This window comes from Arachis hypogaea, chromosome 16, assembly GCF_003086295.3.
Source record: "Arachis hypogaea cultivar Tifrunner chromosome 16, arahy.Tifrunner.gnm2.J5K5, whole genome shotgun sequence".
Classification (NCBI taxonomy): domain Eukaryota; kingdom Viridiplantae; phylum Streptophyta; class Magnoliopsida; order Fabales; family Fabaceae; genus Arachis; species Arachis hypogaea.
The window spans coordinates 145,359,929-145,432,017 of NC_092051.1; the positions used below are offsets into that span (position 1 = coordinate 145,359,929).

The window sequence follows — 72,089 nt, forward strand, 5'->3', positions numbered from 1 at the left end:
ACAGAACCGAGGAGAAGAGAATATTGTGAGCACTGTGGCCTTCAAATTTGGGGATTAGGGTTCTAACTTCAACTGAGAGACAAAATTGATGCGGGAGAGTTTACTCTGCCACATCAGCTAGCCATTGTAAGGCCCACGTGTCACGAAGGCTGCCAGCTCAGCTTTCCGGTTGCGCTAGGTGTCCAGAAATTGCCGGAACACTACAAGAGACACGCCGAATAGCGGCGGTTCTTTTAGGGATTTGCGGTGGTTAAAAACCGCCGCAAAACAGAATTCCAGCGGTTCGTTAAGCGTCGCCTATTAGGGGGTGGTAATATGATTTTGCGGCGGTTCTAACTAACCGCTGGCACAACCGCCGCAAATCAAATAATTAATTTTGCGGCGGTTGCAGAACCGCTGCTATTTCAGTAGTGGATTTAAAAAAAATCTGCGACGATTTTGAAACTGCCGCAGATTTATGTGGGGTTTTTTAAAAAAATGCGACAGTTTTAAACAGCCGCAAGTTCATACAAGAGCTTTAAAAAAAAGCTAATTAACTACTCAAATGGATTATACCATTTCTCTTTACTATAACATATTTTCTTTACATCATATTTATTATACTTGAGATATTAATATAAAGAAACACTAAATAAACAACAGATAGATTGCACCAGCCCAATCCCATCCCCTTCCGTTGATTCCTTCAAAGCTCCAGTTAGCATATACTGCAAGAGCAATTGTCACCTGCCAATTACATAAAAAATTTTAGTTACAATAGAAGAAAATCAAGCCAACACATATCATTAATTTCAGAAACATGAATTTGGTTACTATTTATCATCACTCCCCACAAATATTAATTCAAAATAACATCAATTTATGTTTTCAAGTCTTCCTAAAATTATCCTAGTTCCCTATTAAACAAGAAAAGTAAGAAACTTGTAGTAAAATAACAACATACCCTTAATTGAGCCACATTTTAATAAAGCATCAATTATTGCAGTGTAAGGAGTTCTGAAGCCATATCCTTTGCCTCTCCAAAACCCTATATTTTACATAGAGAAACTGAAAAAGTTGCTGCTAGAGAACCATCTAAAACCAATAGAAAAATTTAAGATAGTGTTGTAAATATTTTTGTTCTGTTATGACTAATATTTGCAATCCCTATAACTGCTAAACAATTATCACAATGAAACTTTCAGTCAAGATCATGGTCAGAGCAAAACCTTCATTAGTAAGTTATATAATGAGACAAATGTATATATTTTAAAGATAGAAATTTTCCCAAACTAAATAAAACATAAAATGCAATGACAAACTGCAGAAATTGATATGTAGTTACTTAATAAACAATTCCAGCAGGTACTAAACTTAAATAGAATTAAACTAATACCACTGAAAGCAAAAGAAATCTTCTTGAGAAACTGATTTATAAGCATACACAAATTTATGATTCCAATCGAACACCATTTTAGAAAAATCAAGCACTACATTAATGGTTCCTGAGTTATTCAACATTAAAATTATGGATTAACAGCTATAGATACTTTCATGGTACGTATAGCTGGGGATGTGGGAGATTCACAATAGGCATATAGTTTCATGGTACCTAATAATGGTTTTTTTTTAACACTCTTTCTTGAACACTTCTGCATTAAATGGATTTCACTTTGCAATAAAAAAGAAAAAAAATATCCATACCTGAAGATTAATGACAAGGATAAATGGAAGCTTTTTTCCCAGCTTCCGACTGCAATTCAAAAGGAGGAACATATGAGAACAAGTTACTTCTTTCCCTTGATCATAAATCCTTTTCCACTAGGAGAAGTCCAACAATTTGTGTCATTGTCATCCTTTCCTTTGTGAAAAGAACCACGCAAATCACTTGGGTTAATAGTGACAGGTGTAACATGGGGTCCAATTCTTCACTCAAAACAGGAGCTGCATGCCATAAGCAATTACATAAGAATGATATTCTGAATGTAGAGAAGAAAATTAAAAATTTAGAGTTTGCATAAAGGTTAACTAGTTGCTTATGCCAAATTGCCTACAAAAAGGACCTAGCAAATAACAAAAAACAAAGGAAAAGCTGACCTGCAGTTTGCTTCAAAGCTAAGGTTGTGATGGCCCATGATACATTCTTTAATTTGACTCTTGGCCCCTGACAAATTGAATACAGTGTCAAAATATATAAAAGTTAACAAAATACTTTCTGTTCTATTACCTGCAATAGCCCCACTTATCAACCTCCTCAAAGATGGATTCCCAATCTTAAATTTCAGCTTAAACCCCTTCTTCCTTTTCTTATTCATCATAAGGCCTTCCTCATCAAATTTGTTCATTTAAATTTGGATAATGTACAAAATATTATAACTATTTAAATTATTAAATATATATATAAATATGCTAAATTATCTGTTATAACTTTAGCTATTTATACTTCTAATTTTATGTAAAATTTCGATTTTCAATTTATAGAGTATGATAGCGTTGACAATCAAATTTTTTAAACAATGTTTAAGAAAACAAATTAAAAAGAAATTAGGAAAACTGGTAGTTCATTATATTTTAGTTAAGTTTATCTTAGGCCACAGGACTCGGATAAATCTATTATACTTCACAGGAAAAAAAAAAGGAGATAAAACCCAACAGACGTGACAACAAAATAACTAAAAAGACAGAGTAGCAGTGTCCAAACAAAGAAAAATTAAAGAAACTCCTTTTGGTAAGATACTAGTTGTCCATGATAATATGATCAGCTTGAATTATTGTTGATTTCATTTGTTTCATATAGCAACCATAATATATACTTTGGTTACCTCAACATCTCTCTTCTCAAGACTTCTATGTAACTCTTCAAGGGCATGGATGACACTGGTGTCTATGTCAGTAACGCCTGCACAAAGAACATAAATTATAAGTTAGTTAATGCTTATAGAAAACTAACAAACCAGAACAATATGTTCTTGCTAGACATAAAAATCAGACAAAAACCAAGGTAGAATGGAGACACTCACGAGACATTTCAACAATCAAAAACTGGATTTTTGTTTGGTAGTCTCCTTTACCTTGTTCTTCTTCATCCATCAACCATCTTAGTATCCTGGAAGAGTGAGATCACATCACTTTCAAATGCCACCTGAAAAATATTAGAAGAGATTAGTAAGTAGAAACTCAAGCAAGTACAAGAGTTTTGTGAAGTAAATGAACTTATAAGAGGAAATTACTCGGAAGTCACATTAGGACAAAGGGCGAGAAGGAGTCTTGATTAAAACTTCTATGTGAACAAAATTTGTTAATCACAGTCGGAAAATGGAGTTCAAGATCACTAATAGCACCGAAAAAAAAGGTGAAGGTTAACGGCGCAGGGATATTTATTTAAAAAAAATAACCCAACTATGAAATCTCATTAACCCAACTGCATATATTCTCTCATTAACAAGTTCTATACACATGTAAGCTATCACTTTATCACAATCCAATATTTTTGGAAAGTAGCACCAGCTGTAAGGCAAGGCAAGTTGCAGATTAAAGCTTGGAAATTTGGGACACATATATGTGATGTTCATGTTTTTATGATCCTTATTGCAGTGATGTCTTATCTCCAAAAGTGATTAAAATCATATTCTTAAAATTCTCGTATTTTTGCCAATCATAACTTTAATATGAAAAATTATAAGTTAAGGAAATAGACCTTAGTGAGACAAATGAAATACCTTAGAGACACACCCCAAATAATTTTTTTCAAATCTCCGAGATATCCGCGCGTTACAGAACCTGTTTGAAGGCAAACAAAAAGAATACATAGATAAACTTAAGTTAAGACAAATTCAGAATGTTACTCCAAGAGATGTCTAGAGCCAAATTGAAACCATTAAGTAGCCTTGTAATGAACTAAGGACCAAATAGAAACAAGAATGTGCCTAGTGTAAATTATCTAAATGAGATCACAAGTGGGAGGGTGGAAACGAGTATTTCATGATATGAGGAACAATTGATCCTAAGTAATATCTCAGGATTGCAAGTCATTCACAACAATAGCAGTTAAAACATGGAGTATCATTTATTAAGTGAAAATAAATAAGATTGTTAACAACCATATTCACTTTTTTTTTATCTAAATAAACTGATTATATGAATAAGATTCCTCATCCAAGTAAATTATACTTACGGTAATCATATATATATATATATATATATATATATATATATATATAAAGTAGTTTCACTTTCCTTAACCATGAATTCATCACACCAGGCCTACTTTATCCTATTACATGCTTGTTTTATTTTTCAAAGTAACATGATTCCCTCAATTAGAATAATCCACTCTCTTGGTTCCTTTCTTCTATTATTCATTTATTCCGCCACAGCAAAAACCACATTCAGACCAAAAGCACTTGTTCTACCTGTAACCAAAGACATATCATTGTCCACACCCCAATATAACCCAAATCAAGCTAAGAGCACCACTCGTGACGGTGAACCTAACCGTGGATCTTAGTGGCAGATATGTTTGAGTGAACTGCCAGCATGGCTGTGTCATCAACATCGAAACCAGTGGCTTGTGAATCTGCTCAATGCTCACTCTTAAACCACTTCTTATTCCCACAAATGTGTGTTATACTTTTTGTTTTTTTTTTTTGCAGTGAATTAATTAATTAATCATGGACCATCAAACTAACACAAATTGGTCAAATTCATGCCAAATGCTATGGTGTAACAAAATTTACATACACGTCTACATCAAGAAATGGTTAATACAAATGCTCTATCTCTTCACTTAGGATTGCAAAGAAGCTAATTTTCAGAAGCTTAGACCATACTGTTACATTAAACATTATGATTGCTTCGGATTTCTATATGATTCTAAAAGCAATAAACACTAAGTAATCAAGACTCAGGGGTTCAAAAATTGGGAAAAAATTAAATCAGAATGTTAAATTGGGTAAAGAAAATTTAGGCAAAGTAAGTCGATCAACGTTGTTCGAACCAAAATTCAGAAGGCACAGAGATGAAATTGATGCAAAATTAATTTATCAACAGCCACTCAAATTAAATTGGGGCAAGGGAGAAGAACGAACTAGAGAGAGGGGAGAGGGGGCAATCGGCAACGCACAACAGGGCAAGGGCAAGGGGGAAGGCTGCCGACGACGACACCGGGACGGATGGTTGGGGCGACCGCTGACGACGTCACGGACGTGCACAGAGGAAGGAGAAGACTTGGACGACCCCTTTCAGTTTACCTTCGCGCGCGGGAGCTACACGGTGGAGGGAGGAGATCAGTGATGGGGAATAACGACGACACGGACGTGGTGGCTGGAATTGACGGAGGGAAGAGTCACGACAGCGAGGGAAGGAGACCAGTGATTGGCGCCTTTGCTCTGCTGGGTTCACATGAAAAGGGTGAAGGTTAATGGTGCTGTAATATTTTGGTTGGGGGTATTTTAATGAAACAAAGCCCCCTCCCCTAAGGTTATTGGCTGCGGTTGGGCCGTAAACAGCCACCAAATCCAATCAATTGGAGCGGAGTCTGATTACGCAACAAGAACGGCAGCAATCCAGTGAATTTGCGGCGTTTTAGAAAAAACGCTGGCAATTCTCCGTTGCTAAGTCCCGTCTCTTTTGTAGTGGAAGGACAACTTTGAGTCCCGGAGTGCAAGTTCGGGGATGACTTTAAGGAACTTTTAAGTTCAGGGACTACTATGAGGCTCGAGTGCAACTTCAGGGACTACATTGAGACTTATCTCTGTTCTTTTATATATTTTTTGAATTTTTTTATATCGCAAATGTGAATGTCTCTATTTCTTTAAGAATTTTATATTTTTATAAAAAATTTATAGATATTTAATTATTTTTGCTAAAATATAATTGGATATTTCTTTTATTAAGTATTAGGATATTTTTTCATATTAAATGAATGTTTTTTTATAATTAATACTGACAAATAGCAATTCTTCCCCAAGTTCATTCTTTCAAGATGTAACCTGACCTCCGTACAAATATACATGCATCATCATCAAAATCCATATTGTATTATATTAAGAAAAACACACACAATGCATGTGAGAATGGATTAGATTGATGAGAATGAATGAGGAAGACTTTCTACTTCAAAACCCTATCTAACGATGCTGATCATGATAAAGATTTTCTACTTCCATTGGAACCATTAGAAACCCTTACTGATGCTGATGATGAGGAAGACTTTTTACTTCCATTGGAGACATTAGAATTCTTTGGTGATGTAGCTTCGTATATTTCCAAAACTCTTTGTGGTGATGAAGAAGATAAGTCCAAATTTGCAATTAGGGTTTTCTCCTCCAAAGCTCTATTGGGTGACAATGAAAGTGGCAAAAGTAAAGGTGATTCAGTAACAGCATTACTATGAGTATCTTCTTCTTCTTCAACAAAATCTCTCTCTGGTGTTGCACATGCTGAAGAACAAAGCGAAGAAGAATAAGATGAAGAACATGAAGGATTAATGTATTGGTTGTGCATTGGTGATAATGTAGGTGACAAAACCGATGTCACGATTTAATTTGTTGCTATGGCTGTGGTGGAGACGACGACGACGGCGAAAGATGTACCGGCAGAAAAGGCTTTTATAGATTTTAATTAGGTTAATATGAGAGAGAAGATAAAGGCTTTTATAGGTTTTAATTAGGTTTACTTAATTAATTTTAAATTTTTTAAATTTTAAATTTAAAAATTTAAAATTAATTATTAATATAAATTAATATAGTTTTGTTTAATTTTTTACTTATAACCTTTTGGTTCCATATACTTTTCCATAAATTAAACATGCGTATCAAATACTAAGACAAGTTGACATGCTTATTAAGTAGCAAAATAACTTAGACTTTTTCACCTCCATAACAATTTGTTCTTAGTTGTTAAGAACTAAGAAATTGCCTTATTTAGCATTAATTAATTGTTACAGCAATTAATGAATGTTAAATAAAATAAATTATAGCTATTTTTAGCTGATTTTCTTTGTTACCAAACATTTCACAGAATTAATAGGTTATTAGCGATCTATATCTATATAAAAGGTGATATGTATATTAACACTCTCTAAATAAAGGATATGAAGAATATAAATTTAGAGCGAGTCTTTACTCTTTACTTCTTTTTTATTAAAGAGCTAAATAATTTTTTTTAAATATATTATTATATTATTATTAAAAGAAAATTATATATTAAAATTATATTGTATTGTTATTAAAGTATTTATGTGAGTGAACAATTCTGACTGATTCTTACAATCTCTAACACTAAGCTACCTTCTTTACAATAGCAAAAATATAATAAAATTCTGTTCAAGGACCTTGCCTTGCATGCTTCCTTGCACGCTTGATGAACCTATGTTAACGTACACTTTTGTTTCTTCTATTTTACTGTGAGCTTCTGTTACTGCATAATTGTCGACAGAGATATGTGATATGATGAGTACAGAAGCATGCATGCACCTAATGTTTCGTTTATGAAAAAGGTTTTTCAATGTCAATATCAACATCAATATGTTCGTTATTCCAAGTTTTGGATAAAGGGTAGAGATACATGATAATAAAATGGGGTTGAAAGTGAGAAAGTATTTTGCATTTTAAGGGAGTTCTCATAATAGTTCAGGCGAAAATGTAAGACGACGTGGAGAAATTTGAAATCCAAGCTCAATTTTTATTATAGGAGATTCTGTATATAAATAGGATAAGAATTCTGAAGCCAATGAGGCTTCTATTGTGTTAAATGCACATGTACTCTGAAAATTTTAAAGGAAAAGATGAATTGCAAGTGCATTTAAGTATTTCGATCTTAGTTTAATTTTTTTCATTTATGGTTCTACACTTTATTATTTTTATTGTCTTTGAATTCCTATAAGGAAAAGTCCTGCACCAGCAACTTTATTAAATTCTGACCAGCATGTAACCAACAAAAAAAGAGTGAGTAATCTTACACCATTAAAAATATCATTAATAGTTACTTAATAAATACAAATCACAAAAGTTGCTAGCTCCTAGCACTCCTCTTCTTACAATTTATCATTTTGTCATTTACTATGCTCTTACCAGGGTTATATTTCTGTTATTTTCATTTATGCATATTTTAATACAAGTTCTTCATTATATATTCATGTTCTTGCATGATTTTCATTACTAATTATAGCATGTTTAAGTTTCATTATATTACTATGAGTAATTTAACACTCCTGTAAATTCTTCGTACAACTTACAAAGAATAGTCATATAAGCAAAACATAATATTTTAGTTTTTCACCGCATTTTTCAGTCCGACAGAATAAAAACTAATCTATCACAAATCTAAACTTCATTTAATTAGATATTTGTCGTTGATTATAAATTGCTACATATACAAGATAGAATTTCGAAGCCCTGCTACTTGCAAAATTGAAAGACTTACAAACTATTAAAGAATTAAGTAGAAGTGAGTAAATATAATTAATTAGTCATTATAAGAAAAGTATTTAAAATTAAACTAAAATACTATTATTAAGAGAAAGGGCCTGATTAGCTATTACGCTTTCACGTGACGTTGCATCATGCAAAGTTCAAAGCACGAGAAACAAAAATGGATCATAGGATAGGAAGTTGCTTATCCTTTACGAGTGTGCCAGTGTGGTACAAGCTAAGATACAACCGAGAAGTAAACAAAATTTGAGGTCAAGTCTACACAACACATTGCGTTGGCTACTCTTATAATAAACGAAACTTTTTCAGACAAATTAAACTTGTTTTAATAATTAGTGACGTTGTTCATTTGATAAGGGTAGTTTCGTCTCATGAATTATTTGGTGATCTAAAAGGCTTTCAACAGTAGTAGTGATTAGATGTATACAACTATACATGTATAACTTTGTCTCGCACACACACATGGGGAGAAAATATTTTAGGATTAAAATCTGTGACCTTTAAATCATGAAGCAACAACCTTAGCTTGCAGTTGTAGTAAGGCTGTCCAAAAGTTGAAGTGCAATCAGATATATAATTATTGATATGTTTAATCTAATAGTTATAACATATCTTATTATATATATAATAAAAGAACTACAAAAAAGTAAAGAAGCTATGAGCAATCATGCTAATCAATCTAATTTGTTGTTCTTTTAACCTTTCATTGGAACTCCAATTTGATCCAGTAAAGCACAATGTTGAGATATTTGAATCTGTTACATCTCTTTTGCATTATATTTTCACTTGAGCAAAATGTACATTATCCTCCTAACAATGTACACACATTAACCCTATTAATCAAGACTCAGAAGAATAATTAATGTAAGCATTGAGCATTTCTAAAATGCACATTAACGAAGCAACCATTCCATGCCATTTTTTTTATACAGGAAAACAGAACATATGGGAGAAAACAGAGAAAATTGCTTCTTTCCCATATTTGGTTGCTCACATAAAAATTCTAATAGCCTACAATTTCCAGAGCGTGATTCCTGTTCTGTCTCAAGTCTTTTACTTTACCTTAACCGTTGCCATCGGCGAATCGTTGACTAAAGACCCAGGAGCAGTAAGGCTATGTCTATGGCCACGAGACAGCGAAGGAGGAGAGGACAAAGCCGGCTCGAACCTGCAGGATTGAGTTCTCATTTTCTTCTTTTCTTCCTGCGGATTGATTCTTGTGTCGTTTAGGCTTGGCGGCAGAACACAGTTGCAGAGAAAACCTTCAATTCAAGACAACATTTAAACCATTAGACATTATCATATGTAACACCTCCAGAAAATGCAGCATAAGAGAAACGATGAGTGATTTAGAGATACAAGAATTTGAAGTTACTATGAAAACCAAAGAGTAATCTGAAAAGCATAAGTGAAAACTCAGTTGATAGTTGAAAGCGTTAGATGACAATTTCATCAACTTATCAAATTATTTAACGACTCTCAACACATGAGTTTTCACCAAAAGGATAACATTTAGGATTCATAACCATAAAATTGCATTGATTGAAATGCAAGAAATAAAAGATTACCAATTCGAGCAAGACGATTGATCCATCGAGGGATGGAGCGTCCTGTTAATTTGAGAGAAAGATCTTGGCAAAAGTGGTTGCAGTTTTTCTGGATAAGATGATAGGTGTTCCCTGAAAACTCTTGGGCTAGCTTCTCTATCAAACACCTCACATCATTTGGTCCCATGTCTGTGTTTCCAATGAAGATCGACTTCCTGAAAGTGAATCCAGGGCAGTGCCTTGGCTCCACTTCAAAGATTCCCGTCGTGTCTCGTTCGTGCGCTCCAAATCCATATTCAACACCATGAACTAACATCAAAATTCATCTAGTCAACTACCAAACCAAAAAATTACTCATATAAACAGATACATAATACAATTCAATAAAATAACCATTCATTTTCATTTTCACCATGGATCTGTAATGAGATCCCAGATTCTCAAATTTAATTGACACAATACATTACAATTCTGAATAACACAAAAAAAAGTTACCTTGAACACCAGAATGGTAAACTCCAAGGCCAAGCCAATAAGCATAACCGTTAATGGGCGTAAGATCATAGACATTAAGGTAAACTGGAAAACCGGGTTTTTTCTTCCGTTGAGACGATTGAAGTTTAGTGCATAACATTTTGTAAAATATATTAATTTGATTTTTGTTTATTATTGTTATTATTTTCTCGTAACGGAATTAGTTACGGTTAACAGTTAAGGTTGTTATGGGTTTTATGGGGATGTGCGTAACGTAACGGTTAAGAGGGTTGAAAGGGAGAATTTAGAGAACATTCAAGGGTATAATGGGAACCCCAAAAAGATAAGGGGGAAATGGAAGAAGAACCCTTGAAATTTTTCTCTCGGGAACTTTTTCAGAGATTCTTCTTCCTTCTTCCTCTTCTGCTTCCCATAACATGCTTTCTGTCTTTCTTTCTTTTCTTTTTTACATTTTTCTCCCTTCGCTTTCGGAGCAAGGGATGATGAAGAAGGAGAATCTTATGTTAGTGTGTATGCTTTTGTTTCCCCACCTTTCACTTTTTCTTTTATTGCTTATTTATATTTATTTTTTTATAGTATTTCTATTATAGTGGTATATATTATTATGATGTCTATCTGGATATATTGAATTGAATTTGTATTTATTCTTATTATCATATTTGTATTTCCACTTTTTATTTTTTTGTGAGGATAATTGTGTTTGTTGGTGCTGTGCTGTGGTGCATGGACAAAATTAGTCAAGGAAATAAATAATTTTGACTTTCATCAAAATTGTCAAGGAAAATACATGTACCAGAAATCATGGAAATTGAATGGTTTGGAAAAACTCAAAAAATAAATAAATAAATAATAATAATTGTTTCATTTTACGTTATTCCACCAATATCATTTTACATTTTTAATAGTTTTGATAACCACAAAATATTGCTATGTAGAAACAATGTTTTTAAAGGGTTTAGTTACGATATGTTAATTGAAAAAAAATTAAATTTTTAATGTATTTATTATATATTTATTAAAATAAAAAACTAAGTTTTTATTCATAGTATTAATTAAACGGAAATGGATCTTTAAAGTTTTTTTAATAATTAAAGGAGTAAAGTGCAATTTCTTATTATTAATTTTATAAATAAGATAAAAAAAACATCAAAAAAAATATTAAACAGTTAGATATTATACTTTATTTTTTAATTATTAAAAAAATTGAAAAAATTTATTTCTGTCATTTTAAATTAGTTTTTATTTAAGATGAAGACTCACATATAAAGATAAAAACATGTCAGATTAGATCAAACTTTACTTTTAATAGATTTAGTCTGTCATATAATTAATTGACCGAGTCTAGTCTCTAACCTGTTATAGATTTTTTTTTTAAATATTATGCCTAGTATATTTTTAGTTTAGCCTAACTTAAAACCTGTTAAATGACTTGATAATTTTTTTATTAAATAAAAGTCAACAAAATTTATTATTTTTTATTTTTCTTTAGTTATTAATTTAATTTTTTAAATTTATTAATTTAATAATATATTTTATTTTATATTTTTAAATATTAATAATTAATTAATAACTAAAAATAATAAATTTTAATAACCTTCCAATATTTTTGGTTAACAAAAGCATAGTCCAAATATATTGTTTAGAGGCAGCATAGGCCTACACATGCATGTAACTTGAGGGAAATTGTATTATTTATCTTTGATCAAATATTTATGAGTGAGGGACTACCGTAGTGCAATAAAAAATTTTAATTTAAAAAATATTTATGGTACAATTAAGATTTGAAAATTTTTTTTGTACAAACAATCAATCTGAAGAATCATTTTAGAGTTCAATTCTAAAAATATATTAGGTTGCGTTTGTTTCTAAGAACAAGATAGAATAAGACACTGAGAATATGATAGGACAAGATACTAATGAACAAAAACACAAAATTTTATGTTTTTGTATTCTGTTTAATGATAAATTAGAACAAATTATAAAAATCTCATTTATTCTCATTTTTTCTCATTCCAAAAATTTGAGATGAAAAATATAATAATAAAAAATATAATTATAAAAAATTAACAAAAATAATGAAAAAAAAAATGAAAATAAGTTGTGTTTCTTGTTAGGGTCTCTGTATTCTTCCTGTCAGAATGGATACAAAATATACTAATTCAATGTCTTTGGATATACTATCTCTATTCATATCTCTTCTGTCAAATATAATTTTGTGTCTTTATGCCTATGTCTAGTCTCTTTAAACAAATGCAGTCTTAAGGACTAATATTTTTTATTAATTTTAGCTAATATTTTGGACTAATAACACCTTATTATTTCTCATTACCTTATTATACCTATATTATCTCAAACATGGTAGAGCAGAATGAGAGACATGCTCAAACAGGACGTTGATTTCATGCATTCTTTGACTCAAAGATGTTGGAGCACAGTAGACATGCAAGAAAACTAAATGAAACATGGTCCAGTTTGCTCAAGAGAAACAAGCTGATAGAGAATGGTCACGAAAAAGAAGCCGCTAGCTTTTACACTTTTATGTGTGATATATAATTATTTATACATTTGATACGAAAATAAAAGGATAAATAAGATAAGAATTGAAATTGAATAGAAAATATGCATTGTAATTGAAATAAAAACAAAAAGGATAGATTGTCTACTTTCTACCCAATTTCTTGACGCAATAAGAAAGAGACTCCTCAACCTAATTTGCCAACGTCATAGTTTGAAAATTGAATCGAAGGGACTACTCAACTTTCTACTCAATTTCCCGATGCAACAAGAGATGGACTCCTCAACCTCAATTGTCGATACCATGGTTTCATCATGAAACCAAAAAGGGGTTTAAAACCTCTAAATCTTTCTATTCTACGACTACAATAACTAAGGAGGTATTTATAACATCTTATTAGGTTAAAACAAAGAAAAACCCTAAAGCTCATAAACATAAAGCCTAATCTTTTTTTTTTTGGTGATAGAAGGGGGGTTAAACACCCCAGCAAAGGAAAGAAAAACAAAACAAAGCAGAAACTAATTAAGTTCCCCTAAGTCTAAGGGTTCCTATACAATCACATAGCAAGGTATAGCTTATATCAGAAGGGATGCTATCAAAAATATGTAGTCCAAGAGGGAGATCTTGTCCCTTCTTGGCTAGTTGGTCAGCCACCATATTAGCTTCGCGAAAGACATGCACCCAAGAGACTTGTTGGATGCGAGCTGCTAGAACTCGGATATCCTGGATCAGAGGGGCACAGTGGTGGCCTGGGAAACTCCCATTCTTGATGAAATCAATAGCCGCCGCCGAATCAGATTCAACCACCAGATTCTGGTAACCATTTCTAGTAGCAATATTCAGCCCATGGATGATCGCCCATAGCTCCGCGTGCATAATCGAGCAGTTACCCAAATTACCCGAGAAGCCCTTTAAGTATCTCCCAGCAGAGTCTCTAAATACTCCCCCACAAGCGGCGTTGCTTCTATGGTTATACCAGGACCCGTCAACATTCAACTTGATACAATCACCCTTCGGTCTCGACCATCTGACAAGATACCCGCTAGTATCTTGGTTGTTTCTAGGATTCAGGTTGCTATTTGCCACCTTCAAGAATTCCTCGACTCTCGCTCGGATTTGGTAGCTCGCACTAGTAGCATCGACGATCTCCCCATTGAATACCAGTTTGTTCCTGAAATACCATATAGACGAGATAGCTACTCCAAAGAGGCAGGACCAAAACTTGTTCGCAGTAAGGTTTAGAGTTAACCAATCATGGAGACTGCTATTGAAGAAAAAGTTGATGCCATTAGGTGGGAGAAGTTTCCGCCACACACTTCTTGCATAAAAACAATCTCTGAGGATGTGGAGGGTTGATTCTTCAGCTTGTCTACATCGTGGACACGCATTGTCTGTAGTTAAATGTCTGCGACTTCTTTCCCCATTAGTAAGGATTGCATTGTGGGTAACCAGCCAAAGAAACGTTCTCACACGCTCAGGGCCCTGCCACATCCAAACTAACCGGAAGTTCCTGTTGGGTGAAACTAGGGTGTTCCTGAGGTTTTGATAAGCTGTTTTGATGCTGAAATGACCATCCGAAGAGGGTCCCCAGGCTATGCAGTCAGCTTCCTTCCAAGGAGATGGCGGGGAAATAGGTACGATCTTTTTGACAATATCCTCCGGAAGTGACTCTTGGAGCTTTCTGACATCCCACTGCCCTGAAACATCAAGGAAGTCTATTAGCATATCAGACAAGTTGACATTATTACTAACCTGGTCTGTCGTCTCACTCAAGCTTCCTACACCCGGAATCCAATTATGCTCCCAGAAACGAATGTGGGCACCATCCCCGACTCTCCAAATGCAGTTCTTTTTGACATTGTCCCAGGAAGAGCAGATTCCCTTCCAAAGATTTGAACTGTTCCTCCTCCTTTCCACTTTGGGAATGATATCTGTGCCGCTGTTATACTTTGATCTCAGAACTCTCACCCACAGAGCCTCCTTTTTTTCAATTAGACCCCATCCCGCCTTCATCATGAAGGCCTGATTCATTTGGCTTGCATGTCTAATACCCAGGCCTCCACAACTCTTGGGTTCACAGACTTTCTTCCAGCTAAGGAGATGGACTTTCTTCACTTGTTCTGTATTTCCCCAGAGGAAATTCCTACAAATACGGTCAATAGTATTACAGGTAGCAGAAGGTAAAATAGCAGATTGCATATTATATAAAGGCATAGATGAAAGGACAGATTTCACCAGGGTTACTCTTCCAGCAAGAGACAGAGAGGAAGCTTTCCAATTATTTAGTCTGGCTTGGAGCTTGTTAATGATGCCATCAAACGTATGTTTGGTAACCTTCGAATGCAAAATAGGAACACCCAGGTATTTGCCCAGATCATCCGTTCTGGAAAACTGCAAAGCATTACTCAGCTCTGTGCGTACTGTGTGGCCTACATTTTTTGAGAAGAAGACCCTAGTTTTCTCTCTATTGATGCTTTGACCCGAACTAGTACAGAAGGCCTCGAGACACTTATTAATGATATTAGCTTGATCTGTATTAGCCTCTGCAAATAAAATAAGATCGTCTGCGAAACACAGGTGCGAAATAGGGGGACCATCCTTTTTGAGACGAATTGGTTTCCAAACCCCAAGATCTACTGCAGCATTAATAAGTTGCGAGAGCCGTTCAATACAAAGCACAAAAATGTATGGGGAGATGGGGTCCCCCTGTCTAATACCTCTGGATGGTGTAAATTCTTCCAGTTCCTCCCCATTCCACAGAACCCTCATCTTGGCAGTCGAGATGCACGAGAGAGTAAGGTTTACAAGGTTTTGGGGAAAGCCAATGTCTTCAAGGGTCTCCTTGATAAAGCACCACTTCAATCTGTCATATGCCTTTTCCAAATCAATCTTGATAGCCATCCATCCTTTCTTCCCTTTCTTCTGCCTCATAGAGTGGATAACCTCTTGGGTGATGATGATGTTGTCGGAACTTTGCCTTCCAGGGACAAAACTGCACTGGTTAGGCATAACTAATTTGTCCATCACTTTCCTTAACCTGTTTGCGATGATTTTGGTGACCACCTTGTAAGACACATTACAGAGACTTATGGGCCTCAGCTGCTTTAAGTGCGTAACCGGTTCCACCTTAGGGATGAGAGTGATTAGTGTCTCATTAATCTCCTTGATCTTGCTCGGGTCATCAAACACTTTCTTGGTCAAATCACAAACATCCGTACCAACTTTGTTCCACTGACTTTGGTAGAAAATAGCTTGGAGTCCATCCCTGCCAGGAGCCTTCCAACTACCCATACCAAACAAAGCATCTCTAACTTCCTCATTTGTCACATTATAGGCCAGGATGTTATAATCGGAGCTATTCATAGTTGGAAAACTATTATTTAGAATGAAAGGGGTATAGCCTCCGCTGTCAGTGTAGAGATTTTTAAAGAAAGTGGTGGCCATCTCCTCCAGAGCAGACTTATCTGCTACCCAGTCCCCGTCATCATTTTGCATCTCGGTGATCTTGTTTCTCCGTCTTCTAATCATAGTAGACCCATGGAAGAATTTGGTATTGCGGTCCCCAAAATTGATCCAGTTAGTTCTAGCTTTTTGAAACCATAACATCTCCTCTTGAAGGAGAATATTCTCATATTCCATCCACAACTCTTTCTGCAGCTTTTCCAAGTAGTAGTTTTGGGAGAATCCTAACCTATTAGTAATCCCCTGGAGCCTTCGGAGGATTCTGTTTTTCCGTTTAAAAATATTACCAAAGACTGAATTATTCCACTCCTTTATTTTGTTTTTGAAATCTGCTATTCCCTTATCCCAAGAGTTTCTGACATTCCAAGCGTTATCAACCAAGTTTCCAAATTCCGGATGGGTGATCCAGGCTGCAAGAAAACGGAAGGGCCTTCTCCCTCTGTTCTGTGAGACAGCCTTAGAGAGTTGCAAACATATAGGAGAGTGGTCTGATTTGAGCATAGGAAGGTGTTTAACATACGCTTCAGGGAAAGCAATTTGCCATTCCAGGTTGCTCAGGCCCCTGTCTAGTCTCTCCGCCAGGTCCCCTCTTTTCCATGTGAAGGGCCAACCTGAGTACCCCAAGTCCACCAGGCCACAGGTCGAGACACAATTCTGGAACTCCTTACAGGCACTTTGGTTATTAACTGAACTCCCCCCACGTTTTTCATGATTATGCAGCATAGCATTGAAATCCCCCAATAGGCACCAGGGGAGATTCACATTCCTTGCATACGATTCAATAGAACTCCACAGGGCTCTTCTGGTCACCCTTTGGGGGCTACCATACACTACAGTGAGAAGCCAGGGGCTTGAGTTCTTCCCAGAGACTTGTAGATGGACAAATTGTCTATCCTGCTCCACCACATCCATATTCCAAATAGAGGAGTCCCAGAGGCACCATATACCCCCAGAGTGACCCATAGCATCTACCACAAAGGATTTGTCAAAACCCATCTTATCACGAATCTGTTTACCACGATTTCCACTGACATGAGTTTCTAACAGGAAGAGGAGATTTACCTCATACTCGTGACGCAGGTCCCGAATAATTGAAGGGAAGGCTTTACTGCCAGCACCTCTACAATTCCAGCATATAATATTCATTATCAAGAAACCTGGGGAAAATAGCCACCGACGGCCAGCCTACTTGCGAACAGAGGTCCCCTGTTCCGGCCCTATACGGCCCTTGGAGGACGCTTCCTCCTTGCTGTCCCTGCTAGTAGCCTCTATCATAAGGACATCAGCTTGCTTCACATGGTTGCTTAGAGGCTCACCGCCCCCTGAACGGTCACCGGTTGGAAATTGAGTTAACTCCGAATTAAATAGCATATTTTCTCGAATGGCATGTTGATCCAGACTCATTTGGGCATTTTTTGAAGAGTTGAAAGCTTCCCATTTCTCTCGTTCCATCCTCCTCATATAATCCCTAACCACAAGTTCCATGCCTTCGCGTTCAAGATCAGTGTCTTTCCCTTTGTAGACCTTCGGTTGTGATTCCAGACCTTTAGGGTTGGGGGAAACAGGAACCGGGTTTTTCTCCTTATTTCTTGGGTGGGTTGGTTTTCCACCTGGGTCGGGTAATCCCTTTGGGGGAGGGTTGACTTTTTTTTGATTTTGGGGGTTCTTTCCAGCCCCATGTTTCAGGATTCTTTTTTGGACTGCTGGGGTCTTGCCCAAGCCATTTTGGGCTTGTGTTTGCTTCAGCCCAACATCTTCTATATCCTTTTGGACATACTCGTCATTTTCCTGGCTTCCCCGTGTTTCCTCCGAATTATCCTCATTTAAGGCCGTGAAACGAGACCCAATAGGATCTTTCCTCCTTGACAACCCGTCCCTCTCATCATTAATTGTAATGATCTGCCTTTGATTGCCATGATATTGTTGCTGTCCCATTGGGATCTTCTTTTTATTATTGAATCTTTTTACCATCATCCAAGGCCCAAAGTCAGGGGTATTATGCCCATTTCCATGCATATCATTATTATGCTGATTCTGCGAGGATCCCGGCTTTCTATTTTGGGCATCACCATGGCCAGCTGTTCTGTCCACCGGGGGATTGCTTTCGGCGACGTCACCATCCATGGGAGGTTTATTTGTTGAAGTGTTTTCGGAGCACTGATCTGATCTGTGTCCATATCTGCCACAAGAAAAGCAAATTTGATACAAACCTTCATACTCAAGATGTAGCTCACAACCAAGTACCGAGATGCGTGGAACTAGTTGTTTAGCCAGATCGATCTCCACGCATATACGGGCAAATTTTCCCCTTGAATGGATAGATGTAGTTCGATCGATTTTGAGCATATTGCCAATGGCTGAGCCTACCCTCCAGAGGAATCGGTGGTTATAAAGTTCTATGGGGAGATTCGGAATGCGGATCCACGCAGCAATTTTTGTTGCTTCTGTAGTTTCTGATAAGAAAAACGGTCTCCATCTCTGAACAATAAGATAGTGCCCAGCGACCATCCAGGGCCCTTCCATAAGCGCGTGGGTGTAGTCTTCCTCATCTGAAAAATGAACCAGAAAATAATCACGATTCATATCAATAACATGAATTTTACCTTTACCTTCCCAGTCTCTACGAAGACGTTGCTCCATAAAGGCGAAAGTCACACGCTTCCCCAGAACTTTGACCATCAGAGCATTCTTCCATGGCTTACACCACTCCTCAAATTCCTCCTTTGAGACTGGAATCGTAGGACATGGATTAAAAGGTTCTTCACCATTCACCCCATCATTATCCTCTTTATACCACTTGTCCTCCGGGTTAGGTTCCTCATCGTCCATGATGGACGAGGACTCGTGATCGCCTTCCAATCCAGGCCCGGTCAGTAGTGATTCCTTATATGAACATTTATGGAGCGGTATGTTTCTCTCCTCAACTGGAACAACGTCCATGCAATCCGGAGGATGATTAAGGTTCACCTCTCCTCGCGTTTTAACTTTTTTAGTACTTCTTTGTACTAGATCGTCTTCTTGCGTAGAAACCCTAGCAGAGCGTTGTTCAGACATTTTTTTTTCGTTGTTTATTTTTGGAAGTTAGGATATACATAAAGCCTAATCTAGTAATTAAATAAACAAATCAAAATACATTAAATAAAATATTCTAAAAATGTCAACTAAAATATCTTCTAAATAACTCTTGAACTTTTTATATCACGAACATTTGAAATACGTATCAACATTTTTATCTCAGTTTAATTAAATTTTTGGGACAATAACATGATATTAGAATTTTTATAAAATAGAAATTTGGCGGTCGTTCATTTTTGTTTCCCGTTATTGTAAGAAAAAAAGAAGAAGAAAGAATTGAAGGATAACACAAAAATAGACCTTTGCACAATTTATGGTTCAAACTTATCTTATGAGATTCAAAAGACATATATCTTTTTTCTTTTTAAATTCACACTTTTTTTTTTATATATAATAGGTCACGTTTTTTAAATATGAATTAATGACTTATTTGTTGCAGTGATTCCAGCTAGGTAGGTAACAATATCTCCTTAATAATACTGTGAGCCCAATTAATTTTAAATTACCTCGTGTAATTTTGATGGATTATATTATCTAATATCAAATTTTCTAAAACATATTTCTAATAAATATTTTCACCAATATTTTCCCGAACCAATCGTACCATACCTTTAATGATTTATGCAAGGAGAGGATACTAAAAACCTCCATCATGTGTGATGATGGAGCATGAGACATGGTAGAATTATTATATGGTGGGTACTCCCATGAAGATATTATAATTATCTTCATGTGATGATTTTTCTTTTTGACCCTTAGATGATGGAGTGTAGGGTTAGATTTTGATATGTTATAAAAGTGTTGTTTTTATTTAAAGTGTGGCCAAATCAATAAATCACACTTTTATACAAAGCATCTTCATAAAAAGATGTTTTTTGCATCTTCATTTGAGTAGCTCCCTTATTATATTATCTTCAAAAAAAAAAAGGTTGTATTATTGAATTGTTATAAGCGTGGATGTCCGGGTTTCAAACACAGACAGGACCTTATCTGCCAGTTTCATCATTTTGGGATTTGTCGTACTCAAAAGTGATGGATTCTAAGTTCCCAAAATAATGACAAGTCTTCATCTGGGTTTATAATAACATGGCTTCTAAAAAGCTAAGATTGGAGAAAATGCTTTATTTCTACTTTTCCTTTCTTCCCATATATTAAAGGATAATGTCATCATTTTAAGTACCAGGATATAATATGGATAAAAGCCTTAGCACATTTGACAATTAATTAAGAATTCAATTATCTTCGATAATGTGATTCGTGTGACTGGAAATTTATATCCTCTTAGAGAAGTTTTAATTTCAAAATAATTAATTACTAATATTAATGGTGAATACTTTAAAAATTAAAGTAAATAAAATGGATACATTACCATTCTTATAATCATTTGTGTTTTATTTGACAAAATAATAAAGGATGGATATGCTCTGTTTCATTATAAAATTGTGAAATATGTTTTAATATATTACTTTAATTTAATTTAATTTAATTTCTCTAGTTGTTTATTAAGAGATATACATATACCTCACAAGCTTCTTTCTAACTTTTAATTTTCATATCCTTTAATTTGGTACCAAATTAAAGGAATCTATGCTTTAATTTCTATCTTTCTTTTTCCTACCACCATTTTTCTCTTTTGCTTTCTTGAAGAAAAAAGTCACATGCTTTTTCTATAGGAACAGGAATAACTTTGTGGAAGTCTATTTTACTAGTGTAACACCATACGATATAGTGGAGATGGGAAAAAGTTAGTTCGTTTATGATTTATGTCTATTTTTATATTTTTTTCAAAAATTTAATGATAATAATATTTTAATTGTTCATATACCCTAGTCGTGTTCCATTATATTTCCAGAATATACTTATTATGAAAATCTAGTAGCATAACTTTTTTATTTATTTTATTTCTTTTCCTTAACAATTACACATTGAGCAATTTGTGGTAATTATCTTGTAAAATAATATGAAATGAAGCATATTAAGTACTAAGCACAGGTAAATATATGTACAAGACATTAACTCAAAGCTACCATCAATGATTGATGTGAACAATGTTACATAAGATTTAATGTTTTACTCATAAGAAACATTAAGGTAGTATAGAATTGCATATTCATTAGTTAGTTAAAAATATCAAAATCAAACTTGTTACCTTCTAAGAATTTTTTGTTTTATGAATCAATGATATCAGTGAACGTTTTTGGGTTGCATTGCTCAACTCATTATTATTCAAAATTGGCCCTCTCTAAAATCACGTTGATAAGCCCATAGTTACAGATGTAGCCAAGTAAAAGTCCATCAATATCTATTTCAATACCAATAACAATTTATTATTTATCTTTTTAGATGGACTATTAAATGGTTAACCATGACCAAAAAAAAAAAAATGGTTAACAAAAATATATATCAACACTAAATCAAACAAAAAAAATACTCAACATTAAGTGGCTGTGGTATTATAAAATCTATGAAATTCGGAAAATCTGGTTTTGAGTGCTTTATCAGGGTCTAGGAATAATCTTGAAAATTTGGTTGACTTGGGGAAAGTGGAGTGCGAAATTAATTTGGAAGAGGAATTCTCTTTGGTGCAATTTTTTTTTTTTTTTGTGTTTCTACTAATCATGTTAAAAAGGATATAATTCGAAAGATTATGGTTTTAATGAGGGTGTCAAACGACTGGAATGTGATTAGAGAGATATTAAGGGATTTTTCTTGCCTCAAAGGTTGATTGGGCTGCTTTTAACTATGTTTATTTGTATTTATTAATATTTATTTTAATCGAATATTAGGTCTTTTATTAATTTTTAGTTTAATATAAAAATATTTATTTTTTTAAAATAGGTTTAATTATTCTGTTGGTCTCTATAGTTTCGTAAAATTTTTAATTAAGTCTTTATACTTTTTTCTTTTTAATTGAGTCTCTACACAAAATTTTTTTTGTCAATTAAGTCCTTTTTAGTAGTAATTGGCTTAATTTTATAGAGATCCAACTAAAAAAAAGAATTGGTATAGAAACCTAAATAAAAAAAATGTAAGAACCCAATTAAAAAAATTTTTGGTGGAATAACTCAATTAAAAAAATATATATAAGACTAATTAATGGAACTTTTTTATCATTCTTAACTTTTATATTAATTGAAGTGATTTAAATTAAAATTTGTATCGAATACAATATTTAAAAAGATTATTGTATCAATAAAAAAGATAATATTATTTAAAAAAAATTAACAAAATATCACCATTTGTATAATTTATTAAACTTATTAAATAAACATTGTAAGATTGTTATTGTAACCGTTGTGACAAACACTCAATCAAAATATACTCAAACAAATAAGATATATTCAGATGTATTCTTGCATTTTATTATTTTCTTAGTAATTTAGTAAAAAAAAATAAAACCCATTTAATAATTAAGTTTAGAGTTTTATTATGTTTAATATTATAATGGCTTTGTATTTATTTTATTCATATAATATTTTAAATATATAATGTATTTTTTTAAATATTATCATGCTTAATTAGATAATATTTAAATATTATTTTTGTTAGTGTGCAATACCTTTTAAATATAGTATATACTTATTATTTTTTTAATTTTATATTTTTATTTTAGTTAATTTTTGTAATTTAATTAAAATTATTTAAAATAATTAAAAATAATTTTATGATATAATTTACATTAAAATTTAAATTATAATGAGACACAGTATTAAAATGATAATTTTACACTAGGTCTCAAATCAAATTAAAAAAAAAAAATTTTATCCTTACAAAATCTCCATTTAAATCTTTATTAGAGAACATAAATGTTAAAATTGTATTTTGATACTTAACTAAAAAATAAAATTTATTTTATTTTATTTAAAAAATAAAACAGATTTTAAAATTTTGAATTATTTTTATTATAATTTAATTATTCCAATTAGATTGATAGTCTTTAACAACTAGGCCTGGCAGCATGGACCCTATCCGCGGGTACCCAACCCGATCCAACCCGATCGGGTAGGGTTGCCAACCCGATCCGCTGCGGTAGGGTTGGACACGGAGCGGGTTGAGTCTCAACCCTACCCGCCCTACCCGCACCCCCCATAATATGTGTTATATATGTTTAAAAATGTTATATATGGAAGTTGAACCAAAGACCTTAAGCATGTGCAAAAAGTTCCTAACCACTGAACCAAGGATACTTATGTTATTTATAAGATATTTGTGTTATTATAATATTTTTTTTGTCAACCCGCGGGTAGGGTTAGGGTTGGGTTCAAACTCTACCCTACCCTACCCTACCCATTGCCACCCCTATTAACAACCCTAAGGTGTAAAGCCCTAAACCCAGCAGCTAACAGCTGAGTCCCTTCTTCCCCTGTTTCCCGGGCCACCTCCTCCGCATCCTCCGTTCGTCGCCACCTCCGACCACCTGCTCCGGAAGAGCCACACCTGTGGTTCCTTGAATCCTATCCGAGACCTTCGTTCTATTTTCTCTCATAATCTCCAATTTCCAGAATTGTAAATTTGAATGAATTAATGGCTGGCTTCATTAGAACGCTTCAAAGAGCGCATATTTGGAAATGGAACTGTCCTTCATCTTCTTCTTCGTCGCTTGTTAAAACAACTCTGACGAATTGTCGCTCTGTTACGTTGGATTCTGGAAGAAGAAATTATGCAGCCGAGGCAATTACCAAATCTCCCAAATCGCTCTTTGAATCCAACATCTTGCGAATACTTGGAAACGAAATCGAGTATCTGGTCGAGTATACTCCTCCACAACAGGTTCTCACTCTCCTTCAACAATTTTCTAGAGAAGAAAAGAAAATCTGCAATTCTGGCATTTTAGCGTTTCTGTTAATGCTCTTTAGATTCTGTTATTATCAGTTATTTCTGTTATTGGTCTCTTACCTGGGGAAGCGTGTTGGATATAGAATCATTCGTGTGTCCCTTCCCAACAGATTAAACTTCTAGGAGGAATGGTTTCTTGACATAATGTTTATGAGTATGGCATATAGTGTGAATTATCAAACTGAGCATATATTGGATGCTGCTTTCACAATAAATATTTGAAATATGATGAAATATAACTGGCAGCTGTTGAATTGCTCCATAATTTGTGTAATGGTATTTTCTTTCTCATTTTCAAATAATTAGTGTGTGATTTAGTAAGTACTGGATCATGTTTCCTAAAGAATAATGTCTTCCCCAAATTTATGCAGCCTACGAGATTCAATTCTTTTGCAGTTGAAGAGCGGTCGGGTGAGCAGGTGGTAGTGATGAGGGGTAGGTTTGATGATCGGGAAGATATCAAAGTTGAAGCTACCATGTTTGATGGGTGTGAACATGTTCCTGTGGAGGACAGTTCTGCAACGAATGTGCGTCTTCACCTTAGTTTACTTGTGGATATATCAAAGGGGGACAGTGGCAATGAGTTGGAGTTTATCTGTTCAGCATGGCCAGATTGTTTAAATGTGGAGAGAGTTTACATATTAAGGCATAAACAGATGTCAGCTAGGCCTTACCTGGGACCTGATTTTAGGTTTGACTTACATTTTTACCTTTGCATCTCGTCATGCGCAGTGTTTGTTTGGTAGAGTAGAATCTGGCTTAACCATGCAATTATTCTCATGCATTCAATGGCAAAAAGTTTCATATTTTCAACTATGTATGTCTACATGAAATTACAAAAAATTAGTTTTTGAATTTATTTAGTTATTCATTGTCGATTTGTTGATGATTCTTATAACATGTTTCATCTGATTTCAGGAGCCTAAATCCTAAGGTTCAGGAAAAGTTTTGCGAGTACTTAGATGCAAGAGGAATAAATCATCAGCTCTCTACATTCTTGCATTATTATATGTTGAACAAGGATAAAATTGAACTTTTGCGATGGATGGATAGACTCAAGTCTTTTGTGGAAAAGTAGACCGGTAAGCTTGGCAGCTAAAAGTTGATATAAACAGTGACTTTTGCTGTTGTATGAATTAGTTTCTTGAGTTGAAGTTCTTTGATATTCTTTTGTTTGTAGTACTTGGCATCAATTTCTTTGTTTGATGTGAATACACCCTCGGGTTGTTAAACTATAATATTTTGCATTTGTGATTGCAATCCCAGTAGTTTAAAACTTTGATGATTATATAGTGAACAAAGATAGAATTGAAATGACTTAATTTAATTTATATTATTTGTATTATTTTCTATTTAATAACATATCTAGAGAAAGAAAAGTGTGGATTCATTATTGAGGTTGAGAATTGGTTGTAAGCTTTGAGTACTCAATGCCATACCAATGTACCTTGTGTTAGGCATTAAAATAGTGTTGTGACTTCTATCTTCTGGTGATATTGCATCTTGTTTTGGCCGAATAACTTTTATCCTCATGATGATAATCACGTCTTTTTGCTTCGACTGTATGTGTAGTGCAATTGCATTTACGTTTTGACTACATAATCTACTCTATATTCGTTATTGTGCTTGATTAGTGATATATCCACATCAGATCTGTTGATGTTGGTGAGAAGATGGCATGTCTTGAAGGCCTTCTTTCCTTTTTATGTTAATGTTAGCATAAAATTAGCAAAGCTTCTTCTGAAGTTGCTGTTGCTAACTTGTCTGAATGAATAGTGATTTATCTGGAGAAATAGTTGCTAAGATTTAGAAACTATCCACCTCAAAGAATATAGATTTGAAATTTGAAATTTTGGTGCCTTTTGCATCTAGCATTCTATCCTTTAAAAAAAGAGAGAGAGAGAGAGAGAGATCAAGCCAACCTACCAAACCAAACCCATGTACACCCTTATATCGTACATGGGTGTAATTTTTATATGTGAACAATTTTAGTTTTGGTGTGTAATAACATTATGTGGTGGAATCTTGTAGTGTGATATGTTGGTGAATGTATTGACATAAGTTTTCGTAGGGCCAACTTGTGTTGATTTTTCATTAAGATACTAGAATCATGTGAGGTTTGAACTTAGAAGTGGCTTAAACATGACTAGGTCTATACATAATTTGTTGTTTAGGAAATATTCCGAGTGATGAAGGGGAAGTCTGTGTAAAAGAGTGAAATTATTTGTGGGAAAACTATTATATTATTTTAAATATCTAGCTCATGGAATTTTTGCACATGAATATTGACCGGTCTTAGTTGTAAGAGTCATTTATCTTGGTAACAACATTTGAAACATTTGATTGGTAGTATAGATGTTTTACACTAACAATATATTGAAATTAAATCTCTACTTGAAATTGCATACTCCATTGTTCTTTATACAAAGTTGCATAATTCTGTTACGCAAAAGTGGGACCAAGTCTGAAATCATGAAAACATCTAACAGATTGTGGAGCCAAGAAACTTGTAAAACATCAAGCATGAATTAAACCATGTGGGAAAGGACTGCATATCCAGTTGCCTACAACTAATGGTAATGCACTTATTTTTTGGTTGGATGCATTATGAATTTGATGCCCCAAAAGTTCCCCTTGGACACACTTCGCTGTGCCATCTCAGCAACCACTACTCCTTACTCCTTACATCTAAAATATCCGGGAGGCACTAATGTGCCTGTTCTTTCTGTAGAATGAGAAATGAATCAACATAGGATGCACCACTTTACTTGGTGCTGTTGTCTTAATGCGTATTTAGGTGCTGGGCTCTGTTTGTCATTGGTCCTTATGGTGTTATAATGGAGTCAATTCATCGAATTTTCAATAAAAGCAAATAGTCCTAATCTTGTGTGTTAAATCCCTGGCGTATTAACTTGATCACTGAGAATAGCTTTGGATACCTCAACCTCTTGGCTATAGTTTGTATTTTGTAGTTAACTAGTTATCAGGTATATGTTTGTTTTGAGAAGTTCTAATTAACTAGAAATTGTTGGGTAATTTTGAACAGAGAAATCAAGAGGTTGTTGGTTAAAAATTAGTGGTAAACCTTGTTTTTCAATATTAAAGATCATGGTATGATGGTGAATTGGTGATAGTGAAGGTGATGTGGTTGGGACTTGGGGTGCTCCTTACTTTTGTAGGGCGCATCATACCCTTGGATTCATTGGGTCCTATATAAACGACCTAGATTCTCTAGCATGTGTTTAGGGAACACAATAGCCTTTTTACGTAGTTTGACACATTATTTATTGGGATCAAGCGGCTGTGAGGAGCAGAGTTAAGGAGATTCAAATTAACAGAAGTGGTTAGGTGTTCCTAATTTGAGAAGGTTTAAATTAACAAACTAAAAGATTAAGGTAAAATGGATTTGACATCACATTTTAACTTAAATTAAGGCGCTGGATTTGTGGGTCTATTTAAATATATACTATTAACTTAATCCAAATTTAACTATAACGTCGAAGGGAAACGTTTAACTAATCATAGAATATTTTAGTCTCCTCCCCTTTTTGGATCGAGTATGTGAACAACATTTAAAAAAAAAAAAACTCACATGAAATAGTATGATAATCACTACAAGAGAGTTTTATATTGATATTAATCGTTTTTATTATCCGTATACAAACAAATTGAAATAGTATGATAATCACTACTTTTATATATGTTACAGTATATAATTATATGCTGGTGTCTAAAACAAATTATCACATAGAAATATAAATTCTGTCGATATCTCTCTTGAAAGGTGTAAAGCATATAGCGTTAGGTATCTTGACTTTATTTTGGCCATCTCAAATCCTGGCTTGAAGGTTCTAACTCATCTCAATATATTTAACTAAACTAAAAAATAGTGAGTGATCTTCAAATCATGAATGAAAAGAATCTGCGTTTCTTTTGTACCAAAGCATCGTCTATTCTATAAGCTATAAGCCAAACAATCCCTTAAATCTAGGACCAACACTTAGTATTAGTTATCGTCCTAGTTATCCATGCGCTTGTGAAAAGTACTAAAAGGATCAGAAAAAGATAGATTCCCATGTATGTGGTGACACTAGCATATATATCACTATATAGTAAAAGTCATTATTTAAAGTTTCAGCAACAAATCTATATTCTTGATCAGTGATTTAAATTCTTAAATTTGATACCTACATGCTACATATGAAAAATTTGGGGTTAAGAGAGATGTATTTTTAGAATCTCATCAAATATTTTAATATAATATTTATTGGCCTAACGTAAAGGATTAATAATAATAAAATGGATAAAATAAATATAAGTTATGCTTTTGGAACAAAGCATGTGTAAAACAATTTGTACTATTTGATCTTTTGCTTCGGCACCATGGCAGGTTTTGATGACTAACAGCCACGTTTGATTAATATTATTTAAACACAGATACTTTGTCCTTAGTATGCAATTAGTTGCAGTGTTGTTATAATGTTATTAACATTTGTTATTATACAATTAGATATAACCACACAAGGATCTCTTCCTAGATTTGAGGCCACTGCATTGATAGTGACTTAGTAGTTGGTACTTAGTACATTAACCTCACATAGGACAAAAATCTGTTCCTATTATTAAAACCTGAATCATAGAAAAAGCAGTCTTTTTCTGATTTTTCCTTCAACAGGTGTGGACAAAGAAATAGTCTCATTATTTTTTTCTTCATTCTTTTTCTTTCATCATATAATAATAAGAATAGTTCAACTAAAAAAGACATATATTAAAGTTATTAATTGAAAATACATAATATTTAAATTTTTAATGTATTTTTATTTATTTATTGAAAAAAATAAAAAACTTTTATTAATAATAATCTTAATATAAGTTCTTAAAATTTCTATAATAATAATAATATAGTATGTTTTATACTTTTATTAGTGTTATCCAGTTCCTAACCCACTAACTATTTTGGTCTTTGTTATAACAATGACAATATTTAAAACGTTTATTAGTGGAGTCGCCTTGCCATTGGCTCTTGTCTTTTTATTCTGGTACATTTAATAGGAATCTTCTTGTCCCAAGATACACAAACCTCTTGAATCTAACTATATATTAGTGAATATTACGATATTATTACCTGTGATTTTGAGTTCGAATCTTGAGGATAAAAAAAAAGAGAAATAATACAGATAGACAATTTCTTGAGTTAATTTAGTTGAATTTTCTATAATAACGGCCAAATTTTGATGATAAAGACCAGAAAGAATGTATGATAATCAAGAATGTAGCACTAAATGTTTCATTTCACGGATATAATAAATTAGGTAGCTAAGGTTCTAAACCGATCAAGGAATAGTTGTGTGATGATAGGAATTTAAGAATATCAATTTGCTTAGCTTGTACTTGTATAATTCGTGACATAATCTTAATTCTCTTAACGACTAAAAGATCTATCACATGTTATTTATAAAAAGATTAGATAGAACATTTTCTATGAGTACTAAATTTTAGTATAAATATTATTCTCCAAGCAGTTTGATTTTGGTTAATGGTTATATTCATGCCAGCTATGACAATGCACTGACGTAGTGACGGATTCTCTCAAATCAATCTTATATATGGGGATTCGGAAAAAACCAATTTGATTTATGAAAATAGAATCAGTTATGTCAGTGGCAGCAGATTCTAACTTCAGACATGAGATCAACAAGACTACAAGAGTATACATATAAACTTGGAGTTTGGAAAAAAAATTACCCTTTAATTATAGTGTTCACTTATCTACTGAGACGATGACAACAAAAATAAAAAAAAATTTCCGAAAAAAAAAGGACTTAGCAAACTCCACCTGAGAAAATATCTAAAGCTATTGTAACTGGTAATGAACTTTGATCCTCCCAAGAAGAAAAATTAAATATGCACAATAATATTTATATCACACAGTGAATAATTAAAAAAATTGACAAAAAAATCATCTTAAGACTCCCTAATTGATCTAACTAATTAATTAAGAAAATATAGTGAAAATTTGATAACATGACTTAAAGCTTGAGAGACAAATCAAGATGCTTGATTTCATCTTGATGATGACGATGAGTTCCACTACTAAGAAAAAACTCACTGATTTCTTTATTTGGCGATGCTGAATTCATCACAGTGTTCGCCACTTCAAATCTTCCGACGCTTCCTCTTGACGCCGATAATGCCGAAGTTCGATGAAAATCCGCCATAGCCAGTTTTGCAACACCGGGTTGTGGATCAATAAGGGGTCTTGACCAACCGTGATGGTGTCCATTGTGTGAAGGTTTATGGATCATTGCATGAGCTTGAATTCCGAGTCCTCTGTTGCCACACGCGCCGCCGTGGAGCGGCAGAGACGCTATGCTGGCGGCGGCGTAGCGAAGTGGAATCATTCCAAAGGCTGGTGTAGAGGAGAGTATTTGCGTCCCGAATCTGTGGCCTCTCTTAGCTATTGATCGCTCCCTTTTGTGAGCGTTTTGGTGTCCGCCAAGTGCTTGCGAACTGTAAAATTTTCTCTGGCAGTAATTGCAAGAAAAAACCCTCATTTCTACGTCGGAAGAAGATGAACCGTCACCAAGACAATTCGGTTTGTCTTCTTCTGATGGAGAATTATTTTTGTGATTGGATAATGAATCCATATCCAAGCAAGTTATGAGGTTGAGCTCGGGCGATCCGTCGTTCAGATCGTCTTGGTTGCCGGAGACATTCAAATCCAATAATAAGAAAGCATTATTGTTATTATTATCTATGTTTGTACCCTTTTTTTCTTCTGCTTCTTCGTCTTGCAAAGATTGTTGATTCTTGTGTTGAGGTGTACATGGAGTTGGAGGTGTAGAGAAGAAGTGTTTCTTATTGGTAGGAAGTAGTGTTTCCATGGGTTCTTGAGAGTGGATAAAATAGAGGGGAGACAAATAATGGTTTTATTTGGTCTTATTATTATCCTATGTAATATGTATGTTTGGATTTGGAATAAGGATTATATGCTCAAGTCTTTGTTTTGTCAAAATAGTAAATTTGATGTACACCCACACTTTTGACTATCTATAACACTTATATGCAATTGTATAGTATTTAAGTAAGGTGTTTGCTATCAAGTATAAAAGTTTAGTGTTTAATTCTCAAAACATTAAATACTTAATATTTAATTCAAAAGAATAATAATAAATTTTAAATATTTAAATGTATTATAAAAAATAAGTTAAATAAACACCAAGCACTAAATAATAACCCTGATAAAATTGTCCTTTCAATCGTATAGGGACTTTTTTTGGAGTTTAGCTTAGCAAGGACAATAATAATTAGAAGTGTTTATGGTTCGGCCCGTGTCGAATAGTCGGTCCGATATCGAATTTTTTAGGGGCTAATTTGGTATAATTTTATTGGGTCTAGAGTTGAATAAGTGTCTCAAAAGTAGATCCGGTCATTATTTTGAGTCGAGTCCAGACCATAGCTCAGGTCATCTGAATTCGACCCGGTGGCCCAATCATCATACACAATTAATATTTTGTATTATTAGTAATAAATGATGGTTATTCTTATATGGAATTTAAATATTATAAACCTTAATATTTTGTGTTATTAGTCATTATAAGACTATAAATTAATATTTTATGTTTAAAATGCATAAGACTTTAGACTAATGCATAATATTGTGTTATTTGTATTTATTTAAATATTTAGTGTTATTAGACAATATTAGTATTAATTGTGGTTATGCTTTAATTTTAGTAAAGAATTTGTTTTTGTTATATTTTTCTAAGTGAATTTTACCATGTCAAATAATGGTTGGAGTTTTAAAAATTCAGATATTTTCACATGTTAATTTACAAAAAAATAATGTTAACTGCCCAATTTTTACCCGGTATAACCATGACCCAAAAATGTGTATGTTTTATCGAGTTTAAAGTCGAGTTCGAGTCTAACAATAAGTCCGATATATAATTCAAATCGTCTGAGTCACATCAAATCTAATTTCATCCAACTCATAAATACCTCTACTAATAATAACTAATAATAATAAAGTGTGATCTTCGGTGCGATGGATTAAGAAAAAAAGGTTTAGGGATAAAAAATTGTAATTTATTGTAGCAATATTTTTAATAAGTAGTCTAATATTTTTAATTCAATAGTCTAATACTATATTTTTAATTAATATTTTTAAATATTATCGATCGATTACTTATCAAAAATAATAAATTATATTGACTCTCTAAAATACAATCCTAATAAAAATGTAAACTTATGACAATGATGCATGGTACGAATTTAAATTCTAAAAACAATCTATTCACATGCAAAATTTAAATAATTTAATAATTAATTTTTTGTATATACATACCATATTTGATATTTAAATATTAGTAAATAGAGTCTGGTACATTGAGTCGTTATTTAATTTTATCTTAGCACATTATTAAAGGTGTTACATATCTATTTATATATCAATAATAATGTTATATATACACAAAAAATTCAGTTATTTATATAAAATATATATTAAAATCTAATATATTATTAAAAATGAATAAAATAATATATATTTATATTTGAATAAATAATAATTAGGGTAAAAAATACATTTAAGCTAGACTGAGAAATATTTTACACAAATCAGCCAAAATGAAAAATTTTTCAGCATTCAACCAATGATCATTTAAATGTAATTCGAATCAACATTGTTCGAACTTCATTTGCACCTAATTCGAAACAACATGGTTCGAACTAGGAACATTGAAATTTGTATGTAATTCGAATCAAGTTGGATCGAATTACAATAGAATAATTCGAATTGTGTCGATTCGAATTAGTAGGGTAACGTGACACTAAGGAGTTCGAATCATATTGATTCGAATTACACCCTGATTTATTTAAAAAATTAATAATTTATTAAAAAATTAATAATTTAAAAATTAAAAAATATATATTTTATTTCATGCATTAAAAAAACTAACAAAATATTTAATTACGAGACTTCTTTAAAATATTAATGAGCTATCAATTCGAATTCCATATAATACTCTTTTGTCCATTTTTAATAGCTCATGAATATTTTTTAATAAATTTTTTTAATAAATTTATTTAAATTATAATACAAAAAATATTTTATTCTATGCAAAACAATTTTAAAAAATGGCTTAAAAATGTTAGGAGTACTATAAAAATTTGTAATATTCTAATGACTTAGGTAAATACATGCATGTACACAAATTTTAAATAAAATACTCTACATAGTCAATAATAATTTAGAAATTAAAAAAATATTTTATTCCATACAAAATAATTAAAAAATATATTTTATTCTATACAAAATAATTTTTAAAAATAGCTTAAAAGATATTATGAGTACTATAAAAGTTTGTAATATTCTAATAATTTAGGTAAATATATACTAAAAATATATTTTCTTTAATTTCTAAGTCATTAGGACATCACAAATTTTTATAATACTCCTAACATCTTTTAAGCCATTTTTTAAATTATTTTGCATAGAATAAAATATTTTTTTGTAGTATAATTAAAATAAATTTATTAAAATAAATTTTGTGATGTCCTAATGACTTAGGACGTTAAAGAAATACTCAACATAGTCGATAATAATTTAGAAATTAAAGAAAATATATTTTTATCATGTATTTACCTAAATCACTAGAATATTACAAATTTTTATAGTACTCATAACATCTTTTAAACCAATTTTTTTAAATTATTTTGTATAGAATAAAATATATTTTTTAATTATTTTGTTTAAATAAAATATTTTTTTAATTTCTAAATTATTATTGACTATGTAGAGTATTTTATTTAAAATTTGTGTAAATGCATGTATTTACCTAAGTCATTAGAACATTACAAATTTCTGTAGTATTCCTAACCTTTTTTAAGCCAATTTTTTTTAAATTATTTTGCATAGAATAAAATATTTTTTGTAGTATAATTTAAATAAATTTATTAAAAAATTTTATTAAAAAATATTCATGAGCTATTAAAAATGGACAAAAAAGTATTGTATGGAATTCGAATTGATAGCTCATTAATATTTTAAAGAAGTCTCGTAATTAAATATTTTGTTAACTTTTTTTTAATGCATGAAATAAAATATATTTTTTAATTTTTAAATTATTATTTTTTAATAAACTTTTTAATAAATTATTAATTTTTTAAATAAATCAGGATGTAATTCGAATCAATATGATTCGAACACCTTAGTGTCACGTTACCCTACTAATTCGAATCGACACAATTCGAATTATTCTATTATAATTCGATCCAACTTGATTCGAATTACATGCAAATTTCAATGTTCCTAGTTCGAACCATGTTGTTTCGAATTAGGTGCAAATGAAGTTCGAACAATGTTTATTCGAATTATATTTAAATGATCACTGGTTAAATGCTAAAAATTTTTTCATTTTGTCTGATTTGCGTAAAATATTTCTCAGCTTGGCTTAAATGCGTTTTTTACCCTAATAATTAATTTAATAACTAATTTTTCATATACATAATAATTTTATATATGACTTTTGCTATTACCTGGTCTCCGGTCTAAATATAATAATTTGATTATAATTACCCATATAAATGAGGATCAATCATTTTTTGAATTTAAATAAATTTGAGTAAGGTTACACCATTGTTTTTATTAATTAGTGATGGAGAAGGCCTTTGGGAACAACTTAGGATCATAAAATAAAATTAATTAAAAGGAAAAAAAATGATGAAGTGAGAGCATCACGCGCGTCCCCTTTAAATAAAGTAGGTTAATGATATTATTATTAGGGAGACAAAGCCAAACATTGTCCATGTTACACCAAAGTCACCAAACAAAAACTTTGCTATGTACTTGAAAGTCCATCAACAAGGCCATCATGTTCCCAAGCCTGTCCCATTTACTTCTTCTTTTTCACAACAAATTTAATTAGCTTCCTCTTTAATTTGTTCATATTGTTATTGTTATAAACTTATTTATCTTAAAAATAATTTAAGTTAATATGTAAATATAAATAAATGATTATATATCTTTTATCTTTTTTCACACAAGAATTTATTATTTATTTATTTATTTTTTTGCATTACGTGAATTTGTATATAACTTTTTCTTTTCTAAAAAAATTATTTTATGTTAAAATTTTTTCTTTTGAATTTTAACAAGAATTAAATTGTAAATTATATTTTTTTGTTATAAAAATTCTAATATCATATCATAAAAATATTTATCCTAAAAATTTAAACAGTAAATAAAAGTATATTTCTACCCTTCTTCTTCAATATCCATAATAATGTAATTAAATTTTGTGCTATTATTACAAGAAATAACTTTTTTAACATTGCTCATGAAAGTGATGGATCATATCATCCCATATTTACAAACATGCTATATATCTTTGTAACATTTAGTTGAGAATCATGTGTTAACTGAGAAGTTTAATGAAATAAGTTAGTAAGGAATTTTTGAGACAGATTTCTAACAAAACTTATGAATCTAGAAAATTTAAGTCAAGAGGCATTTTTTATTTTTTATTTTTTAAAATGTTAAGCTCTTTTAAATATACCTACATAGATTTTCCCTTGATTATTGTTGTCATTTTCTAAAATAAATAATAAAATAGAGTTTGTAGACCTTTTATCAACGGAAAATTTCATAGGAATTTACTTCTAAAAATGAGAATGATTATTTTTGTAATTTTTTAACTAAAAAAGGAAAATGGTCACTTCCAATCTTCATGTAATTGAAGTATACTGTTCCAAATTCAACTCATGATTCCCAATGATATCATGTACGAATTGAAGGAAATAAAATTGACATGCTCATCAGCCTCTTCTCTTTTAATTTGTCAATATGGAAAAGGGCTCCCAAGTTACAAAGTAACAGCTTTATTTAGTATCCTATTCCTAGTACTCCACTTTAACAACTTTATATGTTACTTCTACTAATGAAATTACAACCATTACTTTAATTTACTTCTTTCCCACTTGTTCTAAAGGGTGATGACCTATAACTAACACAAAATTATTTATTTTTGTTGGGTTCAAAATTGTAAAATTTTATCTAATATGCTTTATAGGTTTAGTTTGAGTTATGTTTTTTATTAATATTGATATATATGATTTGTTTTTATATATGCAATGTAAAATGTCTTTTGACTTCTTTTTCTTTTATGGTAATGCTAGGAAAAAAAACCAAAATTTATCTTATTTAATATTTATTAATTAGTGCAGTAATTAATGAATATTAAATAAAATAAATTTTGACTGATTTTGGTTAAATTTCTTTTGTTACCAAATAATCCTATTCTTTTATTAGTTTTGAGTTGAGACTACTTATTAGTCTAATCTGTCTAATCCAAACTTTGTCTTATAATTTAATTTAAAATTTAAAATTTAAAAAAAGTTTATGAAAAATAAGTTTTTTTTTTTTGTTAAAAGATGAAGTCTCTTAAGTATCAACTTTTTTTTTGTAATATTTTTTAATTTGATAATCAATAATTAATTTATTGTAGATATAATTTTTATTTAAGAATTATTATTGACTAATAAATTATTACATACACAAAGTAAAATTTAAATTCTAACTATTATTTAAATAGACTAATAAATTAACTATTAGATCAATTTAAATGGATTCTTTTAATTTTTTATTAATTTGATGAAATTGATAATGAAATTTCCATTTAATTTCTACAATGCCTTTATAACCATGTGATATGCTGACAACTATGAGAACATCAATCACATTCTAATAATTCCAAAAGAGTGAACATAAACTTAGGTATACTCTCGGATATTGTGCTTTTGGTTAAGTTCTTTCTTGTATTATAGCTTCTTTCCAATATTCTAGCTTTCTTTCTTTCAATCTTCCATGTTGCGGAAACTAACATTGGCCCACAAGTAATTATACATAATATATATAATAAATTTGAATATCTGAAATAAATTTAAATTAATTAAATTATTAACTCATTTGTCTACTTAAATAATTACAAAATTTTAAATTTTGTTTTATGTATGTAATATTAACTAATAACAAATTTTTAAATAAAATTTTGATATGAAATAGATTAATTTTTGACCAATTAAATTAAAAAATATCATAGAAAATACAAAAAATAAGATTTTTGGAAATTAGAGAAAAGAATTTAAGAAAGTAGAGGGAAGGAAAATCCAATGTAATATTTTGTGTGTACCATATATAGTGGCATAATAAAGGGACAAATGGCCGACAAATAAAAGAGGAAACCAATGTGGAGTCCCTCTATTGCCCTTCATACATACATACATACATATATATATATATATACATATATATATATATATACATATATATATATATATATATATATATATATATATATATATATATATATATATATGAGAGTAAAGATTTAATTTCGCATTCGTCTTTGAGACCACATGATTCAATTTATATTTTACAGTCTATCATGCACTTTTAAAATTATTTAATTTAGTCTTAAGATTTTATTTCGTGATTCAATTTACTTCTTTTATATTTTATATATATATATAGGGATTACATTAATTATAAAGCATAAAATCATATACTAAATAAAACATTCTAAATTAAATAAGAAAATAAGTTGAAACTTTACTCCATCTTAAACATTCACAAGGAATAATTAAGGATAATTAATTATAAGTAAACTGTAGTTTAATTTTAATAGGTTTTGTCATGCATTTAAAAGGGGTTTAATTAGTCATCATGAAGAAGTACTTATCTTATATATATATTTAATTGTGTAGTGTATAGTTTTGGAGATGTTTGGTGAAGCTTAATTATTAATTATTTAGTATCATCAGTATAATATAAGAGGATCAAGTCTCCAAGTTAAACTGTCGGATTAGGTATATATATAAGTATATAACTATAGATATATACACACAATCAAGTACAATGATTTTCTCCACCCCACTAAAATATTTGTAGAGTTGTGTGTTCATACGAGCTTACTGAACTACTTTCTTTCTTCTTTTGGATTTTATACGCCTTTTTTTTTTAATTTTAATGATACTACGAAATTGATATCTACTAAGCATATATGTGAGTTTAATTTTGATAATTTAGTGATACTTTTGTTTACTTGCCACATAAGTTTAGATTTTTTATTTGCTAATTAAAAAAAGTTGTGTATCTATATCAATTAACCAGATATATTTAAGTTACTATTACAAATGAATTTGCGTTTAGAAAAGGGTAGCATTATTAGTCAATAACTAAAAATTTTGGTTGTCATATACTGTTAGTATAAGATAACCAATCATATATTATTTAATAGATCATTTAAACAAATAAATTAAATTAAATGACTGTTTAAATTTTTTTATATATACTAATAATATATTAAAATTAAATTTTTATTGCATCTATATATTATTAATACATCTGATTTGTTATATGAATTAATAAGATATACTATATCAACGGAAATCTGATGACAAATCTGTTATGAATCAAAACTCTATTTAAGGATTTATTGTTGGTCAATAATGAATTACTACATGTATAAGACGAAATTCAAACCCTCAACTCTTATTTAAATAGATTAGATCAACCCAACTTAATTTTTAATTAAGTAGTTTGTTTGTCAAAAAGACAATGATGTTTTGATTCAATTTCGGTGTCTTATATATACACAAAGATACATATAATATAGTATGATACTAATTATGCTTACCATATTCACAAGTCATTTTAGGCAACTTTGATTACAAAATGTTCCAATAACCCCACCTTAGCTTAAAGTGATTGGTTCTTAGAATATAAAGTGAAAGAAATTGGATTGGGAAAACAACTCAATGACTCCATGTTAGTATATTGTTAGATGTCTAATCAATTCATGGAACCAAATCTCTTTATGAGATCTCTCTGTCTCTATTATTAACTCTTCCACATTTGAATAAAGTCTCACAAAAAGGAAAACCACAAAGTTCCAATCCATACCTTCTTCCTTTAGGAGCCACATCAAAGTACTCGAAAGAAAGATGACAACTATAATGCCCTTCTCTTTCTTTCTTTCTCCTTCTCTTCCAACTATATCCACCCCACATCATAAAACCATGTAATGAGTGGTGTTCAAAACTATCTATCTCTACTACATATTTTACTCTCTCTTTTTTTTCCATTAAGCTACACATTTTATTTTTAAAAATGGCACTTCAACTATGGCCGTTAAAATGGGCTAAATTCATCGTGTCAGTCCGTTTATCTATTTAAATGAATGAGTTTTACCTCTAAAATTAAGTCCGTTTAAATTTTGGGCTAAACGGGCTGAGCTCGTTAACAAAAAAAATAACGAGTTAAATGAGCTAGTATATGAATTAAATGGGTGGCTTATTTATTTTTTTTTACATTTTTTTCAAAAGAAGTAATACTTTTAGCCGATATTTCTCCCGATTTGACCTGAAAATTCGACTCATCAACAAAAAAAGTTATTTTTTAAAGGTTTTTGACCTAAAAATAGTATTTTTTGTCAAAATATTTTTCAAAAAATAAAATAAAATAACAAACAAGTTGGCCCGTTTAATCCATCAGACTGACCATAAACGGTTCGAATTAAAAAAGTCTGACCCACGAATAAAGCGGGTTTAAACGGGCTAGCCCTTTTGACAGTCCTAACTTCAACCTTGAATGGACGAGTGTTTAGTCCCACTTAAATTTAAATTATTTATAATTGAAATTGAAATTGAAATTGAAAGAGTTTGCAGCTTAAATGTAATTAAATAGTTTCTAATTTTTATTATTATATAAATAAAAAGCTAAAAATAAACACATCATATTATTAATAAACACTTCTATTTTTCGTTTACATTTAATGTCTATTCCTTTTAGTAAAAAATTTAAGCAAATTCGATACTGATTTAAGATTTAGCTTTTAGGGTTTGGCATTAATATAAATATATAATCATCCTATAACTAAGGTTATAAAAGTACTTGAAAACAAAAATTACTCATTAAAATTATCTCCATCTTAGTTTTTTTTTACTAAGTATACCAAACATCCCTGTAGTTTGACAACAATAATATCTCTAATTAATACAATACTTTTATAAATATTATTAAGGACATAAGAAGCACTACTTAAAAAAACAAAGTGAAGTAGTACTTGTAAAATCTATTAGAAATATAGGCTAAACACAAAACATATAAAAGAAATGGTATAAATATAAACAATATCACTTTCATAATTAGTAACAGAAATATTTGATAACAAAAAAGAATTAACCAAAAACAATCAGAATTATTTTATTTTAATATTTATTAATTATTATAATAATTAATGAATATTAAATAAAATAAATTATCATTATTTTTTTAATCTCTATAACATTATTAATTTGTAAATGGTATTAAATATCAATTATATATTGTGACTATGACAAATCAAAACATGGTTGCTTCACTTGGCCATCTCTAGCAATATCTTGTGCTTTTGCTTTCTTTGAATATGTGATCCTTTTTAAACCTTAATTATTTGGTGTTCCATATATATGTTTTGTATATCACACGCTTCTCTTCCTCAATTCACACACACACATCCAAAAGGTCGTTTTCCAATAGCCTCATACAGTTTTATTTGCTTTATGCATGCAATTTGTGTGTGTTTGTATACTATTTATGATCATATAAAACGATCTCTAAAAAAGATTTATCTTAAAAAAGTGAGTCAATAATAGGGGCAAAGAAAACATACAAGTGCAGCTTATTATGTATACAGAGAGAGAGCTAGAGAGAGTGTGGTTCATATAATAATAATAATAATAATAATAATAATATGATTTTTTCTTTACTTCTATGCATTGATAATATATGATAATTAGATTTATATTTTTTTCCTAAGTTACATAGATCATGTTGTCCCAATTAACGGTGTACATGAATTGAATCTGATACCAGCAAATTTGGAATTCAATCTGCCATATTGAAAAAGAAATTTGTATATATGTTCGTATTGAATGAATGACCAAAAAACTAATGCTGATTATACAAGAGGGAAAACTATGCTACTAAGTTAGCTCATATAACTATATTATGTTTCTCCAGCTACATTGGATGGAATCTTGGTCAATCTTAATTATTGATTTCATCTTTTCTCTATATTTTTTTTCAAACTAAAAAATATTCTTGAAGTGAGTTTGAGATTGTCCAAGAACCGATTAAAAAAACGATAAAAACTTAATAAAGATCTGCAATTTAATCTACATCTCTATTATATAGGTTTAATTTAAATAACAGTTTTAGGAATGATCTATAAATTATTATTAGATATAAAATAATTCAGGATTGATCTGTTTTAAGAATTTAAACTTTTTTTTAAAAATTATGATATAATATCAAAATTTTTATGAATAAAATATTTAAAATTTAATTTTTAATATATATATTATTTCTCTAAAAATAACACCATTTATATAATCTATAAGGAGAGATATAGCTCATGAAATAAATACACATTAGTCACTCTTCCCTTTGATGGATATTGAGCTAAGATATTAATATTTTGCAATATTTATTAAGTTTATAAGGTAATTTTATAATTTATCACTATTTATATTCAACATTTTTCAAAACAAACCCTAGAGGAAACTAGAAACAAACTTGGTGCTAACAGAAGTTCAAAAAGTTATATACTGTAAATTAATTAAAGTTGATCCATTGAGATAGAGCGATGATTACATTAATTTCTTCCATCATGAAGTTGAAATGCATAGATATGATGTTGTGGTGGTGGGCATCATAATCAATTTGTTGGAAGCTTTGTTACTAAGTAGTTGAAACCATGTCCCACACAATTCTCAATAGGAATTGAAAACCCCATTTTTATCTGTCTTCTCCTATGAAATCATGAGATATTGATTGACTTCCAACAGTTCAATTCTATATAATTATTAAAAATAACATCAATTTTACTTTATTCTTTTCAGATTAATAAGTAACATCATTATATATTACATAGCACTTTTTATTATTAAAATACAACACTAAGTTTATTTTCTATCTTTTTTTTTAAGACCTAAAACAGAAAACTCTCTAACTAGCAAGATAAGGGTTCAAAATAGGATTAATGATATCTAAATATACATGCTTCAGTATTTAATATATAATCCTTTTTTCTCTTCTTTCTTTTCCTGTTTTTTTTTTCTCTTTAAATAATTTATTTCAAATGTATTTTCATGAATTAACCTATCACAATTTAGTTCAACAATAAGTTAGCAATAGTCACCCAAAAAAAAAAAACTTTTTACATCCACACAAATAAATTACCATTAATCTTAAAAAATAAAAAAATAATCAGAATTTATCTTATTTAATATTAATTAATTATTATAATAATTAATAGATATTAAATAAAATAAATTCTAATAATTTTTGTCTAAAAAATTATGTTACGTATATATTCAAATCAGCCATCAAAATTAGTCATTAATATAAAATACATGTTAAAATATAAATACACATTAAAAATAAATTAAACCACATATATATTTGGTAGAAACTCAGATGCAATCAACTTTACGTGAAGTTTATAACTGAGAGCCGTTAAATAATTTGACTAATTTGACTAAATTTTTATCTAAACTATCAACTTCACGTAAAATTGACTACACCTAAATTTTCACCTATATATTTATATACAAATATATTAATTAATTTTAATAACTAATTTTAACATACAAATATTTTTGTTCTATAAATTCCACCAACTTTACTCCTTTTTACTATCTATCTTATTAATTACTAGCGTCTTGTCAGGCACATGGTACCTGTGGAACCGCATTTTTATCGGTTAATTGATGCACATTTTGGTTTTAATTATTCTTTAAACTAAAAAATTGGCATTATTTTGACTAGAGAAGAAAATAAAATAAAATAAAAACAAATAAAGGAGAATGATATAAATTAAAGACAATTTTGTGTTTTTCCTCAAATTTCGGGTGGAGTAAGTATTATAAAATTAATAGTGATAAAAAAATAAATATATATAAATAAATGATTAGCAGTAATGAATCTTAAAATATGATTTTTGACATTTCTCAACACACTTTTCTCTGAAAAAGTAAAACCCCCTCCACTCTCCCCAAGAAAATGAGAAGTTCTTTTATTGAAAATGGAAGTTAATTAAATATTTAATTGAATGAATATTCTAAAAATATTGAAAAAAAAAGACTAATTATATAAGTTTAACAAGCTCACACACACACACACACATATATATATATATATATATATATATATATATATATATATATATATATATATATATATATATATATATATAACTTGTGAAGAGGAAAAAGGTAATAATTAATGAAAAAGTAACTATTTATTAGGATTTTACTAATAAAATTTCTTAAAAAAACTTGTTATATAAGATAGGTACTTGCTTTTCTAAGATTAAGATATTTATAGTTTATTAGACTGCGTTTATTTATAAAGACATAATATTGAGACAGAGATACAAAAATACAATCGTATTTGATAGAGGGGACATAGACAGAAACAATGTGTTTAAGAATACTGAATTAATATATTTTATATTTATCTTGATAGAAAAAATATAAAGACACCAATACGGGACATAACTTATTTTTTATTTTTTTTTATTATTCTTGTTAATTTTTATAATTATATTTTTTATTATTATAATTTTGTCTCAAATTGTTTGAATAAAAAAAATTGAAAATAAATTAAATTTTTATAATTTATTTTAGTTTATCATCAAACAAAATATAAAAATATAAAATTTTGTATTTCTATCTTTTATGTTTTATTTTCAGTATCTTATCTTATATCTTATCTTATCCTATTCAGCCTTAGTGACATTTAACATTTTTTTTAGATAAAGCATCTAGAACGAAGTACAGCTATTAAAGATCAACCTAAGGCTTAGTCTCTTTTGATATGGTTTTTTATGGATCCAGTTTAGTTTCTAGAAGTAGCCCAATAAACGATAATGTGAAAGGGATTGAATAAAATGAAAAGCCCAACAAGACTTGGTTTTTTAAAAACTTGAGAAAAACCATTACGGGTGCTTGGTCACGTGTAACAATTTTGGTTTCTCAGGTTGTCATTTGAAGATGTTTAGGACAATTATTTGCAAAATTGAGAGAAAATAAAAGAGAAGAAATTTCCTGACCAAAAAAATAGAGAAAAGAAAGTTTAGAAGTGTGAAAAGATGAGAATGATTTTTATTGTCTTCACACAAAATAGTTACATTCTATATACATTGGTTGTTTTGATGATGTTTAAGGAGGAAATAAAGAGAATCCATAACTTATGCGCTTTTAGGATTAATTAAACACAAAATTAGATGCTGGGTCGAAAACTTTATAATATGAACATGGCCCAATCAAAATTGAAGAACACCAGTGACAAGGGTTTAATTATCCTGAGTTATTATAAAGAGTTTAATTTTGATACCTTGACAATGTAAATCGTTTTATAAAGTCATGTAATTATATTTATTTTTTTTATGATTATTCACGTGGTCAATGTAAAAAGTAATTATTTTTATTGACATGTCATTACGTAATTAGATATACATGTAAAATTATTTTATACTGACAATGTATCAAAATTAAATTCTATTAGAAAATATATTTCATTATATCGACTATATACATTTTATTGTTGATTGACAAGGTAGACCTTTGACATACTTAATCAACAAAATATCTAATTTTTATAAAAAGCATAAAAAGTATCTAATCTATATAATAACCAAAAAGAAAACAGGGTTAACATGATCAAGTTATTAGTGATATAGTATGTAACGGTGTAGAAAATAGCTGGATCTAGTAGAATTAGATAATTAAAAATAGAAAAGAAAAGAATTTATTGGGTAAAAAAGAAATTCGAAGAGAAAAAATATCTTGAGACATTTTACGATTCACATATTTCTTTTCTATTATAATTTTTAATATTCAAACCTATTTTTACATATAGTACAGATAGAAGGTTAGTAGAATTGTGGTTGATACCTATGGAATAATAATATTTAATTTTCATGTAAAGAATATTTTTTACTTGAAAGTTGAGACTGAAATATCACTCTACAAATTTTCATAGCATCATTCGTCTACTTAATTAGCACTTTATGAACAGAACAATAATATTATAAACTAATATAATTTCGATATGAAGATGGATGGAATAATCCGAGCAATATATTATATATATTATTTATAAGATAATGGCCTTGGAGTTACAATGAAGGTTGCTTGTGAGGGTCTTGGTAATTGTTGGTATCTTCATAGGGCCAACAATAATATAGTAATTGACATGTTATTATGTCTTTAAGCTAAGAATTTTGATGAACCGCCTGGGGAATTTTAGATGTTGGTATTATATTAAAACGCATAAATTCTTATTCAATTCCTATGTGTTCATAAAGAAAGATATTTGTAAACTATTTATTGTTTGCCACATTGTGATTTGTAAGAGCAGCAAGACACCTATGCTAGCTAGACAAGTTAATTTTATTAAAATAGTTTTTTAAAAAATAAGTATAAATTAATTTGATCTCTCAACAAATTAAAAACTCAATTTAATCCCTAAAAAATATCAATGTAAGTTTAGATGGTGCATATTTCTATTAATTTTTGAGAAAGTCTATGGGTCAATAATTTTATTAAAATTTGGCCAACATTTAATTAATAAAAAAAAAGTAAATAATTTTATACTATTAGATATAATCTCATATTATTAAAAATATTAAAGATGACTAATTGATGGCTACAAATTATAAAACTTACTAACTTCTTAGCACTCCTCTTAATTTTTTAATGATACATCATTAATAACTGCTGACATGTAAAATAGAATTTGAGTTATAAATTTATAATAGCCCAGAGTTTTTCAAAACTTAAAAACAGGTGTTGATGGAATTATAAATAGGTCATTTTTAAGTTATAGAAAATAGTATGATATTGATTCATTTGGTTATTGATAGTTATATCAAAAATGACAAGAGATTATACTTTTTTATTGTGTATTTAGTTGTGCTTTGTACTTTTTTTTCTCTGCTTTTTTTTATTGTGTTTTTAGTTGTGCTTTGTACTTTTTTTTCTCTGCTTCACTTCATTGTGTTAAGCATTTTTTATTTAAAAAAAAAAAATTTGCCACGTTATATTTTTATCTTGTTACGTGATATTTGAAAGCAGTAATACATCAATGCAAAATTATAAAAATAATCAATTTAATTCACATTAGTATTTTTAGGAAGTTATCTTGGTGTATGTAACGAATAATTAATTAATAACTTACAGAAAAACTAGTTGGGAGGTTATAATAAGGATGCTGAGGTTAATATTTCTAAAACCAAAATTATATATAAAAGATGCATGTAATTCTTTTAGTATGTTTTGCTTTTAAATTTAAAAAAAGAGATATTATTGCATAACGTTTGATTCTTCATGGAGATTAATTATACTAACCCATCAATTCATAGGGAGACATTTTAAATGATAATCTGATAATTAATTGTCATAATAAAGGCTGATATGCAGCTTTATAGATGGATTAATCAGAATCCACCTAAAGGCTCCATATAAACATGCATGCATAATATATGTTTTTTAATAAGTGTGCTTAAAATATTAATAAACAAAATCCTATTCAAAGAAAATTGAAGGTACATATTACCAAGTTGCTCAAAAATAAATAAATCAATCAATAAATCTGTGCATGTGACCAAGTTGCTTTCATTTTTGCTGTTGGATCTTTGACTTTTCTCTAACATCCTGTCTTAAAGCCTTTATCGTACCGTTATGATATTTAAAAAAAATAGTCGTACACTACATTTTTGTTGGTTTAATTATTCTGCATATCTTTATAATTTTATCAAATTTTTAATTAAATTTTCATATTTTTTTAATTGAATTTTTATACATTAAATTTTTTCAATTTAATCCTTTTTAATATTAAACATAAAAAAACGTTAATAAATTATAAAATTATTTGTATATCCTTTATATTCAGATTTTTTATTTCTCTAATATTTCTCTACTTCAACGTTTTTTCTCTTTCCAATTTTTTTTTTGACAAACTTATGGTAAAATCTAAATTTTTTATCACTAACAAAAAAATAAAAAAATCCTCATAAATCAACATCATCAGAACAATAACAATCAACATTCAACAAAATTCATAACTAGAAAAAATTCAAAAATCAATTCAAGCAAAATTCAAAATGAAAATTTTCTGCACATATATCCATATTTTAATACAGAAAATACAAAAAATACTAAAAAAACACAAAATAAAGCAACAAATTTTTTAATACATAGCTATAAAAAATACGGAGAAAACTTTATTGCAATAGGACAGAAAGATGATAAAGATCTCAAAAATTATGTCTTAACAAACAAAAATACCACTGCAACTCTTTCCTTTCTTGGAACAAGGCTAGGGATTAGACCTTCACCTGTGATAGCAGCATTTTCATCAAGAGAACCTAATTTCTCTCACTTGAAGTTCTGAAGCCAGATTTAGTTGCTCATGATGTAAACATTCTTACTATTTGGAGTGAAGATGTTGGTCCGTCAGGATTGGCAATAGATCAAAGGAGGATGAAGTTCAGTATAATTTTTGGAACCTCAATGTCATGCTCTCATGGTGTAGCTGCATTGATTAAGGCTAAGCATCCTCAATGAAAGTCCAACAGCTATAAAATCTGCACTGACGACAATAGCTTATGTTATTGACAACATCATGAAGCCTTTAAAAGTTGCATCAAATGCTGAAAAGCCTTCAAGTCCTTATGATCATAGTGCTGATCACATTAACCCCACAAAAGCACTAGACCCAGGTTTAGTCTATGATATCGAGCCACAGGATTATTTTGATTTTCTGTACACTCAGAATCTAGCTCCAAACCAGTTAGGTGTCTTTGGCAAATATGCAAACAGGTCATGTGCACATTCTTTGGCTAGTCTTGGTGACTTAAACGAACGAGCGTGGCAGAGCACTCGTGGACCATGAATCCGTGGACGACGCCACGGAAGACGGCAGCAGAGTGAGATAGAGGAGAAACCCAATTAGAAACCTAGGAAACTAACATAGGCTGGTTAGGGTTCTCTAATTTTGGGAACAAAATGCAAGGGTACTATTGGTATTTTAAAAAATAGACGAGATCTCAATTAGGTATTTTAATCCAATTATAAGAATATTAAATTTTTTATAAGAATATTCTGTTATTTTGAACGAATTTGTCACGGTAGAAATTAAATTGAAAAAAAAACGTATAAAGACCTAATTGAAAAGAAAAAAAAGTATAAAGACTTGATTGAAAATTCGGTAAAATTATAAGAATTTGTAGATTAATTAAATCCATTTTTGTTTATTGTTTTACATTTTTTTCTTTTTACTAACGACTTAATAGCTAGTTAATTAATAAATTTTTTTTACCAATATCTATTTAACACTTGTTAGTTAATTATATACACTATTTTCTAAAGTAATTATGCTACAAATATAATAAAAATTAGTTACTAAATTAATTATTAATATAAAATATATTTTTAATACAAAATATACAATAAAAAAATTTAAATAACACATATATTTAATTTATACACAAATAATATATGATAATTGATTTAATTATTGATTTTTATATGCTTATAGCATTTTTGTTATTAAAGATAGATAATTTTGTAACTCGAAGTATTAATTGAGTTATTTAAAAAGAAAAATTTATTAAGTCAAACTCCCCTGTATAGTAAAGGGATTAATAAAATAATAATATAAAAAACTAATTATTCTTAAATTAAAATAATAAAACTCACATATGATTATTAAATTTTTATTTAAGCTAAAATAATCAAAATGTTTAGATGATTTTGTTAGAGAAAAATAAATATAACTAACTTAAAAAAAATATAAACATAATAAAATTTGTTTTAAAAAAAGATAAAATAATAAATAAAAATAAAATAAGAATTTAATAATGATAAAAGTTATAAATTTAATAATAATTATTAACTCTATTTTATTACTTTTATCAATCTTCTCACTTTAAAAAATTTAAAATTCAATTTATTTATTGATTGACTTACTTGAAAAGAAAAAATTATTGAATAAATTTTGTGGATAATGTTGGATTTTTTCTCTCTTTTGTGAGGCCTAAATTCAACATTTTGAGGGTGTTTCTTTGCACCCATTATACCACAACCCTAATCAGATTTTGGGGGTCATTTGAGAGAAAGAGAGTAGCCACCAAAGAGAGAGAAGAGGGAAAATAGAATTCTCGTTTTTATGCAAAGCAGTAAATTTTAAATGACAGTTTCTCAGTTGTTTACCGTTGGATCGGCTTGGAATTTAAAATGCGTGTTCCTATCATCTTGTTCTTCATTCTGGTCGGTGAAAATGTTGATTGGAGATTTACAGTGAGAGAAATTGGCTTCGCAAGAGAGAAATTAGGTTTTCCGTTTTTACACAGAGCAGCAATTTTTGAACGGAGATTTCTCATTCTTTCACCGTTGGATCGAAGTGAAATTTGGAACGTAGATTTTTAACATCTTGTTCTTCATTCTGAATGGTGGAGATTTTAATTGAAGGTATAAAGAGGGAGAAATTGGCTTTGACAGCAGCTCTATTTTTTGGGTATATTTCATCTTCTTGCTTCTCATTTGAAAGCTTTGGTGCTTTGATGTTTTGGCTGGTTATATGCACATTTTTGTACTTTGTTTGAGACTCTCTTGTACCTCATTTGATTATAATGGAGCTATTTCATTGGTCTGGACGACTGGTGGTTTTTACCTCTCACATTGAGGGGAATTTTTCACGTTAAAATCTCGGTGTGTTCTTACTTGCTATATTTGCTTGTTATAGTTGCTGCCATATTGTATTTGTGGTGCTTTCATATTGTTCTTGTGTTGGATATTTGTGTCGTTTCTGCTGCTAGGCTCTTTCATACTGGCATCAGAGCTTGTTGGTATTTTTCTGGACTTGTGATTCTGTGAACAATGGAAGCTAATACTAATACTAGTAGGATGATCACTCTTAATGGTCCTAATTATGATTTGTGGAAGTCAAAGATGAAAGATTTGCTTTATGTCAAAAATTTTCATCAACCAGTTTTTGGTACAGAGAAGCCTAATGATAAATTTGATGATGATTGGACTTTGTTGCATAGACAAGTCTATGGATATATTAGGAAGTGGGTTGGCGATAATGTGTTGAACCATATTATTGGAGAGACACATGCTCGGACCCTTTGGATTAAGCTTGAACAGTTGTATGCTCGAAAAACTGGGAATAACAAGATGTTTTTGATGAAGCAATTGTTGGCTTTGAAATATATAGATGGGACATCAATGACAGATCACTTGAATAATTTCCAAGGAATTATGAATTATTTATCTTCCATGAGCATCAAGTTTGATGAAGAGGTTCAAGAATTGTTACTTCTTGGCTCCTTACCAGACTCGTGGGAAATTCTCAGAATGTCATTGTCTAATTCTGCTCCTGATGGTGTAATGTCTATGGATCTTGCCAAGAGCAGTGTTTTGAATGAAGAAATGAGAAGAAAGTCACAAGGTGCATCGACTACACATTCAGATGTTCTTGTTTCTGAGTTTAGGGGGAGAAACAAGATTCGAGGTCCTAAAAATAGAGATCAAAGCAGAAGCAAGTCTCGAGAAAAGTATAAGAATATTGAGTGTCATTATTATAGTAAGAAAGGATATATGAAGAAATTTTGTTGGCAGCTAAAGAAGGAAAAAGCCAAGGCAAGTAAAGACAAGAGCAAAAATAAAGATGATGGTAGCAACGAACACAAGGTTAATGTTACTCATGATGATTTTCTTCTTGTTGAGGAGTTTGAATATGTTAACCTTGTTGATAACAGCACTAGTTGGGTGATTGATAGTGGTGCTTGTATTCATGTTACATCTAGGAAGGATTTGTTTACCTCTTATACTCCTGGTGATTTTGGTAATGTGAAAATGGCTCATCAAGGTATTGTAAAATGTGCTGGTGTTGGACAAGTTTGCTTAGAAACCTCCATCGGTACCAAGTTGACTTTGAAGCGTGTGAAGCATGTTTCAGATATTCGGTTGAACTTACTTTCTGTTGGTAAGTTGTGTGATAAAGACTTGGATAACTCATTTTCTCGTGATAGCTGGAAGCTCACCAAGAATTCCATGGTTGTTGCTAGAGGTACTCGACACTCTACTCTTTATTTGACTCAAGCAAATATTGTGAAAGATGTTGTTAATGCTGCTGAGTTTGTTGATAAAACTGATTTATGGCATAAGAGATTATGTCATATGAGTGAGAAGGGTATGAATATGTTATCCAAGAGAAATCTTTTATTTGGTTGTAAGGTTGCTTTGCAAAAGTGCAACCATTGCTTTGCTGGAAAACAAAATAAAGTTTCTTTCAAGAGCCATCCACCTTCAAGGAAGTTCGAGATACTTGACTTGGTGCATTCTGATGTATGTGGGCCGATGAAGACAATAACACTTGGAGGCTCTATCTATTTTGTAACCTTTATTGATGATCATTCTAGGGAACTATGGGTTTACATTTTGAAGACCAAAGATCAAGTTTTGAATGTGTTCAAGCAATTTCAAGCTTCTGTTGAAAGAGAAACTGGGAAAAAGTTGAAATGTATTCGTACTGACAATGGTGGTGAGTACTCAGGTCCATTTGATACTTATTGTAAAGAGTATGGTATAAGACATCAGAAGACTCCTCCGAAGACTCCTCAGTTGAATGGTTTGGCTGAAAGGATGAACAAAATATTAGTTGAAAGAGTTAGGTGCTTATTGTCACAGTCTGGATTGGCAAAATCCTTTTGGGGTGAAGCTTTGAGCATTGTTGTTCGTGTCTTGAACCGGACACCATGTGTTCCCTTGCAATTTGAAGTGCCAGAGAAGGTATGGTCAGGTAAAGATGTTTCTTATGATCATTTAAGAGTCTTTGGATGTAAAGCTTTTGTTCATATTCCCAAAGATGAGAGATCTAAACTTGATGTAAAGACTAGGCAGTGTATTTTTATTGGCTATGGCATGGATGAGTTTGGTTACAGGTTTTATGATCCTGTTAGTAAGAAGGTGATTCGGAGTATAGATGTTGTCTTTGTTGAAGACCAAACACTGAAGGATGTTGATAATATGGAGAAGCCAATGGTTCAGCATAGTGATGATTTTTTTGATTTGGATATTACTCCCTCTATGCCTATGGTAGAAGATGGTAGAGTTCAAGCTCAAAATAATGAGCATGATACAAGTGCAGGTGAAGATGGAACAGTTGATCAAATACTTGATGAAGTTGGTGATGATGATCAAGATGAACAACCAACTTTGGAAATTCCTACAAATGCACTCAGAAGGTCTACAAGAGAGAAGAAGCCTTCGTCAAGGTATTCTCCACATGAGTTTGTTTTGTTGACTGATGGGGAAGAACCTGAATATTTTGGAGAGGCTATTGAAGATGAAAACAAAGCTCAATGGCTTGAAGCCATGCAAGAAGAAATGAAGTCCTTGCTTGAGAATGATACCTATGAGTTGGTGAAGCTACCGAAAGATATGCGAGTTTTGAAGAACAAATGGGTATTCAGAATCAAGTATGAAAAAACACAATTCTAAACCTCGGTATAAGGCTAGATTGGTTGTTAGAGGTTTTAGCCAGAGAAAAGGTGTTGATTATGAGGAGATCTTTTCTCCTGTTGTGAGGATGTCATTCATTCGTGCTGTGCTTGGATTAGCAGCTTCTCTTGATCTGGAGATTGAACAAATGGATGTGAAAATAGCTTTTCTTCATGGTGATTTAGACAAAGAGATCTACATGGAGCAACCGGAGGGCTTTGTTGTTAAAGGAAAAGAAGATTTTGTGTGCAAGCTTAAGAAGAGTCTTTATGGGTTGAAGTAAGCTCCAAGACAGTGGTACAAGAAGTTTGAATCTGTTATGTGGGAGCATGGTTACTGTAAGACAACTTCAGATCATTGTGTATTTGTGCAAAAATTTTCTGATGATGATTTTATCATTCTTTTGCTTTATGTGGATGATATTTTGATTGTGGGCAATAATGCTTTGAGGATTAATGAGTTGAAGAAACAGTTGAGCAAGTTTTTTGCTATGAAGGACTTGGGTCCTGCCAAACAGATTTTGGGTATGACTATTACTCGTTATAGATATTCCAAGAAGCTTTATTTGTCACAGGAGAAGTACATAAAGAAGGTGCTTCAAAGGTTTGGCATGAATGATGCCAAATGTGTTGTTAGTTCTTTTGCTCCTCATTTTAAGTTGAGCACCAAGCAGTGTCCAACCACTGATGAGGAGAAACAAGCAATGAATGAAATTCATTATGCCTCAGCTGTTGGAAGCTTGATGTATGCTATGGTGTGTACTAGATCAGACATTGCTCATACGGTTAGTATTGTGAGTCGTTTTCTCTCTAATCCAGGTAAAGAATATTGGAATGCTGTTAAATAGATTATGAGATATCTCAAAGGTACAACTAACTTGAGTTTGAGTTTTGGTGGTGAGAAACCTTTGCTAGTTGGCTTTACTGATGCATACATGGTAGGAGATATTGATTCTCGAAAGTCTACTTCAGGTTATTTGGTCAAGTTTGCAGGGGGAGCTATTTCATGGCAGTCAAGGCTACAAAAGTGTGTTGCACTTTCTACCACAGAGGCAGAGTTTATTGCAACAACTGAAGCATGTAAAGAGTTGTTGTGGATGAAGAAGTTTCTTGCAGCACTTGGTTTCAAGCAAGACCGTTATGTGCTATTGTGTGATAGCCAAAGTGCTATTCATCTTGCCAAGAATTCTACTTTTCATCCAAGATCTAAACATATTGATGTTAGGTATCACTGGATATGGAATGTGTTAGATTCCAAGTTGTTGGAACTTGAGAAAGTTCACATTAATGACAATGGTGCTGATATGATGACAAAAGTATTGTCAAGAGAAAAGTTTGAAACATGTTGTTTGATCGCCGAAATTGGGAGATTCGTTGGGGTTTTCTCTTCTTTGTGAGGCCCAAGCCCAACCTTTTGAGGATATTTATTTGCACCCATCATGCCACAATCCTAATCATATTTTGGGGATCATTTGAGAGAAAGAGAGTAGCCACCAAAGAGAGAGAAGAGGGAAAACAGAATTCCCGTTTTTATACAAAGTAGTAAGTTTCAAATGGCAGTTTCTCAGTTGTTCACCGTTGGATTGGCTTGAAAATTAAACTGCATGTTCCTATCATCTTGTTATTCATTATGGTCGGTGGAGATGTTGATTGGAAATTTGCAGTGAGAGAAATTGGCTTCGCGAGAGAGAAATTAGGTTTCCCATTTTTACACAGAGCAGCAATCTTTGAACAGCAATTTCGCATTCCTCCACCGTTGGATCGATGTGAAATTTGGACTGTAGATTCTTCACATCTTGTTCTTCATTCTGAACAGTGAAAATTTTAATTGGAGGTATGCAGAGGAAGAAATTAGCTTCGACAACAACTCTATTTTTTGGGTATATTTCATCTTTTTGCTTCTCATTTGAAAGCTTTGGTGCTTTGATGTTTTGGCTGGTTATATGCACATTTTTGTGCTTTGTTTTAGACTCTCTTGTACCTCATTTGATTATAGTGGAGCTATTTCATTGGTCTGGACGACCCGTGGTTTTTACCTCTCACATTGAGGAAGTTTTTTACATTAAAATCTCGGTGTGTTTTTCTTATTGCTTTATTTATTATATTTGCTTGTTATAATTGCTGCCATATTATATTTGTGAATGCTTTCATATTGTTCTTGTATTGAATATTTGTGCCATTTCCACTGCTACAGATAAATAACATATTGTCCAGCATAAAAATCCGATTAGAAACAAACTGTCAGTCATATTGCCACTGAGTTTTAAACCTTTTAAGCTATGTGAACAAATTGAATGGATCAATTGATTAATTACATTGAAATACATATCAAAAAATAAAAAATATACATTATTCACATTTGTCCTGAAAGTATTTATTCAACAGTTTAATTTAATAGAGAAATATATAAACATATATATTTATAATATGTTTTTTATAAATCTCTTTTCAATTTGTATAGACTTTTGTTTTATTTGTCTTATACTATTTAAAAAAAAAAAACAAAATCAACAAATATTGAACTAGTCCAAATCTTTTAATCACAAATTTTAATTATGTATCATAAAATTACTTATTTCCACAATTTAAACTAATAAAAATATATAAATTGTTATATCTCAAACTGTAATGTAATGGTTGAAGCAATGAAGCATCCATCGATGACCTAGTGCCAATAACCAAATCGAGTTTAATAATAAATTAATAACTATATAGGACATGAGTTTTGTGAATATTATTATAGGTTAATGATATCCTTATAATGTGAATAAGTGGTGGGCACATAACTAATGCACTAAGTTGCAGCCGTCGCACTAATAACAAATATAGTGTTCAATTACTCAATTACTTTCCTCCAATCACCAATTCCGTTGACCTTTTCCTTCCACACTGCTAAACCATCCAGAACATATCGTGTTTGCTTTCATTTTTTTTTATTTTTAACATTATATAAAACAAAATAATAATTGTTTTCCATTTTAGTAAAAAAAAAATTCTTGCCGGTCAATGTACCAGAAAAGAATAAAGGGGAAAATAATTAATGTCCATAAGCGCCTTGCATTAGCTGCTGCATGATATTATAAAGTCAAAAGAATCCCTTTACGTCAAAGTAATCAAACAAAAATAATCTATTCTAAGCAATAATAAGAGATTATTATGTTTAGTGTTAACCCTTCGCAGTTCACATGTTGTAGATAGGATCATAATAGTTAACAATGATATTGCTGTATGATAGGTACGTAATTAGAAATAAGAAAATATTGAATCTATCTAGGCGCAGTGGACCTTTAATTAATCTAGACGTTTTTGACTTTTATTATGTTGATTATCATGTCCAACTTTGTTTGTCTCTGTTTGTTTGACTCGTTCCCAACTCCTAAATATGCCAAGGTGGCAAGGTCCAAACCCACTCTTCACAAAAGTGTGAACCACAACCTTCCAATTGCAATAGCCATTAGGCATCATATGTCTACCAATAAGAATAATGCATGGCAGAATTTGTAATGTATAGTCATTAATTAGTCATCATCAATATTTTTAATGATGTAATATGACATCTAACGATATAGAATTGTTCATTTTTTATTTAATGATTGAGTGGTGACCAGATTTCAATAAAAGTGCTGCTCCTAAATTTTCTCTAACAAAAAACTACAAGTAAATAAAGTTACAATTTTATCAACAACTGTATTCTTTTATGGGTTGTGACAAAAACTTTTATCGGACAAGTGGTGTAAGAATAACTTGAATAGTTGGAATATCTAGCCTGACACAATATAAATGTCAATGACCATGACAACTTTGTTATATATATATATGACCAATTACCCAACTTGATATACATTCTTTAATAATAACTCCAATCATGACAACAAGCATGGTCACATTTTTCACAACCCTTTTGGTTATACTCATGAGTTTCCAAACTGAATCATTGCAACATCCAATTCCATCGCCATATTATTCAGGATCAGTTAAAGCTGGATATTGGCCTTCAGGTAATTCTCTCTCACCTTCTTCCATTGACACAAGATACTTCACACACATCTACTATGCCTTTGTAGAGCCAGAACCAAACACCTTCAACCTCATAATCACATCCTCCGACCAAAACTACATACCTCAATTCATCAATGGTTTAAGCAGCCGGAACCCTCCCGTCAAGACCATATTATCCATCGGAGGGGGTTCCAGCAATGCTACCTTATTCTCTTTGATGGCTAGCACGGTAAAAAACCGTGCAGCCTTCATAAACTCCACAATCCAAGTGGCCCGTCAATATGATTTTGACGGACTAGACTTGGATTGGGAGTTTCCTCAAAATGAGCAAGACATGGCAAACCTTGCTTTGTTGTTCAAAGAATGGCACCAGGCTGTGGTTTTCGAAGCCAAGGTTCATAGAAGGCCACGTTTGCTGTTGACCGCAGCTGTGTACTATGCTCACACAATAGTACTTATTGGGCCTGGCCCAAGGTCTTATCCGGCCCAAGCTATTAAAGATTACTTAGATTGGGCTAGCCCTATGTGCTTTGATTACCATGGTGCATGGTCCAATTTCACTGGCTACAATAATGCTTTATTTGATCCTAAGTCCAATATAAGCACCCAATTTGGTCTCGGATCTTGGATCCAGTCCGGCGTCCCGCCCTCAAAGCTGGTTTTCGGGTTACCGCTTTACGGGCGAGCGTGGAAGCTCCAAGATCCGAAAGTTCATGGGGACGGAGCGCCCGCAGTTGGAGCAGCCGATGGCACGGATGGTACTATGAATTATAATGATATCTTGGAATTTAATAAAAAGAATAAGGCTACAGTTGTGTTTGATAGGTCAGCTGTGTCTTATTACACTTATGCTGGCACTACTTGGATGAGCTATGATGATGCACCCTCCATGACAAGGAAGGTTCAATATGCTAAGTCTTTGGGATTGAAAGGATATTTCTTTTGGCAAGTTGGAGGCGATAAGAATTGGACTATGTCAAGACAAGGTAAACTACTCACACCATGCTAATTCTTTTTGTTTGGGATGTTTTGATTCTTATTGGTTTCTTTGTGCTCTAAATATGGTCAAATTTAATAGATTAGATCCATAATTCTGATATTTTTTTTTCTTTGGCAGCTTCAAGTTCGTGGGGACACTGACGTTCTATACCAAGTTTATTAATATGAATTTTATGTTATTGTTTCTATCTAGCCAACTATATTGTGTAACTTACTGAAAATTCATGTCACTATTCACGTGATCATATTATGCAATGACAGATTCAGAACAATAGGTGTTATGGTGCTGCGTTTTTTTATTGAATAATGATTATTATTATAATATCAGATTCATATCGTGCTACATGAAAGAGAGCTTTAGTACTTGAAAGCTATATTTCTATTCTTTTTGGTAATCATGGTAATACACCGAACTGTTACGGTTTTTCGTAAAAATAACGTGCATAAAATTAATTCTTAAATGGAAGTTTGATGTAAATAGATTATTTAACAACACCAAAGGTTAAGTTTCAATAACTTTTCTACAGAATGACATAAGAGTATTATCGCAATATATAATTGTATATGGAATAAAAATATAAACGAATTAACCTGTAGTTCATGTATATCATAGTCATACCTTAAATTTTAAGATTTTGCTTGGTTAATTAAATAGAAATACTAGATAATCAATTTTTTTTAACCAAGTCAAATCAAATCAAAATTCTGTATGCATATTTTTGTCCGTATCATTGTCATATATTAAACTTTAAGATGATACTCTTTGTTTGGTTAACTAAATAAAAATATTAGACAACAAAGTCTTTTTTTTAACTAAGTCAAATCAAGTCAAAATTTATCTAGGCGTATTCCTTCTTCTTCTTCTTTCTCCTTTTTCATTATCATTATCACATCTTCTTCCTCCATCATCATCATCATCATCCCCCTCCTCTTCTTTCTTTTTCTGTAATGTCATCGTCATCGTCTTCTTCCAAAAATAAGAATTTGAAAAATAATGCGACATTCTATTTTATACTTTTGCATAATTCTTTTTTAATCTTGTTGTCATTGTCTTCATCTTTTAAAAAAGAATAAAAAAAATTGCAACATTATGTTTTGAGTCATGTTTAAAGAATTTGAATGTCAAAACTAAAAAATTCCTATGTCTCAAATAAAAAATTTTGGTATTATTTTTTTCTTTTTATATTTCTTACAAACAATTTGTTTTTATAGTTTTTTTTTTCACTTTCATAATTCTTATTGTTTCACTTTTTAAAAAGAATAAAAACAAAAGAAATCAATCAAAAAAAATTACGCAACTTTTTGTTTCATTCTTCTGTTTATCCATAATAACCCCAATAACTTTTGAAGAAAAAATACGATTTAATAAATAATTCATAACCTTAATAAATTTCAATATCAAAATTAAAAAAATTCGTGTCAAACTTAAAAAATTTCTACTTCGGAATTATGTGATTTCATATTATGTTTGAGCGGTTTTTTCTTTTGGATTTTGGAATTTAAATCAACTTAGTTAAACTTGATTTATAAAAATATTTAAATATATAACAAAATCCTTAACTAAATAAGATTACACTAAACCACTACGACTTCGAGTTTTCCCAATTTTTGTAAAAAGGATAAAATAACAGCTAATTACAAGATATTTGATACATTAACATAACTTACTGATTACGAATTTCAGAAATTATTTCCTTTATCTAAGAACCATTTTACTTGTATTTTTAAAGATTTTAATTAGAATAAATCATAAATTGATCCACAAACTTGGCCACTTTCATCCTTAATCTTTATTTATTAGTCAATTAGTCCCTACACTTACAAATCGATAGACAGGCACTAATAAGCAACGGTTAGGTATTAAAGTGGCCACTGATAAAAATTTTGGCACCAATTTGGAATTTTACTCTAATCATATCTATTTAGGCAAGTGAATTATATTTCTGAGCGCCCAAAAAGCAGGTAATAAACATAAATTACCAGAACCTAATCAGAGACCTAACTTAAAAAAATAAAACACTCAAGACAAAAAAGTACAAGGGGGCAGTGGCGGCATTCTGTCACCGCTCCTACGAAACCCCCGTCTCAAACTATCTAGTATTTGATTCATCCAGTGTTGAGAAAGGAAGAGAAATGGGAATTTACACTAACATTAAATTTAAGAGTCAGGTTGCTCGGACTTCATGGGTGCACCCGACGACGATGCACAACTTCCATTTTGCAGATAGAGGCTGTTCGCAACCATTGAGTCACTAACCAAGCCGACATCCATGTCATCGAAATTGAGCGAACCTCTGACCTTCCGGTTGCTACAATAGAACCAGACTAAATAAGAACAACATATTTTATGGTAATAACAAGATTCAATCACCAATAACTCAAGGAAAGCATACCCATTCAAACGGTTATTGATGGCGGTCAGGTCTTTTGAAGGGCTCTGATATGCATGGGTGCTCTCCCCAACACATGCATAATAGCTTTTTGAGTTATGTGATATTAGAGCATCCATCTGCACAAACCATTAATGAACACATTTTGTTATTAGGTTGATATCTATGGTAAATATGCTACCACATCAGGTAAAATGCAGTGGATCAAGGGAACATATTGGCGGTTGGTGTTCCGGTGTTCTTGTTGGGTCTTAAGAGGAAAAGGGAGGGATGGAAAGGGCTTGAAGAGTAAAATAAACTCTATGTTACTCATGAAATCATTCCCTTCCCTCCATTCTCATCCATCCAAGATCCCAATTCGCCAATGTATGCTGGTGAGACTCCAGAATTGGATTTGAACAAGGAGTATAAACCAACGACCCAACAAAAGTTGCAGAACACGACAAAAACTAATAAACAACCCAGCATCATGTAATTTTAACAAAGATGCTTAATGAAGAAGGCAGCCTTTATCTTCAAACATGCATTCATTGCATTACAATAATTTTTTCCACCAAAACAAATTGTGTTTCCTTAACAGTGGTTTCTAGTCACAAACTTGTCGCACATAGACATCATATCAATCTGTGATCTAAAGAAGTGACTGGGAAAAGAATTGAATGCATAATACCGACATAATTATTCAACACACCAATAACTGTAAAGAATTGAAGTCCTCACATGCTGCTTCATTTTACAGCATGATGTCAGTAGACTGTATACTGTACAGCATTAAAAATTAAAAGATACTGGAAAGAAAAGGAGTCCAAAGAGGAAAGCCATATAGCCAATAAATGAACAAGTACCTTAGATGATCGTAGTGGAGAGACATATACATTGCGTGTGGCAGACACCTTTTTTGGTGACATATCTGGAAGGCTTGGGAAAGATGATATTTTAGGAGATCCAGGACATTGAGCTAAAAGGCCAGCAAAAAAAGGTACACAAATCAACAGATTGAATTAATATGCCAGATATAAATAAAACAATAAAATAAAAAAAAATCATATACCATCATTTTTAACATTCACTTCAGGCATCCGGCTGTTTTTTGTAGTGATTTCTGCAGGCCCAAGTTCTACTAGAAGTGGCTTCACAGTGGGAATGAATACTTCATTGTAGAATGCAATGATATCCACATGCTCCTGTCCTCTTCTCTGCTTCCATCCAGATCATTATATAAGGTTATGATTCTGAAGGGAAAGTTCATGTAAGCATCAAATTTTAGTTACATACCCCATTTCGGCGTGTCAATGACCAATCCACAAATACATTGCGAAAGACTTGTGGTTTGCACTGTGGTTGCTTTCTATAGTTGTATATGATCTCCTTGAAAGTTAGATTCAGTTGAGAAATCTGCAAAACACTAAAGGATGAGAACATTGGTAATAACAAAGCAAACACTGCAAGTATGAGTTACTAAAACTAAATGGAAACCTTAGCAACTCCATAAAAGCAACACAAAATGATTTGGTCGATATGGCGGTTGAAGAAGAGAGATGTCCGTTGATTAAGGATTTGCTGGAAAAGACAGTATACATTCTCCCTTATCTGTTGTGATAACTGTAACCTTTCAACCATGCCACTTATTCTGACTGCTCCCAACTTAATAATCTGCAAAAAAACAGAAATTGCATACAAGCTGTAATGCTTATTATAATGGTTTGGTGAAGCAACCAAAAAAAAGTCAACCTTAAATAAACACAGGGTAGCTGTCCTGTCATCATGAAACAAAAAAGATGGGGGTAATGCAATGATGCTATTCCAAAAGGCATTTGGTTTGTAACAAGGACAACAACTAAAACATCCTGAAATTCTAGTTGTCAAATTGAACAAGTAGGGAGCACATGCACAATTGTTACAGCATTTTCCTTTCAGCTCACTGAATTAAGGAACCTATGTATCTACATATGCACCTTTGTCAACAATTATTAATACAAATATAGCTTGCTTACAACTCCTTGTTAACAATTAAAGTCAAATACCTTGCCAAAAAATATGTTAATCCCAGTTTCTGCACATGTTTCTCCTCCACCTCCTGGATTTGGTTTTGTTGGACTGCAGAGAAGAAACAGTCAGCAAAGAGAAACAAAAAAGTAGAGGAGGTAAAATCTAAAAACTTGAAAGGTGCTGCCAGTGTTTACCTCGCAAATGCTGACTGTAGAGGAGGTGGGGGTAGCTTTGATTTAAGATTGCTGAAGGGAAGAAGCCGATCTTTCACTGGTGAAGCAAAAGAATTTCGATACTCTGTACAGAGTCGTTTTGGTGACATTGTATCCCCATTCTGAGCTGAAATCAATTCATTGACAGATATCTTACGATGAAATTCACTAAAGAGCAAGTAATAATTTTATGGAACATCACAAGTAACCATAAGAACAAGGACTGATGAACCACAATTATATGAGAACAGGAAAATGTGACATGACATCTTCAAGCTATGAAAAGAGAAGTATTACTTGGTGACGTCTCGAACTTAGGCAAGGAAGGCACAGGAGGCAAACCTCCACAAGAGAAATTAATATGCATTGCAATTTCATCCAATGATGGCATTGGTTCAGCTGATAGTCCGAGACGATTTATTTCCGCAGCAAGTGAAGGTTTAGCGACAGCTAAAGAGTTATACATTGACGAACCCTTTTCCCATACCATACTCTCCAAGAGTCGTTCTTCCAAGGAATTCAAATGTCGTCTTAATTCTCTTGGGAGAGATTCTTCATGTCTAATGAAACTTTCAATCACCTTGCTAAGATCAAAAGCTGTAATTCCAGTCCTCTCCAATACTGCAGGGAACAGCATTGTTACAGTCTTATGAGTTGCCAGAACAAGTTCCGCAGAACAGGCAAGCATACACCGATGGAACCTCTCATTAGTTAGTAGTGATGTTAAATTAGTTGCATGTAGTATTTGGGATTCTGCTCTGCACATTGCTTCCAATACCCTATAATATAACTTCAAGGCCTCCAATCTACGTTGCTCTGCCCAAATATTGTCCATCAGGCTCGCACTTTGCAGGCTTCCAGTTACACATCGTTCTCCAAGGGGACTGCTGGGAAATATTGCCTGCAATATGATCTGTGCCCTGCGCACCACATCACCTGTGACATCCCTGTCACATGATGTCAAGAAACGCTCAAGCTCTTGTGATGGCTTTGATGCAAGTGGTGATATGAGACTACGAAGCCACTTTGCAGTAGTCATTGCTGTGCTTACAGGAGTCGCAGCCATCTTTAAATTTACACTGCCTGGAATGCCATTAGCATGAGATGCGGGGGAGCGGTGGGGCGAGAGTGGACTTGTAATAGTCTTTACGGGTGATGCCATTGTATCAAATTTCCGCTACAGAGCACAATAATAGATAATTAGGTATTTGCAAATATATTGCAGAAGTAAATCTCAATTTTTCCCCCTTCAAACATACCTTTACACCACTTGCAGAAATAGAACCCCCAGACAAACTTCCAGAAGCTAACAAGCTGTCATCTTCATTGATGAACAGCCTTTCATCTAATTCACCCTTGTTGCGAATCATGTCATCATAATCTTTCTCCAAGATATTTAAACTGGAAGGAAGAGATGACTCCTCCATCAAATCTCTAAAATAGGTCAACCCATCTGCAAAACAGAGGATAGTAAGCACCAGTTAATGACATCATCTATTCTCCTGATGCATAAAAATTTATATATCTATGTATGTATAAATCGAAATAAACCTCTATCAAAATTCTCCAGGTTTTCAGCTTCACATTGAGATGCCAAGCAAGGTTGCTTCTTCAATATATTGGCGATTAAATTATTGGTTTTCTCCATGGTTTTCTTCAATTCATCTTCTGAATTGTTATAAATATTGCAGAGAGACGCCAGGAGGTCCACACCTTTGTTACTCTTCTTAACTAAGAAATTTGAACAGGAAGAAAATCAGAATAAATAGTTTACACACCAAATAGGCAGCACGGGACAAGAGAATGGATAAAATCAAATAAAATAGTGGGATGAGAGGAGAACAGCTATTACCGAAGCGTGAAGAGTCATTAATGTTGAAATTTCGAAATCGCGCAGGAACATGAATAATCAAGATTGCCTATAAAAAATAGATCAAAGCAAGTAAGACAGTTGCCTTCCTTTACTCGAAAAAGAGCCTAAACAGAACATAAAGGAGCAAAAGTAGTTGACTAATACACACTGCATGTCATGAAAACCCTCAAAGGCCAAGAAGCACTTTAAAATTTTTTTAAAGTTTTACAAGTTCCAACAGTTATCTTCATACAACACTATTGAAGAGAAAATGATATGAAACAGTGGCGAAGAATGAAGTAATATCACAATCTAACATACCAGGATAGAAATCAAACCATTGGTGCAAGTCACCAAATCTTTAAAACGGCTAAAAGCATGTACACGAAGTGCCAAGAAAAGTAACCATCCAAAGCGATGGTAGTCAGATGCTTGAACAGCCACAGATGAGTTCTTTTCAACATTATCCACTGCCACAAAGAACTCTCCAAATACACGTTTATAGTACCTTACATCATCAAATTTATAGGTCAATTAGTTCCTCCCTTAGTCTCCATTGTAACAAAAAACAGTTAATAATATATTGCCACTTAAGACAAGAATAATGGACATTATTCCCAGTTTATCTCTACAGGACTTATCTTTTACTTTTATATCTTAGAAAGGGTTTCTTCTCGTCTTTTTTTACTACTTTCTTTTCTTCAAAAAGAGTGAATAATCTATTATGCATAGGTAATTTAAGGCATTAAATGATGAACTACTTACTTGCTAAGAATCTTTAGGTGAATGGCATTTGCATGCATCTCCTTTGCCTGGTATAGATGTATGAAACAGAAATGGCTTAGAAAAACTATTTCTAAGGATTAAAAAGTGAAAAATTGAACAAATATAACCCTTATTCTCTGCTTAGTCATTACCTCAAGCCTGCTCTCCCAATCTGACCCATATATATTACTTAAAATTGGACCAGCCTTAACAACAAACTGAGGCAGCTCTTTAAAAAAATCTGCAATGCTGTTAAATACAAAAAATGATAACAGTGAATATTGGAACAGACTATAAACTTGTAAACCAGAAAGGATAGTGTAATACTTGAGCTTTGCTGCTCTCAATATACCGCACAAGGTAAGCCCAGTGTTATCCGTCTCTTGCTTCCCACCCGCCTCATTTTTCTGAGTCAATTTCTTGATAGAGTATAAAATAAAAGCAAACCAATACCGCTCTGCTTCTTCAGACTGAAAAGAATTATAGAGCCTCATGAGTTCAAATAGAAAACTTCCTTACAAGGTATATGTTATACTAATGGATGGTATCCATACATTCCCCATTGAAGAAACATTTGCCTGTAAAAGATGTTTGGTTCCTGCAAGCAGATTCATTGCTTCTTTAAGGCCTTTCTCATCCAATACTAGTCCATTCTGCACTAGGGAAAAAAATTCATATCAATATATAGCATTTAATGATAACAGATCTCAATTTAAACACAACTCAAGAAAGCCTGCTTACTGCACACAAATAATATATTCAAATACATCTATTTAGATCACGATTATCAATCCAATGACAGCCTTCTACGAACAAAAATGAATTGAGAAATAAGCAAATGACGTCATCATGTGTCCGAGCCCGTCTCAAACTTTCTTCCCAAGCAACATAAAGTGAATGATAGGAGTCAAATACAGTGGATGACCGTTATACCGAACGCGTCATAGTTAGTCATCAAACCATTTAATGACTAAGTTATTAAATGTTTTTGGTATTGCGCCGTTGCTTTCATTGAATTCGAAAACGACGAACTATATTATATTGTATAATAAAATATTCAGGTGGATCGCGGTGGGACACATCGAATGACCTGATCTTGCGCCAACGACACCATATCTTTATATCTTCCTATCAATCAGTTAGAAATCATTGAATAGAATATTTTCAGCTGTATCTCCCCTTTTTTATTTAAGAAAATCGCGTAACTTCCGGGAGTACATTATAAAATATTAATTTCTAAACTCGATATAATTAAAGAGTGTAACCAATTTGAGATTTCAGTTTTCTTATGTCATATATAAGGGGAAAAAAGGAGAAAGATCCACCTATTCACAATTACGACGTGCCCAAGGATTCAATAAGAGCTTACATAAGTACCTTACTTGTAACCTAAGAATAAAACTTAAGAAAATCTCGGATGCTTTTCATTCAGCTACTTCAATCTTTATGCCCCTAAGGATAAACCCTAGAGATCCTATGTTTGATTCAAACAAAATTACTAGTATTGAGGCTTTACCCCCACAAAAGCAAAAACAACAACAACCAACAATAAACATCAACATCAACAATAATAATAATAATTAAACAACGAAATCAGCAAACTCGGAAGGTTTGAAAAATGGACCTTGCAAAAGTGGGCGAATCGAGACTCAGCTTGGTCGCCATCATCAACGGCTGGAACGGAAGGCTTTGGATCTTCTTCCATGTTCGGTGTAGCTGGAGGACTCATGCAAAGGGTTCTATTTGACGCAGATCACGCCAGAAAGGTAACCCTAGTGCAAAGGAAGAAAGAGCGAGAGAGAGAGAGAGAGAGAGAGAGAGAATTAGAGTGAGAAAGAGATAGAGAGAGAAAGGGCTAGCTTAGCAGTGACTTCTATTATGCTTCAAACAAGTGAAATTATAACGCATGTAAAATCCAAAAATATCTTCCTCTACTAAAATTAAACATGTACAAAAAGACAGAAATCTTAATCTAAAAGTTATAAAAAAAAGGTACCAAAAACAAACGAATGAATTAGCTTCTTATTTTACATAAAGTAACACAATTACAGCAACTCGAAGAAATGCAAGTAACACAACTTGAATCAAAGAAAGAAAAAAAAGAAGAAGAAGAAGAAATAATCATCGGCTAACAACTACCAACATAATCACAGATCTGAAAGGACAAACAAACAAACCAAAGAAGGAAGCCTTACAGTGGACTAACAAATTGTGGATATGTGTCGGCGGATTGACTCACGGCGGGGAAGAAGGAACAGCGGCCGTGGAGAGTGGTGGTAGCGGACTGTTGTGGAGGGAGGACTGAGGAGAGACAGTGAGAGAGAGAGAGATTGGGTTTTCTGGTAAAAGAAAAGCCTAGGGTTTCATTTCACTCTCATGTAACGTAATTTTTTCTTTTTTTTGGGGATTAATTTTGTCTGTAAAAGTAAAGAAAAAACGTATATGCGTTGTTAATATATCCCGCCAAATTGGTGTGTCCCTACGAGATTTTCCCGCCAAAACGTAGTCTGATGTGGATGAGGGTACTTTAGTCATTTTGGTTTGACCCGGAATGTACGACAGTCGCCACGAGCAGCATGAGTTACTTGTTTCTTCTTCTTAATTCTTATCTCTCTTTCAGCAATCCTGGAAAAAAGATTCTCTTTTATTTATTTATTTATTTTTTTCGACTGTCCCTTCTATTTATATTCTTTTTTTTCTCGAGAGTTCTCTGATTTTTATGGACTGGATCTCTCTTAAGATTTTTGTTCAGCTCTCTAAGTTGAAGGCCCAATTTCTTTATATCATATGACCCTTTCTCTAGTAAAACCGAGTCCTGATCCATTCAAGCTATGAAAGAAAATTTAGGGCCAATAAAAAAAATATAGAATATGCTAAAAGAATTGTTGTTGTTCAAAATCAAACAAAAAACCCGTTAAAAAAAGAGCCAAAAATAAAAAACATTGATTTTCTTGATACATAGTTGTCAAAACTGGACCAAATCGAATCAATCAGGTTAATAGATCATTAATTTAACCGGTAGGCCACTGATTTTTTTTTTGTGACTAATTTTTTTTTTTTTGTGACTAACCGGTAGGCTACTGATTAAACCAGTTGATTAGGTCTTATATAAATAAAAAATAATAAAAAATTTAAAATTAAAACTTAAAATATATATTTTTACTAATATTTTAAAAATATTTAACTATTCTAAAATAATATAAAATAGAAATAATAAGTATTTTGTTAATTTTATTCTATCATAAATATTTTTATTTTATTTTTTATATTAAAATAATATTATTTTCAAATTTTAATAATTTATTAATTAATTTATATCTATTATATTATTATATACTATAAGTATTTTTTAAAAAATAATATTAACAGATACTATATAATTATGAAAAAAAAAATAAGTGAATTTATAATTATTGTTAAATAAAAATATAATTAATTTAAGAATAAATAAATTTATAACTAAAAATAAAATAAATTAAATAAAAAATAAACTATTTGATGAAAGATATATATATATATATATATATATATATATATATATATATATATATATATATATATTATAATTTACATATATATTAACAAGAAGAATGATAGCTTGTGGCTTTGAATGGAATTTTTCTTACTGATATAAATAAGATTGAATTTTTGTATCCACAAATCTAATATGTATATCCGTAAAGTAAATAAAAAATTATATTATGTTATGTTATGCTATGCTTAAAAATATATTTTTAGTTTATACTATATATATATATATATATATATATATATATATATATATATATATATATATATATATATATATATTTAGTTGTATTTTTTTTAAGAAAATATTGTTTAATAGTGTTTTAGAAGTAAATACGTATAAAAGACAGGGAAAAGATAATTTTTTCGTTTTTTTAATTTTAAAATTTTTAAAAAAATTTTTATTTTTTTAATTAAATATATCTAATATTTGATCTGAACTAAAAAATATAGATATTAGATTTGATTCGATAATTTTAGTGCCGATCAGATCTAAAATTCGGTCATATCCAAATTCAATCTTATCTAGATACATTTCTGCAAAAATTTAAAGAGATACAACGGATAATAGATTTAAAAATATTAATATTAGGTCTCATTTTAAATTTATTCTTATGTTTATTTTTCCAACTTTATACTCAATATTTTAGGAAATGTTAGAATGAAGTAACTTATAAACTAATTTAAAAAGAGTAAATTATAGTTTTTGTCGTGTTGTTTGTGATTTTTTTCAAACAAATTATTAATATTTAGTTGTATTTAATTTTTTTAATATTTTTAATTTGTGTCAAAATTATTCTTAGATATTAATTCTATGTAAAATGTTAGGGATAAAATTAAAAATTTTTAAAAATAATTTTGATATAAATTAAAAATTTTAAAAATAAATTAAATAAATAAAAAACATTAAGAATAAAATTAAACAAAATTAAATATTAAAAATATTTTAAAAAATCACAAATATTAAAAATAAAAAATATATCTTAGTATGCATAAAATTCTGGCAGATAATAGGAGAAAAGTTTGGTGCATGAATGTGAGAGTTACTGAATACTACAATACATATCTAATATTTTAACAATAAAATTTGACTTCTGACTCACAAAAGATGGAACAAATGCATGTCAAAGAGAAATATATTTTTTAAAGGTATATTTTATAGTGTCTAAATTTCACTTATTATAAAATTTAAACATAAAAATGTGGAGTATGTTATGTTTTATCTCTACTATTAGATAAATTAAGTATAATTTTTATAAACGCCAATTTTTTTTTGTAATAGTCGAATTATAACATTATATAATATTATGTGGGGGCACTTGTCCCACTAATTTTAAATTTTATGTTACTAATATAATACATGATGAGTAGTGTTCATGACATATGTTTACATTAGTCTAATTTATTTCATTATATTGTTTGAAAGGAACATATGTTTAACTCTTTAACTATATATCCATTTTGGTCTTTAAAGAATTTCAGATCGGACACTTTAATTTCCAACTAAAATTAATTATTCGATTAGTTCCTAACAATTAACTCCGTCAATCACTTAGATCGTTTACTTCATTAATTCTAACGGAGGACAAAATAGTCCCTGACAACTCTAACAGGAGACCAAGCGAAAACGACATTGTTCTCTCTCAATTTCCATCATATCTGTATTAACACTAACAGTCTAACACTGTAACTTTAAACTATACAATGCACACTCTATAAATTTAATGTTCATAAGAAAAAAATCCTCAACTTGTTCTCAACCAATTCATACTCATGAAACTAATACCTATGTCTCTCAACTAGTTGTCGTATTCGATGAATCCCATGAATCTAGACAACAACTATGATTTGTTAAGACTTGTCGTCTTTACCATCTCCCTCCTCCTTTGCCCTATCCACCACTTTGATCGCTTCTTTCAGTTTCTTCTCCGAACCAATGTTCAGTAATCGCTTCAATTTCCATATGAGCGGCAACGGCGACATTGCTCGTTGTAATAGCTTGGATGTGAGGTCGAAGCTGTCTGCCAACTTGGACTCCGGAAAAGAAGGAATGAAGCACTCGGTGTCTATTTCAAATGAGAATTTGCATATAATGTCGAAGGAGAATCTTCTCATGATGTTCTAATGTCCAACAATCTATATTGCTTGCCGGAGAGTGGAGAAAGGCCTGCCCTTGGAGTAGTTGTGGAACTTGGTCTTGAGAATGTCGTGGACGTGTCGGAGTTGGAGGTGATGTTATTAAAAACGTGGAAGTGGATGCTTTTGGTGGGTGAAGTGCAGAGGAGGTAGTTGTACCAATCACAAAGATTTAAAAAGTGTGTGGTCCATGACATGTTGAGGTAGGTGCAACACGTGTGACAATTACACCATGGCTTAATCTTGGAGCTAAAGAGAAGGAAAGAAAAGATAGGAAAGAAGACTATGAAGATGAAGAAGAAGAGTATGAATATTAGGGTTATGCAACAGTGTTGTTTTCGAATAAATGGGTCAGGGATCATTTTGTCCCTTGTTAGAGTTGTCAAAGATCATTTTGTCTCATGTTAAAGTTTTCAGTGACTATTTTGTCTTTTATTAGAGTTGACGGAGTCAAGGATCTAAGTGACTGACGGAATTAATTATTAGGGACCAATCGAGTAATTAATTTTAGTTGGGGACTAAAATGTCTAGTTTAAAATTCTGTAAAGACTAAAATAGATATATCCTCTATATTATTGTATTCAATTAAACTTTTTTTGTCTTTATAGTTTTTCAAAAAAGATCACGTTTATTTAAAAATTAAAAGTAGTTCGATATACTAATTTTTATCTTGACTATTAAAGATTTTTAGATTCAATTACTATTTGCATCTGAAAAATAAAATAAAATAGTCCTTATCATGTCACTCATAAGAGTGTGAGAAGTAGTGATTATAGAAAAGGTGTATCCATGGGAGTACTAGTGTACTACTGTGGGAGAAAGAAAAAATGAGCCTCTAAAGTGAAAAAAAAAAACTTGAAAATGGAGAAACTATATAAGGTATATATGCATGGAATAATGTATAGTAATCTATTGACAGCATTATTTTATTGTATAACAGTCTCATATGGGTTACAGAATTTGAACTCAATTTTTTATCCTTATTTCTTTTTTTTTTCTTAGATTGAGTCAAATCAAATTTTCAAACATTTTATGTGTAGAGTTGAATAGACACGAATCCTAATTGATAGGGATGAAAAAAAAAAGAAAAAAAAAGTGTATACACGTCAATTAAACTCAATTGTAAACATTTTTATATAGCTATAATTTCTCCTTATCATTTATGTTATTATTTTTTTCAAACTAGTCCATATCCTGCAAGTTATAGTATTCCATATACATTATATCCGTTTTCCTATTTTGTGGAAGCTAAGTACATGAGCATG

The 72,089-nt window shown here is 31.2% G+C and overlaps 6 protein-coding genes across 11 annotated transcripts; 2 read left to right on the forward strand and 4 right to left on the reverse strand.

The window, feature by feature from the left end:
- Window positions 1-537: 537 nt before the first annotated feature.
- LOC112697543 (uncharacterized) lies at window positions 538-5,635 on the reverse strand. 4 transcript variants are annotated; one of them, XM_072221468.1, is made up of 8 exons: window positions 5,102-5,635; window positions 3,699-3,759; window positions 3,051-3,121; window positions 2,802-2,878; window positions 2,077-2,143; window positions 1,684-1,923; window positions 944-1,027; window positions 538-726 (listed from the first exon to the last, which is right to left on the reverse strand). In XM_072221468.1, exons 3-6 carry the CDS (start codon window positions 3,067-3,069, stop codon window positions 1,784-1,786), a joined length of 303 nt encoding a protein of 100 aa, XP_072077569.1. In that variant the 5' UTR covers window positions 3,070-3,121; window positions 3,699-3,759; window positions 5,102-5,635; the 3' UTR covers window positions 538-726; window positions 944-1,027; window positions 1,684-1,783. The 4 variants fall into 4 exon arrangements, with proteins under 4 accessions (XP_072077569.1, XP_072077568.1, XP_072077566.1 ...); XM_072221467.1 differs by having other exon boundaries at window positions 5,067-5,600; XM_072221465.1 differs by having other exon boundaries at window positions 3,000-3,121; window positions 5,067-5,582.
- Window positions 5,636-9,082: 3,447 nt separating this feature from the next.
- On the reverse strand, window positions 9,083-11,066 carry LOC112697544 (deSI-like protein At4g17486). The gene is made up of 3 exons (XM_025750773.3): window positions 10,454-11,066; window positions 9,980-10,267; window positions 9,083-9,673 (listed from the first exon to the last, which is right to left on the reverse strand). The coding sequence occupies exons 1-3, from the start codon at window positions 10,590-10,592 to the stop codon at window positions 9,465-9,467; spliced, it is 636 nt and encodes a 211-aa protein (XP_025606558.1). The 5' UTR covers window positions 10,593-11,066; the 3' UTR covers window positions 9,083-9,464.
- A 12,731-nt stretch (window positions 11,067-23,797) lies between these two features.
- Window positions 23,798-27,223, forward strand: LOC112697545 (uncharacterized protein At2g39795, mitochondrial). The gene is made up of 4 exons (XM_025750775.3): window positions 23,798-24,275; window positions 24,713-25,032; window positions 25,260-25,423; window positions 26,831-27,223. The coding sequence occupies exons 1-3, from the start codon at window positions 24,030-24,032 to the stop codon at window positions 25,417-25,419; spliced, it is 726 nt and encodes a 241-aa protein (XP_025606560.1). The 5' UTR covers window positions 23,798-24,029; the 3' UTR covers window positions 25,420-25,423; window positions 26,831-27,223.
- A 2,991-nt stretch (window positions 27,224-30,214) lies between these two features.
- Window positions 30,215-31,392, reverse strand: LOC112697546 (zinc finger protein 3). Its single transcript, XM_025750776.3, has one exon. It carries the CDS (start codon window positions 31,223-31,225, stop codon window positions 30,371-30,373), a length of 855 nt encoding a protein of 284 aa, XP_025606561.1. The 5' UTR covers window positions 31,226-31,392; the 3' UTR covers window positions 30,215-30,370.
- Window positions 31,393-56,569: 25,177 nt separating this feature from the next.
- Window positions 56,570-58,224, forward strand: LOC112697547 (class V chitinase CHIT5). The gene is made up of 2 exons (XM_025750777.3): window positions 56,570-57,939; window positions 58,071-58,224. The coding sequence occupies exons 1-2, from the start codon at window positions 56,820-56,822 to the stop codon at window positions 58,091-58,093; spliced, it is 1,143 nt and encodes a 380-aa protein (XP_025606562.1). The 5' UTR covers window positions 56,570-56,819; the 3' UTR covers window positions 58,094-58,224.
- A 1,649-nt stretch (window positions 58,225-59,873) lies between these two features.
- On the reverse strand, window positions 59,874-67,818 carry LOC112697548 (retinoblastoma-related protein 1). 3 transcript variants are annotated; one of them, XM_025750779.3, is made up of 19 exons: window positions 67,356-67,787; window positions 66,785-66,932; window positions 65,715-65,813; window positions 65,488-65,630; window positions 65,313-65,409; window positions 65,161-65,207; window positions 64,717-64,903; window positions 64,396-64,462; window positions 64,095-64,274; window positions 63,803-63,996; window positions 62,841-63,720; window positions 62,526-62,670; window positions 62,367-62,439; window positions 61,819-61,995; window positions 61,618-61,737; window positions 61,394-61,538; window positions 61,188-61,300; window positions 60,346-60,461; window positions 59,874-60,261 (listed from the first exon to the last, which is right to left on the reverse strand). In XM_025750779.3, the coding sequence occupies exons 2-19, from the start codon at window positions 66,887-66,889 to the stop codon at window positions 60,111-60,113; spliced, it is 3,039 nt and encodes a 1,012-aa protein (XP_025606564.1). In that variant the 5' UTR covers window positions 66,890-66,932; window positions 67,356-67,787; the 3' UTR covers window positions 59,874-60,110. The 3 variants fall into 3 exon arrangements, with proteins under 3 accessions (XP_025606564.1, XP_025606567.1, XP_072077571.1); XM_025750782.3 differs by lacking the exon at window positions 66,785-66,932 and having other exon boundaries at window positions 67,356-67,818; XM_072221470.1 differs by lacking the exon at window positions 67,356-67,787 and having other exon boundaries at window positions 66,785-67,172.
- Between the last annotated feature and the right edge of the window lie 4,271 nt (window positions 67,819-72,089).

Coding starts and splice junctions, on each gene's coding strand:
- LOC112697543 (XM_072221465.1), bottom strand. CDS start 3,069: ATGGATGAAGAAGAACAAGGTAAAGGAGACTACCAAACAAAAATCCAG. Junction 2,144..2,801: donor TTGAGAAGAGAGATGTTGAG/GTAACCAAAGTA, acceptor TCAATTTGTCAG/GGGCCAAGAGTCAAATTAAA. Junction 1,924..2,076: donor AGCTTTGAAGCAAACTGCAG/GTCAGCTTTTCC, acceptor TATGGCATGCAG/CTCCTGTTTTGAGTGAAGAA.
- LOC112697544 (XM_025750773.3), bottom strand. CDS start 10,592: ATGTTATGCACTAAACTTCAATCGTCTCAACGGAAGAAAAAACCCGGT. Junction 10,268..10,453: donor TTACCATTCTGGTGTTCAAG/GTAACTTTTTTT, acceptor TTTTGATGTTAG/TTCATGGTGTTGAATATGGA. Junction 9,674..9,979: donor CAATCGTCTTGCTCGAATTG/GTAATCTTTTAT, acceptor CTTGAATTGAAG/GTTTTCTCTGCAACTGTGTT.
- LOC112697545 (XM_025750775.3), top strand. CDS start 24,030: ATGGCTGGCTTCATTAGAACGCTTCAAAGAGCGCATATTTGGAAATGG. Junction 24,276..24,712: donor AGTATACTCCTCCACAACAG/GTTCTCACTCTC, acceptor AAATTTATGCAG/CCTACGAGATTCAATTCTTT. Junction 25,033..25,259: donor TACCTGGGACCTGATTTTAG/GTTTGACTTACA, acceptor ATCTGATTTCAG/GAGCCTAAATCCTAAGGTTC.
- LOC112697546 (XM_025750776.3), bottom strand. CDS start 31,225: ATGGAAACACTACTTCCTACCAATAAGAAACACTTCTTCTCTACACCT.
- LOC112697547 (XM_025750777.3), top strand. CDS start 56,820: ATGACAACAAGCATGGTCACATTTTTCACAACCCTTTTGGTTATACTC. Junction 57,940..58,070: donor TTGGACTATGTCAAGACAAG/GTAAACTACTCA, acceptor TTTCTTTGGCAG/CTTCAAGTTCGTGGGGACAC.
- LOC112697548 (XM_025750779.3), bottom strand. CDS start 66,889: ATGAGTCCTCCAGCTACACCGAACATGGAAGAAGATCCAAAGCCTTCC. Junction 65,631..65,714: donor ATGTTTCTTCAATGGGGAAT/GTATGGATACCA, acceptor AATTCTTTTCAG/TCTGAAGAAGCAGAGCGGTA. Junction 63,721..63,802: donor TTTCTGCAAGTGGTGTAAAG/GTATGTTTGAAG, acceptor TGTGCTCTGTAG/CGGAAATTTGATACAATGGC.